Raw genomic sequence first — 71,799 nt, 5'->3', positions numbered from 1 at the left:
AAAATCCAAATATCTCATCCTCTTTAAATAACCTCTCCCCAATTGCTCATTATCTTTAGCCAGGTGGAGATGTCCTCGGGGCTGGCAGCTGGGTCTGACAGCCTCAAGGGTGAGTGTGTCATGGAAGCGTGAACAGATGACAGAAGAATAGGGAAAAGCAGTTGCAATGTGCTACCGCTCCCTCGGGGGCTGCGAACAAGAGTAAGATTAAAAAGACCTTTCTCATGACATTTCATACCCCTGAAGTATTGTAGTGGGGGAAGAGCAGCCCCTGGTGCAAGTGCCCCAGTGGGCTGTGGATTGGGAAAGATGCCTGTTGGGGGACTTTTCTCCATCTGCTCTGCAGCCCTTCACTGCTTGTCATGACTTCAGTCCCCTAACGAGGCTGAGTTGGCCATGGGATATCAGAGCTGCAAGGCTGGACCAGGCCACCAACTGAGCAATGTCCCGGAGCCCAAAGTCCTTGCCTATCATAAGGAGGTTGGTGGTGTGATACTTTTGGACCCTTTGTTTCCTACTGAGTCTACAAAGACCCAAAAGTGAGATACTGGGGGGGAGTACGTTTGTGTGGCTAACAACGGGAATAACTGCTTCAGTTTTCTGAGAGGGACATATACAGTGTAAGTTAATTTTTAGGGATCTTTCTACAGTGCCTGGAAAGAGAAATGCACATTGGAGGAGAGATTCCTGCCCCATCTCTGGTGCCAGGTGTTGAGAACACATACACCTCTCCATTGTTGCTCAAGAACCGTGAAGGGTGGGTTCAGTCCAGTTTGTTCATTTCCTTGTGTGTGCACAGGTACACAGTGCAATCCAGGCACCTTAGGGCCCCTAGACATCTGCATGGCCTGGCAGATCCAACACAGGAGCTGTGATAAATCTGTCCCCTTCCAGACAGGATGCCCTGATCTTCTCAGAGAGCACCAATTGCTTAGGTTTAGACAACTGAACCTAGCCAAAGTAGTTTCACTTCTGCATCGTTAAAGCTGGGTCAGCAGGTCTGTTCTGGACCTTGACGATTTGAATAATGAATTCCATGACTGGGATTGTTCTGAGCTGCGTATTTATTTTTCTACATTCATTCTTACTTCTGTTGTTTGATTTCCCTTGCTGTTCAACTTTTCCAAACACTGAAGCACCTGAAGAGACAGTTCCTCAAGGCACCTTGTGTTTCTGTTCTCTCTGTGCTTACTGGATAGCAACAGTAACTGGGCTTCTTGTTAGAAACTTCCTTCTCTGGGTGTGTGATCTAGTTCCTTTCATGGGTAAGGCTCTGGCCCAGTACACCACATTCCTTCCGCATTGTTCCAATTCTGTTGTTGGAGGAGGGCAGCCTGTGCAGGAGCACAATGACAGGGCACAGACCAGCTGCCGGCTGGTGGTGGCTGTGGCACACCTGATCTTCTCACCCAGCCGGTCCATTTGCACCCTAACACCATGGTGTTGCCAAAAATATAAAGACTGCTGGAGAGTAGGGGCTAAAAATCTGTTTCCTGGAGGTATCCTGAGCAATTTCTCAAGTGTTGGCTGGGTCAGCCCTCATCATGTCTCCACACACAAGTGCATTCAGATGACTTTGCCATTGGTCAGCAGCAGCATGTACGGGAGGAAAAATTCTAGCTGTCCTCTTTCTTTGCAGCTTTCATACCACTGAAGGGTTCATGGGGGCAAGTGCCTTCCTGATCTTCAAATACATGGGCAAAACGAGGGGTACACAGCTAGTGCCGTTGAAACTTGGAGCTGGACAAAGGCTGATCAGCCACCAGCTTCTGTTCTCAGCGAGGCCGGATGTGTGAGATTTGCGATGTGTTCTCTAGCCCTAGAGCTGCTCTGCAACAGTATATTTGTGAAGTGGGAGGAGCTCCTTCATTTCCATGGGCCCGTATGTCACTGTCACTCTCCATGTCACTGTCACTCTCCATTTTAACTTCCCAGCTTGCACAGCTGTCACCCAGTCTCGATTCCTACATTTATCTCTGCAGCATGAATGCACTCTTAAGAGCCAAACTAATATCCTTACTCTTGTATCCTTGTTCTTCTCTCTTCCTTCTCTTTTTCTTTGCTCTCAAAGCAGGGATCCCTCTGTTCTTTACTACTGATTCTCAGGTGCTGATCACTGGTCAGATGGTGCTGCCACTGCATGGACAAATATGAAAAATGGGTGACAGGAGATTCTTCCACTGAGGTCTATTTGGGCCTGCAGGGAGATGCATTGTCCTGGGAAACATGTTCACTGATGGACAGGGATAGAGCAGTTGATGTCATCTACCTGGACTTGTGCAAGTGTTTGACACTGTCCCACACGACATCCTTCTCTCTAAATTGGAGAGATATCAATTTGATGGATGGACCACTCAGTGGATAAAGAACTGGCTGGATGGCTGCACACAAAGAGTTGTGGTCAATGGCTCAATGTCCGGCTGGAGACCGGTAACGAGTGGTGTCCCTCAGGGATCGGTGTTGGGACCGGTCTTGTTTAACATCTTCGTCGGAGACATGGACAGTGGGATTGAGTGCGCCCTCAGCAAGTTTGCCGATGACACCAAGCTGTGTGGTCCGGTTGATATGCTGGAAGGAAGGGATACCATCCAGAGGGACCTTGACACGCTTGTGAGGTGGGCTGATGCCAACCTTATGAAGTTCAACCATGACAAGTGCAAGGTCCTACACCTGGGTCGGAGCAATCCCAGGCACAGCAACAGGTTGGGCAAAGAAGAGATTCAGAGCGGCCCTGCAGAGAAGAAGTTGAAGGTGTTGGTTGATGAGAAAATGAACATGAGCCAGCTTCAGTGTGCGCTCGCAGCCCAGAAAGCCAACCGTATCCTGGGCTGCATCAAAAGGAGCGTGACCAGCAGGTCCAAGGAGGTGATCCTGCCCCTCTACTCTGCTCTCGTGAGACCTCACCTGGAGTATTGTGTGCAGTTCTGGTGTCCTCAACATAAAAAGGACATGGAACTGCTGGAACAAGTCCAGAGGAGGCCACGAGGATGATCAGGGGACTGGAGCACCTTGTGTATGAAGACAGGCTGAGGAAGTCGGGGCTGTTCAGCCTGGAGAAGAGAAGGCTGCGTGGAGACCTCATAGCAGCCTTCCATTATCTGAAGGGGGGCTATAGGGATGCTGGGGAGGGACTCTTCATCAGGGACTGTAGTGACAGGACAAGGGGTAACGGGTTAAAACTTAAACAGGGGAGGCTTAGATTGGATATAAGGAGGAAATTCTTTCCTGTTAGGGTGGTGAGGCACTGGAATGGGTTGCCCAGGGAGGTTGTGAGTGCTCCATCCCTGGCAGTGTTCAAGGCCAGGTTGGACAGAGTCTTGGGTGAGATGGTTTAGTGTGAGGTGTCCCTGCCCATGACAGGGGGGTTGGAACTGAATGATCTTAAGGTCCTTTCCAACCCTAACTATGCTATGATTCTATGATTCACACTGTCATGCCCAACAGAAGGTCCAGCTGGTCCCTCCCCAGCCTCCACCTGCCCCTTCGATGGCCTCCTGAAGTAAGCCTATTCTTATTTGCTAGATGTCTTCTGCTTAGAGTTATGCTCTGGCCAGTTCAGCTATTTGAGATCTTGCAAGATCCTGCAACTTCTCCTGAATTACCTAGTGTCTTATTAGATGTATCTGCCTCTGTGCTTCTTTTATAGGATGTCTTACTTCACTTTCTAGATGATCAGGTGTTTTAGTCTACATGGTGTGGACAAGTTCCAGTGACTTTTAACACATGACTTTTGTTATCTGCCTAGTTATTCAGTCTCCTTTGCTGGTACCAATCCAATTAGTCACCTCCCCAAGGTAAACCTGCTTAGGGAGGTGCTCTCATCCCAGATACACGAACCTTTTCTGGCACAAACGCAGTGTGAAAGTAAAGCAATAGAGTTAACTGGAGCCAAATGGGTGTCATTCATTTCTGCCATGTCTTGGTGCTTTAAGCAGTACTGCAAGAACAGAAAAGAAAACTTAAAAGCAAGTTTAGAAGTTGCCTGAAACTGTTCCTACAGGCAAGCAAAGTAATTAATTGTTAATGGAAAAAATAGATACAAAACATTAAGATATTTTGCCTGGAATAAAAGAAGACCTCAAGCTTTCCCTTCCTGCCCCATCCCTCCTTCTTAAATACATCCATGATTTGCTCTGCTGCTGGAGATATGCACATGTAGTATCCAACGTGGGACCGCCTGGTTTCTGCTGCAGCCGCTCTGATGCAGAAGGAGCCCAGGTGCATTGGTCTTTAGCCTGCACTGTCCAGATGCATGTAAAACAATGGACCTTTTCTAAGAAAATGCGGAGCAGCTGTTTACACTGCTGCTTTCCCTCTAGCCTGAGATCTTTTCTAGCCCTTACCTGGGACCATGCCACTTTGCTGGACTGAGAGAAGACTCCAGAATCTGGGTCCTGATTTTCAAGAATCTTGTTATTTGGTTGCTTTGGGTTTTTTTCTGTGTATGTATTTGGTGCATGCAGGCATGTACTAGCACCTCTGTGGGACAAGGGAGGAGGAAAATATGCAATGTCCAGGTAATATGTAGTCCATATGAGATGCTGTAGGGTCGTATTTTGATGTCCTGACTCAGCTATTCCTTAGGCCAGGCTCCACTGAGCAGCACTTCAAGGCCATTCAGATACTGAACTTCTCAGTATGGTTAAGCATCTGACTCAAGCTGACGGAGTACTGGGCAACTGCATACTCTGCGGTTATGAGTCCAGTTATGAGGCTAGTTGATTTTTTCGTCTCAGCCTTATGAATCCCAGAAAATCAATTACAGAAATTACTTCTTTTTCAGAAGGACATAGTTTTTATTGGTTTTTTCCTTGGGCTGTGAAGAGGTACTGTGAGACTGGGAAAATGCCCATTGGTTATCTAAAACCTGATAGTTTTCTGTAGCTCTGTTCCCCAATTTCCTCTTCCCAGCTGAAGAGAAAATACCAGTGCAGAAACACCTCTTCTTCCACAGTGCTCAAATCAGCGCTTCTCAACTAAACAGCAAAAAGGTAATGATCTATTAGCTACCTGGGCAACATGCAGATAGATACAGAAGTAGGACTGTGAAAAGATTCAGATGTTGCAGGGCTGATGGTTCAGGGCTTTACCTCATACATTTCTCTATCCAGCTCTGATTTGAGTCCTGTACAGATCCTGGAGAGCTGGACATGTACGAGTGGGATTCACCAAAGCGAACAAGGAGCAGTCACCTCAGTAAGCCTGCAGAAAATGGCAAGAAGAGCAGCAGAAACCTGCAAAGAGATACAGACACTTCGCTCTGAGCTGCAGAGATACTTGCTCACACCTTGGATCTGTAACCATGGACTGTTTTCCAGGAGACCATGTCCAAGCCATCCTTTCGCCACAAAGCACAGCTGGGAAGATGCCTGTCTCCCTTTGCACACAATAGCTCTGTGTTTGCAGGACTCTGGTAAGAATCTGAAGAACAATTACCTCAGTTACCTGAAGAAGGGTGTCTGAAGGTGACCTCTCACTGTACAACTCTTTCGTGAGCACTGGCTACACCACGGAGAACTGCTGCAGTGGAGAAGAGGGACGGTGGCCTACAAGAAAACACCCCTTGACCCAGCAGGGAAACTGATCTGGGCTCTTGCATGTGTGGAAAAGGCTTTGGTGGGCGGACACGTCTTCCTTCTGTGTTGCCAGAGGCGCTTCTCCAGAGCTTGCTGGCTTGGAAGGTGCCTGGTTTGTAAAGCTCATCCATGACTCATCTCTGCAAAGGAATCTCCCACATGAAAAAGTCCTTTTAACCCACGGGTTTCATGTGTTGCCCCAGTGCTGAAATCCACCCAGTCCATCTTTGCTAATAGGTCTTCTCCATCTACTGTAGAGTTACTTGGCACTTGTGCAGTGTTGCCACTCCGTTGCCCTTTGTTGCATCTGCTCTCTCTGTCAGTTTCATCCATGCCAAGTTCATCCCTCTGATTTCTCAAGGTTGGCTTTGTAAAAAAAGTGAAAAATATTTTACTCTTACAGAGATGAGTTCGTAACAAGTAGATCACCACCCTCCTGGGCATCTCCCGTCCTCATCAGTGGGATACCACAAGGGACCACTCAGGAGATAATAGTGGGTTAAGGCCCTTTTGAGTGTTAGCTGACTGTCACACTCTTGTGCAGGCTCCCTGCGTGCACAGTTCGTGCACCCATGGTAATTCCTCAGTGACCAGACAGGAAGGCTCATGGGTTTCTTTTGCTGTGTGTGCACTTTACACTCAGCCTGTGTCTATCAGGTGGCAAGAAGCACCGAGTAAGCTGGAAGGAAAGTGCACTAATGAGCAAAAACCTGGTGAAAAGTAGTATCTGAGTTAATCAGAAGCCATCCTCACTGACTGGGATTATAGAAGTATCTGCAATACCTCAAGTAAATCTGTTACAGCTTAAGCCACTGGCTTCTAGGGCAAGTGCTGATGTAGGATGAAATAGGCTAATGGTTAAGGTATTGGGAAGAAAACTAATTCCCGCTCAGAGCTCCTTTGCTGAGGTGACAAGAGCTCTTGAAATCAGGACCTTAATCAGTACAGACCTGGGGTCAGCCCTTGCCACTGAGGATCACTGAACACACAACATCACAACAGTGGTGTCCCTCTGTGACTCCATGGCAGTCGCTCATGGTGCTGATACCAAACTCCCAATGGTGGCCAGGTTGGGATGGGATCCCCAGCAGGGCTGGGGGTGGCAGAGAGGTGGGGAGCTTCTCTGCCCCATGGCCAGCTCTAGGATGCTGCTAACACTGTGGCATGCATGCAGCTCATGCATGCTGCCCACTCAGAGAGACCCAACGTGTGGCATGGCATTAGGAGCTGCTTGTGATTTCCACACTTTGCCTGTGCTTCTGGAAGGGCATTGTACAGCTGTCCAAATGATGTTGGTTCAAAAACCAGAGCATTTGCTCAGTTCCTTTATCATTTCCTGAGCAGGCACATTTGTCTCTATCCTGCTTGTGGCTGGCAGCTAGCGCCTGGATCTATGCAGGAAATCTGCCTTGAACAACATATGAGCACTGCCAAGAAATGCACTGCTGGTCCCCACAGGCACCAGCAGACAACTTTATAATGACTTACCCTCAGGAGATCAAGTTGTGTGTGGTGCTCTCCAAAAAACTAAGCACTTTCATATGGCACAGTAGCTCTGCTTGGTGAGAGGAGGGACAGTTCCTGGGGCTGTTATCAGACCCAATTACAGAGAAGTGCTGCAGGATGGTTTTGGTGTTGCAACCTTCATAGCATCCAACTGAGCAGTCTGCCGCTGAACTTGCCAGGCACTATCACAGCGGGGAGAGACGTGACTCACAGGGGATCAACATTCAGAGCCCAGAGTGTGCTTGGCTTTCTGAAGGCCAGGGTCTGGTCTGCAGCGAGCGGTGTGGCTGATCACTGCATGCAGGGGATTTTCCCTTTCTGCTCCCTCATGCCATACACCAACCTCAGGTTGGTGCTGGGGCCAGCATCCGCTGATGTCTCTGCGTGGAGCTACACAACTTGTGTGTTTGCAAAACCTTTCCCACCCTGGGGGCTCTCTCAGAGATGAGAGCAGAACATTTTTCTTCATGCTTAAAAGTGCAGAGGCCAAAGCCTGAAGTCCTGAAGGAGGCTTCATGCAGCCCTTAATCTGCTCTTGCATCTTTCCCTGGCAATGAGGGCTGTGCCCCTCCAAGCCCAGGCATCCTCTCTCCCACCAGGATGGGGAATGGCTGTGGCGGTGGGATTTTTTCCCCCTCTCTGCTCGTAAAGGAGAGAAGGTTCAGCAAGCTCAGAGGAGGGAGAGGCACAGAAAAGGTGATCCTGTTGGAGTTTCAACCTGGTCCCCAGTAAGGTAGGAGCCTTTCAGCAGGGCTGCTGCTATTTATGTATTTCATATGTGCCGTACCTCTGCAAAGGAAGAGCGTGAGAGTGACTCAGCTGCTGCTGCAGGGATTTATGGCTACAGCCAGGCGCACGGGGAGGGCTGGCCACGCTGCCAGCACACACGGACACACCGTCAGCCGCAGCCGCTGCTCACCACCTGCCATAAAAGTTTGGGACTGGTTCCCGCACTGCTGGTAACAGGAGCCATCGTCATGCACAGCAGCATGTCTCTGGACACAGGACAGCCAGGAGGGCTCGCAGGGATGCCCTTTCTCCTCCTTGGTTGGCCTGACACTGCTGGGCAGCCTGTGTTGTTTTCCAGATAATACAGACAAAAATCAAATGTGTTGCACCGACCTGCCTTGGAAAGTACTGTGCTTGTGAGCAAAAGATTATATCAAACCAAAAGTGGTAACATAACGGAACACGTATATGGCTGGAGGAGGGACAAGCAGTCACTGAGAGGGAAGGTAACTCCGGTACCATCACAGGTAATGGGACTCCCTGAAAAATAACCCCCTCCTACTCTATGGAAAGTGAGGGCATCTCAGCACAGCACTGTGCCTTGCAGAGAGTCTGAGCATTCAGGCAGAGACTCTGCAACTGTGTGCTTGACAGAGCCCTCTCTGGCACCCAGCAAGGCTCTGGGGGCCACATGGCCTCTGCCCTTCTCCCAGTTTCCCCCTGCAGTGGCCCATTAAGCGTACTGTTTTCTTCACACTGGCTGTCAGTGGGTGATACTGCTGCAGGGGTATTACTATCCAGCACAGGACATACCTGAAAACTTGTCCCTCTATGGGACCAGCATCCTTTTCAGGGCTGTGAGGAGACACCTACAAGCAGCTGGGATCCACCACCCAGGACCCTTTCTTGCTGTAGACGCACCACCTCTCACAGACCTCACCACAGCTGCTGCTTTTCTTTCCAAATTAATTCCCATTCCTCTTTCTCAGTGATTACTCCTCTAGAGGCTGGGCCTTTGGTGCAAGAAGTTTGGGAGCCAGGTTTAGTGAGTGAAGGGATTCAAATCCATGCTTGCTAACCAGTTAGCCCAGTGAGGGATTGTGGGGCTTCCCATCACTCTTGCTGCAAATGGGTCTGCTGTGCAGCACAGAACTACAGACTGATCAGGCAGAGAGGGCACTAATGCAAATATGACTGTGACTTCGTGGTCAGGGCATGTAGATGTCTGCCAAACCTTGCTGTGCATTTTGCATTAAATATTTAGTGGATAAATTAAGGAAATAGTTTTCTGAGCAGAGTGCCTGTTCTCCTAGGTGAGTGGCTTGACTGCTAAACCATCCAAGTCAGCATTTTTCCCCTGACGCAGATGCACTGAGGTTTCTTTGCCTTCTGCAATCCAAAAAAAACCTTGACAGTTAAGAGCTTTCTGTCAGAGGCAACTTACAAAATATTTCACTTGGGAACACCAGAACAGCATTATCCAAACACTGCTTTGGTGAGGTAACAGGATCTGTGCCATGGCTTCAGCTTGCAGGGGTTTGAATTATTTTACGGTGCAAGACTACCCTAAGACAAATGAAGTTAACTGCTCTTTCTTCTGTGCTGCCCCACCCCTATGAAAAATGAAGGCTGTAATACAGCTGTTTTTCACTCTGCTTGTCCATGGGGTTTTGCCGTGAATTCTGAGCAGCCAAAAGCACAAAGAGATCCCACAGCTCGATGGGAGAAGTGGGTACATCCAACTGCAGCACGGAGTAGTATTTAACAGCGGCTGTAATTATCCAAAGGGGCTGCTGAGAGAGGCTGCCATGGCGTCTCTACTGCATTAAGCCCTTAAATGAAGATTTTTATCTTTAGGAAGTCTAAAGGTTGCCTAGTATTTATCACAGAGAAAGAGTCAACAAATGGGTATGAACGCAGGGAGACAGAGGGCACAGGCGCGGGGACAACTCAGGGAGCCAGAAGGTGGAGAAAAGGAGGGACCACAGGGACTGAAGCCGTAGCTCAAGGAGCAAAGTGTACAGCTAATAGGTGGGGTCAGGAACAGGCTGTTAAGAGGGAACACTGCTTTGGAAAACAACATAATTTGGCTTTTTTGTTTTAAAGAAAATACAGTGTCCTGTCTGTGTAAGTCCATGCTGGGACGCCCTGTCCGACCTGGCTCTGAACCTGGGTGTATGACCAGCCATTATCTGGGACCATGTAGCAGTCTGCTGTAGGTACTGTTTGCAGTACCAAAGGAAGGAGAGTTGTGCCAGGAGCAAAGGTGGGGCACAAAGCCCCATTGACAGTGAGGTGTGGAGGGGGTAAGGGCAGGACCATGGCTCCCCAGCTCCCACACCTCAGGGCCACTGTGCGCCTTCCCAGTGCGCACCCCAGCTCTGCCTGCCTCATCCGTAATTCCTTTTGCATGGTTAACTTGACATGATGTAACCCCTGTCCTTATGACTCAGCATGCCAAATATAAGCATCGAATGACTACAGTCATCTGATTTACAGGATTCTCACTTACAACAGCTCATTACTGAGCCAGCAAAGTACCTCTGAGCCAGCCAGCGGAGAGCCCATTGGAGAGCTTATGAAAGTGGATTTTGGGAAGACTTTTCTAGTCAGGCCTGTGAAACCATCTATTTGCAGCTGATAAGCAAAACCACCCTGCCTTATGTTTTGTTTTTCCCCTTCACATTTCAGTTTGGCTCAGGAAGCCAAGCTGCACCAACTGAAGCCACCTAAGGAAAGCTCTAGTGAGGCTGTTTAAAACCGAGCTGAGAAGAAATCTGGCTGAGAGCTAAGCACTAAAAGTAAGATTTTCCACCAACACTATGTGAGAGCAAAGAAAGCTGTAGGACTTGCAACTCTACCAGTGGCTGAATTTGTATGCAGCATCTCTGCATCTCTGCTAGCGTGTCTTTTTGTGGGTCAGTTGGCGGTCTGAAGGTCCTATTGGGTATGAAGCATATTGTTTACACACAGGCTGTCTGCATTCATTGTATTACGTAAGGAGAGCCAGACTCCCTAATCTTCTTAGATCGCCCTACTGTGCTTTACAGCTCACTCTTAAAAATCATAGATACGGTCAGTGTCTTGGGTGGGTGGTTCAGGCTAAGATGTCTTAATTGCTACAGCTAAAACTACTACCATGTACTACCATTGTACTTACGAACATAGAAAGCACATGCCCAAAGCCCTTATCCACCTGGTTCAATGCAAACAGATCTCTAGCATGGTAGTTCCCTAACCTTCAGCTTCTAGGATACTTGGGATAAGGGTTTTCCAGGAGCAGAGATGGGCACCTAGGTCTCCCCACAGTTACAGGGGTGTAACTCCGGTGTCCTGCAGCCACAGGGGAACCAGAATGGTTTTATTCCAAATCTCTGAGCTATGCCAGCCCCATGTACCCTGCTTTTATCACAGCTGCACCCATGTGGTTGCCATGCTCCCTACTTGCACATCTCTTATAGTCAACAGCAGGTTGTCATGATTTAGGAAATGCAAGTAAAGGACTCAGTATTTAAGGAATCATAGAATCAGACTCAGAATAGTTTGGGTTGGAAGGGACCTTCAAAGGTCATCTAGTCCACCCCCCCTGCAATGAACAGGGATCAGGTTGCACAGAACCACATCCAGCCTAGCCTTGAATGTCTCCAGGGATGGCACATCTGCAACTCCAGAATGGTTGGGTGTACCTATGGTAATCCATGGGTACTTTTCCTACTTTCTCACCCTTTATTATGCTAAGCTGTCATGGGAGGCATGTGACAGTCAGAATCTCTTGGGCTTTGTCCATGTATGACCATTGTCTGCAGTTAAAAACAATCCTGGCAATGCTGGTCCCTAGTTGACATGATTTATTGCTTCAGGATCAGATTTTCTGGAACTCTGTTGAGATCCTCCAGGATCAAAGCAGCCTAATGAAGGTAAGGTGCTGTTATCATGACGTCTTCAGTCACTTTATTTTCCCCATAGGGAAAAGTAATTGTGAATGCAGTTGTGTCTGGAGGCAGTATATTCTCAGAAATGCCGCTTATTACTGTGTTGCTTTTCATCTGCAGAGGTGAAAAGCAATGTGAAAATGCCTGGAGGTGTAGCAATGTGGTAATACAAATCTCATTTTACCATGCCTAGAAGAACCTCACGCAGACAAGGACTTGATAAAAAAGAGTCAACACTGAATAAAAATTCCCAATTAGAGCTCTATCAAAAGCAGCACTTACACAGCGAGATGTATTAGCTCTTGCTGCTTCACAGAAGCCTGTGCTACTGGGTGCTTGCTTGGCTTTTTGTAATCTGCCCATCCACCTTCTGTCCTGAAGTCATTGATTTCTTTCCAGCTACATGCGTACTCGGAACAGTTGGATGGCCAAAAGGATGGTGTGGTGCTGGGTGCTGGGGCAGAGGCCCTGCAAAGTCATCGCTCCAAGACAGGACTCTGGAAATTCCCAGTTCCAAGGGTTTTTACCCATGACCAGTGGGTTACCAGCACTTTAAACAGAAACATCCTGTTAGCCCTGAACCCAATAGGAATCAGTAGTGCTCAGCAGCTCAGGCACCACTCGTGTCAGTGTGGGGACAGACGACTCATTTTCAGCGCTGGGTTTGGGAAGCAGCCTATGGGTGGAAGGAGGGCATGTGGGGGCTGTCATAGGGTCAAAGTTTTTTTGGGGGGCTGGAAGACCCCAATTTGTGAGGGTTACCTGCACCACATATGTTTGGGCACCACCCTCGTTTGTGCCAAGCTACAGAAGCCATGTACAGGGGCAGGTTTTTGAATACCATCCCAGGGATGCCCAGCCTGGGATCTGGCAGCACTCCCTTTGTACCAGCTGCCACAGTCACTGTGTATCAGCTGTTTCTCTCACTGTTTGCACCACTTAAGCTTGTAGAGCATTTCCTTGGGCAGGGATATGATGTTGCAGGCTCATTTTCACCCTTTCTGCCCTGGAGTTTGCCCCTGCAGAACTTTGCTGTGAACTGAAGACTTACTTGCTTTGCTTTTGCCATCCCATTACATTTTGAGGGGGTAAAGCACCTTTTGCAAAGCCATGCTCTATGTATGTATCCCCATGGATCATGTGAATCTTCCCCTGCCACCTCCTTGAAATGCCACACACTAGGCTGCACCTTTTTCGCAAAGCTCCAGCAGGGCAGCAGATACGCCCGCGGTACTCCTTGCAGTGATGGCCATCTGTGTGTTGGGTCCCTATTCACTCCTCACCTGCCATAATCACCGGTGCTGCAAAACTTCAGTGCAGGAAAGTCCTCTTGCAATTTACTGCTGGCTGGAGAGACCCTGTCGAGCAGCACCATTACTCTCCCTGCTCTCAGCTCTGAGCCTTACCAGCAGTGAGGCTGACAAACCAGGGCAGTGCGTTGGAGGCTGTGTTACGTGCATCTTGGCTGCACACACAGAAACACACATATGTGCACGCACATATTCCTGCCAAGCAGGAGGCAGCAGTGAAGCTGCCAGTGAGCTAGAGGGACCTGGAGGGCTCTCAGGCAAGAACTGGGGTTTTAGGAACCCCTTTGCATTCAGTATCTTTCTCCAGGTAGAAGCATATTTCTAGCATCTGATTTTCCCTTTAACAAAGCCATGTCACCTGCGCTGACTGAATTACTTCTGATTTCACCCAGCATAAAACAGATTCTTCTGTTGACCCACTTATAACTGGCCTGTCACAGGGTGCCATATAGCCTACTGTTGGAGCGAGCACGCATGATTTGTTGAGTATGCCTTCATTGAGAAATTACTCATTTTCATTTGGGGCAAAAAAGTTCATTCTCTCAAATTTTATCACAACATCATCAAAAATAAGGGCTGAAAGGGACTCCTGAAAGTCATCCAGCCCTGGGGCAGAGCCAGGACACACTGAGCATCTAAATCCCTTTGGACGTTACTTGGCTCAGGTATAAGGGCACAGCCACACAGTTACAACATGGCAGTGTAATGATTGCTCTGTAGTAGGCAATTTTCAGGATTCATCTCACCTAGTTTTTCAGGAGCTCCAAGGCAGACCTCTGTTCTTTTCTACCAGTGACAGTTTTGGGGTTTTGTGCATCTGAGAGTAGACATGTCTTCCTCAGATATACTGATGGGCAAGCTTCCACTCAAAATGAGTATGTTGGCATGAGACAACAGGAAAGGAACATCCACATCTGCATAGGCAGAGGCCTGGGGGTCACAGGGGTGCACTCACAGCCGGTGTTTGGCCAGTGGAGGTTGCTGGATGAGCAGACGTGGCATGAGGGAGGTCTCACCAGAGGGAAGATGCTCCCATCCCTTTGTCTCACTCAGCCCAACGGGACCACTGTCTTTTCAGTAATCAGTGTGCTCCTGTACAGTTATACCTCCAGCAAGATGTGCCAAGCGAGTCCATCAGGCATCCAGCAAACCTGCTGCAAGCAGCCGGGTGGTGGTTTCCTCCATGGGTCCTGCGTGGAGAGTTGGGTGCCCATGGCACCACTGCCTCCAAGGCCAAAGTATAAATCTACTTCTTCCCATAGTAGGATGAAAGTGTTAAATAAAGCAGGCCACCATGCTTCTGAACAAGTGTGCGTCTTCTCGACAGTCACCAGGTTTCCAAGCAGATGTGTTTCGTAGTTTCTAAAACAGCTGGGTGGGAAGCCGCGTCTTGCCAGTGTTACCACTGTGTGAATTCCTTTTTCAGGCATTTATTTGTTTGCCAGTGTCCTTAATGCGTCTTTGCCATAAGTGTAGCATAGTGCTGACAAACTTCAGCACGGGCTTCTGACCATATAGTAGTTTTCAGGAACAGTGAGTATTTTTCAGCTGGTATTTGAACTTAAAACCTAATCATGATTTAGAGCCCCACAGACCTCTTTTGCTAGCCCTGTCTTTCCTCCTTCCTTGGGACTACCTGGCTTTGTGTCAGCAAGTGCTGTAAGTAGGTGACACAGATGTTGGTGATTCCAGGGCTCTCCCTGGAGTTTGTCCACAGACAAGTTCTTTCCGAGCAGGGATTCACTCTTTTCTGAAGTCATGGCTTGCAAAAAGTGGAGTTATGAGGAAGGTTATGACATGTGGACATGGGGCAAAGTTAAGGGGGGAGAGCTGTTTGAGTCTGTTTGCAAGTCTTCATTTAATCCATGGAAGCAAAGAGTTCATCCTCAAGAGCAAGGTGCTGTTGCTTTCCCTCGCTTCTGCAGTTTCAAGATCAAGAACATTTGCTTATCTGTAATCTAATGTCTACACAGAGTGCTCAGATCACACCAGTCATTCTCTTTAGTGCTGTTAATGTGCTGCTGAGAGAGCAGGCTTTGCAGTCTGGTGCCCATTTATCAAACTACAGAAATGTGAGAGTGAAAAAATCCCCAAAGACATCATTTGTGTAACTATCTACCTAAAAATTTAAGCCACTTCAATAAAGTACACACAAATAGTTTGCAGTCTGTTCTGAACCCTAGCTTTTCCACTGTGATTTCTAAATAGAATATGATTAATGTTAAAAATAATCCAATAGATGAATTCTGTCTTTTGGATTGTTTTTACCAGGTCAAAGGACATTATTGCAGTAATTGAATAATCCCACAGACCTTTGCTCCAGACATTCACTATGGAAACTAAGCAATGAGGACTGGCTATTCTATTTTCCTATTATCCAGACAGCATTTTAATGGGAAAGAAAAGTCTAATGCAGTTAAAAGCCCCTCTAAAAGCAGATTATGGGGAAAAAATAGATGTTAGATGAAATGTAGGCCGGTGATTCACTTCAAAATGCTATAAATGTTAAAAACTTTGATAATTGCTTTGGCAGGAATGCAAAAGGCATATAAATGCTTTTCCCCCTTCGTTCTTTAGATTCAGAGATGAGGGAAAGGGCTGTGTTCTTTCCACAAGACCAGTGAAAAGCACAGATTTTTAAAATAGAAATCAGAGTATTTTTCTGAGAATGTTTTGTGACTACCGCATGAAAAACACTCTGCTGTTGGAAGTTTTGCATGTCGTATTTAGACAACAGTGAACATGGCCATGTTTATTAATTATAGGATAAGCTCATCTAATGACTGCAGCTGAGATCGTGACATAGTGTGCCAAGTATTATATACACTTTGTGCAGTGAGGTCTAAATACAGCCAGGGACATCTTAATTCTAAGTGCAGTTGTAACTGATCACTCTATTTCACCTGTTTTTACATCCTTGCAAATCCATTGCCTCCAGTTGAGACTCTCTTGATCTTATCTTAACTTTAGATAAAGAAAAATCATAGGAAAATTTGTTATTTTATCTGAGAATGGGACAAGAAAAAGGTGTTACTTGTCTAAAGTCACAGGAGTAATCCATGGAAAAGGCGCCATCCAGATACAGTGTGTTAGGTGCCTAAGTCTCTTTTCCTCCTATCAGAAACCAGGTAAGCTCTTTCCAAGATAGGGAGAGTTAGCCAGACACACTTAGGTATTGTTTGGTGGGGAGTCTCTAGCACTTTTCCCGCGTACCCTTGCAGTTTTTGCTAGCACCCTGGCACGATTGCATCCCCTGTGGTCCTTTCACAACCACCAAGAAAGATTCTGTAAATCTTTGGAGATCCAGGGGAAGCAACTGCAAACTGAAATGCAGACATGAGGCCTGACCCAAACCTTTGACCATGCAGGGCTGACAATGCAGAACTCATCAGGCCAGTAACTGAACCAGCCTGACTCAGATGATGTTCTAAAAATCATAATGGAATTCGGTTGCAGAATTTAACCTTTAGAAGCCCGGCAGCTGCTTCACAGGTCCCCTGAGAGGCTGAGCAGTCAGCATTTAAGATCCCAGATTTGAAGCGTTGCAGATTCATTTTTTTATGCGTCTTCAATAACCTAAAAAAAGCTAGGTCTGCTGAGCAGGTACAGCTGCATTACCGGGAGAGAACCATTTAAGATCTGGCACAGTGAAGAGCAAATGTTTAAAAGACAAGCCTATCAGTCTTCAATGAGGTTATATGGGGACTGAGTGGTCACCTCATTATTGAGTAATCCTTAATGCAATGTGCACTGAATCTGTAATTAAAGCAGCTTCCACCTTTATCTCACAAGATAAATCTTGATTTCTCCTAGTTCTTGCAAAACCTCCCTTAATTTTAAAGGTACACTTGATGTATCCATGAGCCTTGAAAGCATTCATCTTAACTAACCTCGGGGCACCTTGAAGGGCACACTTGGAGTTGTACAGGAGAACAAGAAACTCAGATCCAAAATGATGTTTCCTATACAGCAAAACAATCTAGGTTTCAACAGAATGAAGTGATTTTATCAACCGTTATTACCCACAGCCACTTGCTGCAGTGTGGCTCCTGCCTGCTCACACTCCTTCCCTATGGAGAAAGTCTTCTCTGCTCCTTCTTCAGAAACTCCACTTTCAACCCAGAGGCCTTTTAGATCTCCTGGGGTTCTCCTTGTCTTTTCCCCCATTGAAACCTCCCCTACCTGAGCCATTGTAAAACTCTCCAACAGCACTTGTTGCTGACAAAAGCAACTCCAGGCAAAATAATTACCTTTATTTCTAGAAATTACAGCTTGGAAGCACTTAGTCAGGCTTAATGGCTGCCAAGATACCCACGGAGATAAGAGAAAGAAGGAAGCCTATAGGTCCTAAAGGATAAATTCTCACAGAGCCAAACTGGCAGGAGTTATGCCAGCCCAAACCCTCTGCCTGTCTTTCTTGGGCAACCGTGCAATTGTTCTAAAAGCACAACAAAGGACATTATCAGATAATTTCCTTGTGGTCCAGGCACTGACCAACATTTTAGCATTTTCTTTCAGTTCCTAACTGTATCCCAGGTTCCCTGTGTGACCTTCAGCAAGTCCCTTAAACTAAACTTCCTCTCAAATATCTGTGTTCTTAATTTCCATTGAATTAGGTCAGTATGTGCTAAGGACCTCTGCAGCAGTCAAGCCCTGCCTCATGACCCATGCTGTACAGCCCTCTCTTTCTCCTGTTGGCTTTCTCGCTTATTTGGGTATGTTGGGACTGGGTGGCAGAGCCTGTCTCCCCTGCAGCACCCACCAAAGGAGAATTCCAGTTTTGATTTGGGGCTTTAACACATCTTCAACCACAACACAGTAGTCATAAACTACAGATGGTAGCAAAGCTTTCATGTCTAAGCAAGAAGTGCACAGAGCACTTTTATCTTCTTGCAGCAGATAACCTAAATAAAGCCTTAGTTCTCCTCCAGACATTGAGCTAGAAGTGTGCGCCAGGCGTAGTTTCCACAAAACAGTAATTTATCTAATCATGCAGCCATAGAGCAGAGCCATGCTGACAGCTGTCTCAGCACAAAGAGATAAACATGTCAAGAGTTTCTCCTAAAGTAGGAGCAGTTCTTGGTCTGTGACTGTGGGAACCATGTTGCCACCATCAAGAACTCAGAAGAACTGGTGTGATTTCACAGCACCACTTGTATGCAAAATGAGAGGCTTTTGAAGGCAGGCAAGCTGAGGGCCTCCTTCTGAACACACCAAGTGTGTTACAAATGGCTCCTGAGAGCTGTGGCCAAGGCCAGCTGAGCTCTCCCTGCTGCTGGAGCAGGCTTCGCATGCACTATGCCTGCTGCCCACATCATTTAGGTAACTTCCGATGGATGGGAAGGGCTCAGCCCTGGGTGAGTGGTCCATGGCCTGCGTGGTCCGTGGTACAATCTCCAGACTTCTCATGTCAAAGCAGGTCTACAGCATGGTCATCCTCCTCCCATTCACTGTGCCTAATTCCTGCACAAATCCCAGGCTTGCAAGCTGGAGGAGCACCTTAGTCTGGTCTGGCTAGGGAGGATGAAGAAGGCCTGCTGCTGAGGGGATGTTTAGGTGGCGACCTTGGAAAGGGAGTCCCATGATCTGTTAATGTGCTGACCATGGTCGTCATCTTTGCCCTTCACAGGCTTGGTGTGGAGCTTGGGAACCTGGGGCTCTGAAGGCAAGTTAGCCACTAGAAGGGACTTCTGGGGATGGGATGTGATGAATTTTCCAGAGCAATGCAACAACAGGGGAGCTGAACACTTCAAGCAAAATGTTGCATTTTGTTCCTCATTCCTCTAACATACAAAGCCGTCACAGCTAAATGCAAAGGGACCCCACAGCGGTATTTCACCTCACCTTTGTTGAGATTAATGGGAATTAGGCATTAGGAAGCTAAATGCATTTCTGGCTCTAACCCTAATTCTGCAATGCGTCCAGTGTCCCATTAAGAAGACAAACTCATTAAATGTCACAGAGCCTCTGAAACAAAGGTGACTGATGTATTGGTAAATTGGAAATGCAATTCACTCCATCTTCGGTTACAGAACTGTGTTCTGCATTTGGCATTGGTTGCGTTATATTAATGTTTTTCTTTTGTTGGAGATCACGCTCCCAGGGAATTTGAGTCATATATAAATCAACCTGGATTACATTTCAAATTTGTTTTATTAAATTGAACAACTACTGGAAATCAGAGTTTTAGGAGACAGCTTTCAAATTAATGCAAAGCTTGAATTATTCTTATACTGCAAACCAGTGGGAAGCAGTAAAGTTCCCTCTGACTGGCAGCCAACAGCCACTCAAATTAAGGAAGAATCAAACCTTTTGCCAGTTTCAAAAAAGCCTGCACATCTGTCTGAATTATGAATTAGGGATGCTGAGTTTAGACAAAAAATATGGGCAAAACCAGATCTGGATCTTTACTTTTGATGCAGAGGACTGAACTCTGTTATTCCTACTTTTATGTGTTCGTCAAAACAATGTTAAAAGCACCTCTGCTTAAATGACTTAAATGCTCAGCAGAATACTGACTATCCTGGAATCCCTTGATACTTTAATTTAAGCTTTCCTTTGCTGGTTTGCTTACACTAAAACTCCAGCTTGAAATTAGTGGCAGTTTTACTCTATACTGAAAGGACTTGCCATCTTCTGCCTTAGTGGGAACTGGTTTGTATGTTGTCTCAAGTCATGTAAAAAACTAAATTTTAATAGCAGTTTTAATTATAATTTAATTATTGTGTATGTACAAATTATATATTAATATAATTTGATTATAATTCCATTATAATAGCTATTACCAACCCCGTAGGTAACATTACTATGAGTAGGCTTCAAAGTATCTCGCGAAGGGAGTAAACGTATAATTAGCACTGTTTTACAAATAGAGAAACTGGGACAGGAGCTGGCTTGGCCAGAAGGCAAAAGGTTAGCACCAGGTATTTGCACCTCTGTCCTCTGAGTCCAACTCCATACACGGGCCCCAGGTACTGACATCTTTCTGACAGCATAAGTTAAGCTGTGTGTCTGGGAGATGTAATTTCTTTTTCCAAACCCTCTTCTCCATGCTTCTCCGCTCCTAAGTCCTAGACAAAATCCACCTCCAAAAAACACATTAGGTAATACATGCTAATTATTATTGTGGCAAAAACTTCTATCTTTGGCAATCAGTCAAACAAGAAGCTGTCATGGAAAGCTTATACACCTTTAGTCACCTCTCTAGGTGTTAAAAAAATACCTTTGAAGTGACTAACCCTGTTTAGACATCTTGAGGCTTCACTTCTCCAAACCAATGTCCCACTTGCAAGCCTTTTGTTATTGGGCCACCTCCTATGACCCTTCTAGCTGTTTTGCTAGAGCTGCTGCTTAGCCAGCCAGCACAAAAGCTCATGGTATTTTTTGCCAGATCATCATACCAAACAGATAAACAGATCTGGATTGCTGCAAGAACTGTGTGGGTGAAGAATTAATCCTTGCTTAATTTGTTGCTAATAACCCCCTAGCTGTGACATAACTCCATACTAAGCATTTGACTGTACATAGTTTCAGACCTTAAGAAAGCAGAATTACATACCTGAACCACAATGTGATCCAAAAGGTGTGTTTATAAAGAAAAGGCAGCTGTACAGGGAATGATGCATAATAATAAATGAGGATGTAAAAAAAAGAGACAGAAAAATAAGAGGTAAAGGCCTTGACTGAAGCAGTGACTGGTCTTCCTGACTTGGGGATTGCTGAAGATGATTTCTGTCATCATAATACTCAAAAGAGACTGAAATATGATTATTTTTTCTTTACTTGAAAAAAATACTTTTTTTCCTCTGCACTGATGAAATGACAGTGCACTTTCTGGAAGAGAGAAGAGAGAGACATAGTTCCAATAATTCGTAAGGAATGCAAAAATATGAGGTAAAGATGTGTCTGCATGATTCATGCAGATACTGCTGGGAGAGATGAAGTTACACAGGAAAGTTGTCGTATTTGTAAAATTTCTTGCCCAGATTGTGCCAGCAGAACTCACATGTGACTTTTGAACCTGCAATAGCCCTTGTGTGTTCATGCCAGGGGCTTTTGTCTGTGCAATAGCCTCTTCTGCTGCTTTGAACAACCCCCCTGGCCTCAGTTCAGAGGGGAGGGTGGATGCGGAGACACAGCAACTGATGTGTGAAACGTGGCCTGGGACTTCAGAGTAATTTTTGTTATCCCAGGGAGGTGAGAATTAAGAAGAGGTGTTCTGTGTCATCTTGTTTAAAGACCTTGTTTAAAGAGCATCACACTGAAGTGAGGGATCCCTAGATTCGAATCCTGGCTTGCTGTGTGGCTTTGGACAAGACCTTTAAGAGCCTCAGTTTCCCCTTCATGCAAAGAAGACTGCCCAGGAATTTTTCATGGAGTACTCCAAGACCCACTGATGGAAGAGACATGTATGTTGTTGTTACCTTTCTTTAGCCCTTCTGAGTGTGTGTAATGGGTGGGTCATGTCCAGCAGTCAGAAGGCTCTGATCCAGTATCGCATTTAAGTTATAAGTGTGGCAGCATGACATGACATGACATGACATGACATGACATGACATGACATGACATAACTAGAATAGAATATTATCACAACTACCTCATAGCCAAATATGCCAGTGCCTGGAGGTGGGAGGATGTGTAAAGCACACTATGACCCTATGCAAGACCCCATGCAGTGAGCCCCCCTGTTACACCACTCACAGCCTCACTCCAACCAGGAACTGCTGTGTGGCTCCCTCAGCTTTTCCTGTGCTGCTGCCCATGGGCACCCTGGTTCTCAACAAAGAGATCCAGAGCTTCCTTCTCCCTGGAGCTCTGTCATTGCCTAATTGTGGTGAAGAGTTAAAGAGCTTGCCTTGTGCACTCACCTAATCCAAGGACACAGAAAGAGAAATAGAGGAGGAAAGGTATAGAAGAAACACAGCATAAAACAGTGGGAGGAGTGAGGATCAGAATGTGGTCCATTGTGATGATGTTGCATATGAGAGCTACCAGCACACCTTGGAAATTATGTTCCTGGTGGAGGGGATGGTGTGGAAGATGGCACAAAGCAAGGACAGGGTGAAAGAGATAAGCATCACACTTGGGCACATATGAGGGAGTGTGGGACTAAAGGGAAAACATGGCCTAGAGACAAGAGAAGAATCCAGAAACAGGATAAAGAACCATGACAGGGTAAGAGCAAGAGTGTTCAAGGGTAAACAGAAGAAAAACTCTCTCTATGATAATATTAATAAAGAAATAATTATGAATATTCCATTATTGCTGGCTTTCTTGCTTTCACCATAGCAATTACTGACCAGACTCCTCAACTTATTAAACACATACAGATACACAAATGAGCAGTCTTTAAAGACCACGTCAGCTTGCATCCCTGGGGCAACTCTCACTTGCAGCCATTCCTATGCTTATGGACATGGTGACCCTTTGATCCAAGTATAATGTTATCGTCACTCCTGACACCAAGTGCTGCCCGCTCCCACCATTGCTCTTAGATGCTGCTTTCACCCCAGTCTCACTGGACTGACTCACAACAAAAGAAAAGAGAAGATTATTGCTTTGTAAAGCAACGGAGAGACCCCATTTTCCTGTGCCTGGAGTGCTGGCCAGGAAGTGCATCCAGGAGATGGGCTGTGCCCTTGGGAAAGGGATGAGTCCCATGAAACTAAATGAGGGAAGCTACAGGCATCCCTGGGATGTGTGAGGAGGCTCAGAGGCCCATTGAGGACTCCTTTTTGCTTGGTGCTGCGATAAAAGGAAGAAGAAGAACAAACAAGAAAGCTAGAGGGAAACAAAATTAACGCATTATTTTTCCTAAGCCAGGTGCAACTTTCAGGGTCAGGACAGGAGGTCAGAAACTCTTTGCTCTTGCCCAGCCCTTTCTCAGCCCCCCGCCCTCCCTAAGATCATTCAGCAAATCTGAGAAAAGCTCCCCTGGTGTAAACGCCTTGGCTTCCCTGGCTCTGGGTGGTGATGGGGTTATTGCTGATTTGAAGCAGCCGAGGCTCTGGCTTCTCCAAGCCCAGAAGGGAATGAAGTGCCATCCCAAACAGGAGCGTGCCTCGGTGAACTGGAAGGACAAGACCAGCCTGACCGGTGAGTGCTGCCTTGAAAAATCTGATTTTTGCAGTTCTTATGCAACTTGCCTTTGTCATTCTTCATCGGTTCCTAAAATCTAGGTTCCAAGATGTCTCTGTGCTACTGCTAGCTAATGGGAAGCCTGTGTATCTCATTCAGATGGTATTAATTCCAAGTGAATGCACTTGTTAGGTTTCTCTACTTACCCTCCTCATGTTCTCATGTAAAAATGACTAAAGAAAAATAAGGCATTTCCTGGAAGAGTTCTTGACAGCTTGTTTACCACCTTCCATTGATCACCCATCACAGGCTTTTTCTCTGCCATAATCACTCAATATCTCAGGGCCGGGCCAAGAGCTGAAATTAAGTAGAGAAGTTTTCCACGGTGCATCTCTGAGACAGAGGAGCTCTTTGAAAGGTTAAATGCTGGGGTCTGTAGCACTCTCCATCTTGGCCGAAGGCTGAAATGCTGCAGGCAGGAGTGTAAGACAAGCACTTTGCAGCAGCCCTTGGCAGGCATGGAGACTGCCCTCTCAGCAGAGGCTTTGGGAACTGATGGAAATGGGAGCAGTTCTAGTCAGAAGATTAGAACAATTTATGTCTTCCCCCCCCCAAACATTATTGTGGACCCCCCAAAGTTCCGTTATTGCCAGATAGGAGTATTCAGGATGGAAAAGCAGCGAAGAAGAAACAGCCACACAAAACTTAAGTGAGAGAAAAATGTGAATTATCTTGAAACACCAGGAAACGTTTCATTCTACAATAGCTAAATACAGTTGTGCTTAAAAATTAAGAGTGTTGAATAAGTAAATAAATAGCCAGAGATGATCTTAAGGTCCTTTCCAGCCCTAACTAGTCTACAATTCTGTGATTCTGTTTAAAAAATAATCTCTTATTTCAAAAGCACCGTACACTGACAATATTTCAGGTTCTCGCCAAAATTTGCCTTTCAGATTCCTATATTTCATAAGGTCCCTGGGGGTGGGCTGAGTCAAAGGGCGATGGAATATGGGATGTTTGGAAACACAAGACATTCCTTGCTTTGCACAGCTGGAGCATTACCTGTGGCTCCCACCCCAGTCTGGACACTGACCCCCCAGTGGTGGTGGCTGAGCAGGGGGATGGCCCAACTGAGGGTGCATGTCCCAGAAGCAAAGGGCTGTGAACTGGACCTTCAGCCAGAAGCAAGGGTGCAGCTGGTGGGGGCAATGCCGCCTTCAGCCACGCGGGGCAGGGCGCCCCAGACTTGTGATTGCTCTGGGTCAGTCCGGAGCCAGCATGCACTAGTTCACAGCACAGTTTTCATTAGTCATTTGCTTTCATTAAATTAGGTTGGTGAGCAGCAGGACTTTCCAACCTGTCCATTTCTAGGTAGGCTTGCAAAGTCCATTTCTCACCATTGACACTAATAATCAATGGCTAGCTGTGCAGGGGTGTCATAAAAGCAAACATTTGTATGTGGGGACCTGAACCGAGTCACTTTTGAAGAGAGGATTCAGGGCATTTGTATGCAGTGAGATGTGAATCAGCCTGGTGGGCTGCTGGGATGACGGAGCACATATTGCACAGAGAGGGGAGCATGGACCCCTGAGAGATGTGCATCCTTCAGCCAGGGCTGCACAGCCCACCTTTACTGGGAGATGCTCCTACTGCTGATCCTGTGTCCCCTGGTCTTGAGGGCTGGTGTGTTCCAGCTGTACAAGAAATATGATCATTGTCACTGTGGGGTTAGCAGATCCCACCCGAATCCCTATGGAACCATCATAAAAGTAGAATGGGATATGCTTTGATTGCTGTTTGAAGTTCCTTGCCATTTCTCTGCTTCCCTGGTTGCTAATCTTGCCCTCACCGGGTAGCCAAATGATGACTTTGCCAGAGTTCCCGGTTGAGTCCATTAATTATTTAAATCCACCCCACACTTAATCAAGCACACAGCTGTCTGATCCAGCTCCTGCTGGACTTAGCCTTGATTTTGCCCATGGTTTGTCTTGGAGCAGTCAGGCCACTCTGAGCATCAACCTAGTCACCCCAGCACTGTCCCTTAATCATCACCCAACAAAGCAGATTAATGCCTTTCTCCCTCTTCCTTTCTCCTTTATCCACTCCGTGCCTCCCCACATGAATAGCCTCTGAGCAACTGACTTTAGCATAATGCAGTGATCCAAACACAAGCAGACACAGTGGGATTTACTGGAAGATGTCGTCTCCCACAATTTATTATTTATAACAATGCTTTATGATTAAACCTGAAGCCATTAGAATGGAGAAAGCTCAGGCTGGGACAATGTCAGCTTACTCAGATGCACATGGGCATGGCCATACCAGAAAAAAAACATTTCCCTGTGCTGTCTATGGGATATATAGGAAAGACTAAGCAAGCAAATAAAATGACAGTGTAAGGCTGAAGAGATTGATTCTGATCTTGTGGGAAGGCACCACAATTTGTGTGGGCTGCTTGCTGGGGCCAGTTTGTCTGCACAGAAGTGGCTGGACGTGCAGCAGCATCCTACTTCTCCCTGGCCTGGCCTGGATCCAGGTGCTCTCTGGGAAGGTGTATCACGTCCCCCTGGCACATCTTTGCCCTGGTGTCCCCCACAAACCTCAGCCTCAGCACTGAGCTCTGCAACCCTGCATCCCTCTGACATTGCCGTTTACATATGGAGGTGTACCACATCCCAATGGTTAATCCTTCTGCTGCTGATGCATGTACAAAGAGCTCCCAAGTGCAACCACAGAGCAAAACATCCCTCCCAGAGGGCCTTTGCTTGGTTATCACCCTTCCACCCTCCATGTCACCATGCACACTACAGATGGGTCTGTGTACTTGTGGAGGCATTAAAACCAAATGAAATTAAGGTCTAAGCCAGCCAAACCCAGTATACTCTCTCCAGTACATAATCTTGGTGAATGAGGAGAGACAGCCAAAGGGAGCAGAAAGGAGAAATAAAGGGAAAGGCCCTCCTCCAAGAATCACATAGAACCACAGCTGTAGAGCAGTGATTAACTGACAGCTCCCTGCCATACCCTCAGCTCAGCTCATCTTCTCTGGCTGCAATGGCTCCACACCAGACATAGCAGGAATAATTTTTCAGTGTCCTTCAGAACTGTTTGCGCTGATGCTCTCCAGAGCCATCCTTCTGATACCCCCTGCTTTGACCCCTTGCTCACCCACGGGCTGACCCTGAACCCCTCCATCTGTACAGAGGGGTCAAAGGCCAGAAACTTCCAGGCTCAGAAAGGAAAGAAACTATTTGCTCCACCGAAGTAAGCAGAGGGGAAAAAAAACACAACTCGCAACCCCTGTGCTGGCAGCAGTTTGCCGAAGCAGGATCTCTCAATGGCTAATGTAGCACCAGCATGGATGGCATCTTTCTCACAGAATCACAGAAAAGTGGTAAAGACTGATGCAAAGAAGGCATTCAGTAATTCCACCTTCTCTGTGCCTTCTGTTTTCCAGGACACCCATCTGATTCAGCAGAAGCCCCGCATTTTCACCTACCTTCTTTTTGCTGCTGATGCAGAAGACCCTCTTGTTCTTGATGTCCTTTGCCAGACTCAATTCTAAGTGGGCCTTGGCCTTCCTTGTTGCATTCCTGCATACCCCGATGATGTTCCTATATATTCCCACTCGGTCTGTCCTTTTGTCCATGTCCCATAAATTTCTTTCTTGAGTTTAATACTTACCAGGAGCTCCATCCTCATCCATGCAGGTCTCCTGCCCCCTTTGCCTGATTTCTTCATCGTGGGAATACACTGGTCTTGGGCTTGGAGGAAGTGGTGCTTAAATATTGACCAGCTCTCTTGAGCTCCCTTCTCTTCTAGAGCCCTATCCCATGGGATTCCTTTAAGCAGGTCTTTGAAGAGGCTGAAGTAAGCTTTCTGGAAGTTTAGGGTTCTAGTCCTGTTTACTGTTTTGCTTCCCCCACGCAGGGTGCTGAGTTCCACCATCTCCATTTCTCCATTGCTAAAGAGTAGGAGTTGTAAGTCCACTGCAGATTTCTCATAGCCAGCTTCACAGCTTAGGCTGTGGAGCCACAGTTTTTATGTCTGCCACTTCTAGTCCAGTCCAGAGTAGAAGCTACTTCAGTTATCCTTTCTTCTGTTGGATATGCCTTACTTTATGGGTCTTAACACTGCTTCAGCTTCACCAGGAACAGGATCAGGGTCAATATGCTCATTTCCTAGCACTGGGCAGTCTGTTCTTGCCTTTCAGAAAATCAAAGAAGTTCCTCTTCTGCCCAGAGCCACAGGCTAACAGTGCATAGAAAGGCTGAGCAAAACTGAGAAGGCTGGAGAGAAAAAGTGCAGAAATCAATGCACTTTTGGGGACAGTTTCACCATCTTATAGGAGAAACCATTTGAGCTCTGCTTCTAGGTCCCCTTTCTGTTCTCAGTCACCCTCTTTCCCTCTAGGTGAATCAAGATAAGACGTTTTCACATATTTTTTCATGAGAATATCTAGCTGTCGCACCACTACAGCATCTGAACTCGCTTGGTTCCTTCCAGGAAGCCACAGGAAAAATCCCGAGATTGCCAAAGTACCCTGTCCATCATGAAAGGGTCACAAGTGCGAAGAACAGCTCTCCAGTGAGGTTTTATCAGTGGCATGCCAGCCCAGCTAAAATACACCGGAAGGTTGTAGTTGTGGTATGGTGGCATCTCAGAGACCATGAGAGAGTTCTGGGAATGGGACTGTACCGAGGCAGTGCTGTAGATCAGTCTGTGGCTCTTCACCATTAGAGATCATTTTGTCTGGAGCAGGAGACCTGCTTAGGCAACACAGATCCCTTCTGATCTTGTGCCTGACCTGGCCCCATAAGGGATCACCAAGATGATAGGAGTTCACTGTTGGCATAGCTGGTGAAACACATCGCATTTTATTTACACAACCACTCATGCAGCAGTGATTGTCTTCAGCTCACCTTTGCACTGGTGCAAATCAGGAGTAGCAACACTGTGGTTCAGAGGGATAAACCTGTGATGAGTAACAGATTCCCTTGTATTTCCTTATCTCACTGCTGTGACCTTGCTGCCGAAAAGTAACCTCAATCCATCACTTTGGTAGAAAGAATTCCTTTGCCAAAGTTCAGGCCTGGAGTCTGTCAGTCCCTGGCTAGCAGGATTAGGAGTTTTCTTTATGCTACCTGACCTCTGACACTTGTGGGGGTTTGTCTACAGCTACCAGTATTCACGAGTTTTTAATATTTTCATATTTTTATCCTTGTGCTTTCATCTGTCTGGCTGTAACAGTAATGAGTGAAAAAATATACCAGCTTTGTTAAACTTGCTGCCTCACAGGGGCACATACACACTGGGCATAGTGGCCAGGCATTTTTCTGCACTTCCATCACATTCCTTTGGTATAACCTTACCTTACACCACTCCAATGGGGTCAGTCCCATGACTCTTATTCATTTCAAATTACATTGTCAAACTGTTCTGAAAGAAGAGGTACAGTTTGTTAACTGGTCATGAGATGCCAACAAACATGGCAAGCATTTGCTTGTTCGAATGAACAAATCCTCACCCCATGTTGAGTAATTAGCTAGTTTTCTATCACACTAAACAATTTCTGGTTTTGTTTGAGGTTCATTCCATTCTTTTAGAAACCCTCTGAGCCAAATAATGTTCCAGTTACCACCCAAGTGGATGTGTGGTTTCAATAACATTTCCACACCATAAACTTCCAAAATCTGACATTTGTATGACTCAAAGCCAAGCAGAGCCGTGTTGGGCATCAATCATCTCTTCTGAATTCTGTTGAGCTGTACTTTGGACTAATTTGTCCAAGGATTCATTACTGAACAAAACAAAGTCAAGGCAGGTTTATTTTAGCCAGGAGACACACTTCCATCCACACTGTTCAGATGATGAGCCCTGTTGAGCTCAGTTTTGCTGTGGTAAAACTTAGTATAACAAAACAATATATGAAAGCTAGTGCATTTAGAAACAGATGATGCAAGTCTTCCTGCATTTGTCACCATCCTGAAGCGATGCTCTTGGTGATTTTTTTTCATCTTTTCATGGGTACTTTTACCTTTGGCTCATCAAGTGATCCATCAACATCGTAAGGATCATTACTGGTTCAGGCACACGCTCCTCAGAAAGCACAAAGCTGCAAGAAGAGCTTACAGGTCTGACTTGGGGTCCAGCCAGAAAGCTCACAAAGCAGGCAAGGTCTTACCCTTCTTGGCAGGAAAATGTGAGGTGGCCTCCTCAAATGAGGGCACCATCAGAGCCAAATAAATCCTCTGTTCAGCTTGTTCTGCCTGTAATGAGTAATGAAAGCAAGCTTGTATCTCATGGTGTAACAGCCTAATCTATTTGCCACTGCCTAATTCCAAGCTTTCTGGCATTCATGGGTGACACCAGACTATTCTGCCCCTGCAGTACCACAGAAAATACTGGATTGCATTTGAGGGCACTGATCTTGTTCAACTCCTCATACCAGGGGGACTAAGTAGCAATAAACAGAAAGGGCACAAGGGTGCTAGGCAGAGACTCTTCATTAAGGACTGTAGTGATAGGACAAGGGGTAACAGGTTAAAACTGAAACAGGGGAAGTTCAGATTGGATATAAGGAGGAAATTCTTTACTGTAAGGGTGGTGAGGCACTGGAATGGGTTGCCCAGGGAGGTTGTGAGTGCTCCATCCCTGGCGGTGTTCAAGGCCAGGTTGGATGAAGCCTTGGGTGAGATGGTTTAGTGTGAGGTGTCCCTGCCCATGGCAGGGGGGCTGGAACTTGATGATCTTAAGGTCCGTTCCAACCCTAACTGTTCCGTGATTCTATGAATTATTAAAGTTGGGGCAGTAAAGAGGGTTTTACAGTCACAGCAGGTGTAGAGAAAGTGGCTCAGGAACAGCAGGGCATTATTTGTAATACATGAGAACTGAAGGGTGCCTACTGAATAGAGCAAGTAGCAGATTTATTTTAAAATAAACAAAGGGAAATACTTGCTCACACAATGCATAACTGAATCATGACTCATAGCTGCAGGATGCTGTGGAGGCCAAAAGCCTGCACAGGTTTAGGCAAACTCAGGGAAAAGAAGTCCATTGAGGGCTATTAAATAAGATGGTTCAGATACTAGCTATAGCTAACAGACCCTAAAGCACTGGCTGCAGGGAACGAGGCTGGGATGGCATAAGCAGGGAATAGGCAGTACAACACTTGCCATGTTTCTTACCTCTTCCCCCAGGAATCTGCTTCTTGTTGGTGTCGGAGAGAAGACCATGCTAGATGGACTTTCTGACTTAGCTGGCATTTATGTTTTGAACACAAGCTTATTTGTGAAGCAAACTGTGGTTGTGTTGATGACATGCCTATGGGGAAGACTGTTTTGAGGGGGTCTTCTGTGTGTGTGGGATGTGTTCACACACCTCTTGTATAGAATAAATCAATGATCAGTTATGCATTTGAGTGTGGGAGTGCCATTACTTATTTGCTTTGCTTCCAGGCTGTGCTGTGAGCAAAATCACAACTGGTGAGTGCTGCTTTTGTCACATCCTTGGGGTTTTACTGTGAAGCTGAAGGACATAGTGCTCATCCAGGGACCCGGGTCCAGCTAGTTTTGCTGCTTGGTGCTCTTCTAAGAGGTGGGTGAAGGAAAGAAAGATTATTGTGGCATTTAAATAAGTAATTTATAACAGGCTATCTAAATACAGGTTTGACATCTCACTGTTGGAGAGCCACAGTCTAACAGCCTCAAGGGTAGACGGTGTGAACAGCTCTCACGCCTGCACCATCTCCTGCAGGACAGTGAGTAACCTGGATGTGACTTTGAAATTGTCTGTTCTCCAGCTTGTAGCTTCTCATGCGGGTCCCTTACACTGTGGCTATTCCTTGCTTTGGCTTCTACCAGTCTATGTCCCACCATTTACCTCAGAAATGTCTGAAGGCTGGGCAGAGCACTCACTGGACACTCATAACAGTTTTGTATAGCTTGCTTTTTCCCTAGCGTCTCTGTCTGCCATCTGAGCCTCTAAACCACTGAGGAGTTAAAGCGATTAGACCTCAGAATTGGTAAGGAGGCTCTTATTCCCATCCACTGCTCAGCCTCTCAGGAAGATAACTGCAAATTTCATCTTTGTGTCTATTTAATCTACCTAATCAAATCCACAAGTCCTGGTTAAAATTTATGTCTGGCAGTGTCTCTGCCTGCATGGGAGGAATAGGGAGATTCACAACTGGGCTTGAGAAACAGTGAGAATTACAAACCTGCTGCTTTTAATCTCCTAAAGCAACTTCATTAAGTGTATGCAAGTCCCCACTGCAAAGTACGAGTACGTAACAGAAGGAAATGGTGGCCAGGCAAGTGCAGGGTAAATAATATTATAACCACAGAAGAGATCAAGTCTCTAATATTCCACAGAACACAAACATTCCTACAGAGCAGCCAGGCCTTCAGCTGTGAAAAGTGTTTTCTTTCTGAATTTCAGGTAGAGAATGAGGTGGCAAGAACTGAATGGCAAGGAAGGTGTGAACAGGTAAAACCCAGGGGCCATCTTGGGAAGATGAGCAAATACCATGGCAAAGTGGCTCTTCTCCTGCAGAAATAAGTCTTCACCATTGAGGTGGTGATTTGTAGTAAAATTTTTCCTCCTCTCTCTTTGCCTTGGATGGAGATCAGCTGAACCATCCAGTTCGAAAAACATTGGAAGTTGTTTTTTCTCTCCAAGCCTTATGTGTAGAAAAACAATATGCGCATGCTTGATATCACTAGTTTCTCCTGTCTCTGAAAATATAACAGGAATTGGATCTGGCCATGTTTCCCCTTAAACTCTGGAAAAGTTACTGCACCCGCCAGATGAAAGCAGCTGTACAAATGAGCTATCAGCTGCTAAATGTTTGGCAGCCTGGACAATGTCAGTATCAGGCAAGTCAACAGTTCAATGTTCTGCTCCTTCTGCTAGATTAATGAAAACCCAAATTGCTCTGCTCATGAAACCACCGGAAGTTGGCTCCTCACTACTTGGGTTGCTCTTTGCCCAAGGAGACCTTGATAATGTTTCATTTGCAAATACCATGTTGTGGAATTATGGTTATCTCCCTGTGCTGTCTGAGAAGGTGATTTGTTATGCAGTATTTTGGTGGAATGAAACAAATTACAGGAAAATGAGCTTGGATGAGTGGGAGCTCTGGTTGACACTGAGTGGCACTGAGTCTATACTGAAATTCTCAAGTTTTAATCAAGGGACCTGTTCAGTTTGCCTGCTTTAAACCATATGGCATTAACTGTCCTTGGACGAAGGAGGGATGAGGTGCTGATACTCCACCAACTTTGTGCTTTCTTTGTCCTGCAAGAGCTGAGTCCTGAAGGGGATAACGGCTCTTGCTCTTAGCAGTCCCATTCTCCAGGCATTATAAGGTGCTGCACTGAGTTCTGACCTTTGTCTTTTAGTCCTTAAGACAAAAAACTTACTCAAGAAAACCTCTGTATCAACAATAAATGGGTGTACTGTATTTTCTTAGGCGATTCATATATGAAAAAAGAATCCTGCTCTGTTAGTCCTGAGCTGCAGACCATGGCAGAAGACCTGGTCATGGCTGAACTGACCAGGGACACTGAGCCAGTCCTACCCACATGCTCCCATAGTGGGAGCCTATAGGATGCTCCCATAATGGGCCTATAAGGGTGCTGGGGGGGGACTCTTCATTAGGGATGGTAGTGATAGGACAAGGGGTAACGGGTTAAAACTTAAACAGGGGAAGTTTAGATCAGACATAAGGAAGAAGATTTTTCCTGTTAGGGTGGTGAGGCACTGGAATGGGTTGCTCAGGGAAGTTGAGAATGCTCCATCCCTGGCGGTGTGCGAGGCCAGGCTGGATGAAGCCTTGGGTGACATGGTTTAGTGGGAGGTGTCCCTGCCCATGGCTGGACATGCATGGTTGGAACTTGATGATCTTAAGGTCCTTTCCAGCCCTACCTATTCTATGATTCTATAGTGTTTCACATACAGATCCTGACAGCAGGGCACAACAGCAAGGTCACTGTCACTACAGTCCAGCTGAGAGTCAAAGGCCATTGGAGGGGAGAGGATGTGGGAGAACTGATCTGGGGGAAAGTAGCATCCCTTTTTAGCTTTATGTCCTCCCCTACATAAAAAATCCTCCCAATGCACCACTTCTACAACCTTCCTTTTTATGCTGTTCTACCAGCAATGCCATGGAAAGCCCCTGACAAAATACACACACTCACAGCTCCCAGCAGTTTTGTTTGAAGTGATCTTGTTAAAAGTGAAGTCCCTTATTCCACAAACGGAAAGAGGTTTGTGTTGAAGACAAATGACTTGAGCCATTTGGGAAACACATACGTGCCTTACTATCTCCTTGGTCTGTCGTCCACACTGCTTGAAAAGACAGGATGGGGAGGCATGAACTGCTCCGATCTTCCCTTTCAGCATCTGTTCACTTCAGCACACTGAGCACATAAACCCCACAGACAACAGCCTCAGAGACTGGAATGTCATATGCTGGAACATGAGAACTATGCAAAGCCTCCAATGACACCCTCTCTAGCCACTTTTCATTTCATCCAACTATCCTGTGACAGCTCTATGCTGTTGGATGTGCACGATATGTCATCATGTGAAGCCTTTCGGTTTGTTTCCTTAAGCTACAATAAGAGTCCTTTAGACGAGATCTATGGGGCTGTTCTTTCATAATGGAAAAAAAGCACTACATTTCTTATATTATTTTTTACTCCAGGCTAAAATATAATTTGTTCTGCTCCTTCATGCAAGTTTCACCAATTTGAACTGGCCTAATTGCTTATCCAATTACATAGTTGTTTCAACTACAGAAAACTAAATAGGTTTTAGTGGGGTTTCTGTTTTGGCTTGTGTTGAGGTTTTTTTCCTGTGTTTAAGTTGGTTTGAAGCTCTAGAATTTAACTGAGCTTTAAAAGAAAAACCCAGCAACTGATGTTTTGGAAGATGTTAACTTTGGCTCCTAAAATGGATTAGCCGTAATACTAAACACATGCTATCGTAAGTCAGAAAAACAGACACACAGACTCTTTTCTTCAGTAATTTGGACATTGTCTCCATGTGTAACTTTATACATAAATAAGAATTCTTTTTCTCTCACCCCACCCATGCATTTTTAATATTGTCTCTGGATAGGGTTTCCTGAAACAGTTTAAGGAAGCTGCTTCTTCTGCAAATACTTTTTCCTGTCTCTCTCCTTAAGTGAAGAACTTGGGTGGCCTCTTTTCTGAAAAAGTGCATCAGCCCTGTGAGCTTTGGGGTTTCAGCTCTTCCCCTGAGCATCTGTCCTGGCTTTTGTCTGCACACGTGGTGAATGAAGCAGGTGCTCTAGAAAGGCTTCAGGAGAAGATGTTACACCAGCAATGTTCCCATAGCAATAACTGCAACGAGCAGAAATTTAGAATTACCTTGGCAGCAGTAAAGGGGCGGGGGGGAAATACACTATGAGGACAAGCAAGCCCTGGGCAAGCAGGCTGCCCAGAGGATGGGACATCTCTATCCTGGAAGACAGCAAAAGGTAGATGAGGCGCAAAGCAGCCCACGTAGCTGGCCTTGCTTTGGGTGAAGAGCTGGATTAGGTGGCAGCTAGAGGTTGCTTCCAACCTGAATTTTTCAACGTTTCTATGATTTCTTATGTAATTGTTCTTTTCATTTTTCTTCTGTGCTAGTGGCTTTGTGTGGCTGTGCCTAGTCATTGCTCTGAAACCTGCATATGAAACGATTTTGGCTGGCCCAGATCTGAGGATCGATTTGAGGATGATTTTGGAATCCAGGAAAACTGGTCATTCTTTCACCTTCACAAATGTCTCATTAATAAATTGTAGTTTGCTTCTTTCATTGACTTTCCACTCTCTAAGAACTTGTTTTGATTCTACGGCAGCAAAAACATTTCGTAGGAAAGGTGTTACGCAGGCTGGTGAGAGCAGGTAGACAGTGTCACATACTAGGAGAAGATGCTTGGAGCAGCTTAATTAATTATGCCTTCATACAGCGACTTCTTTCTATGGTGATATAGTTTTTGCTTTTGATTACTTGAACACACTGTCAAGTGTGAAGATAGGGATCTTGAATAGTAGTTTAGCTCAGGAAAACCAGTGGTCTAATCCAGCAGAATATCAAAAGCACTGAAAGGAAGACTTGAGGAGGGGCCTTGTCTCACTTAAGTTAGAGTGAAGAAAAGAAAGAAATGGACTGCCAATATTACATACCATCAAGCCAGGAATGCCAAGTCCTTTGCAAAAATAAACTACAAAGATTCACTCACCTTTTCTGCTTTCATTGGGTTGAAATACGCAAATGTTCCTATACCTTTTTCTACATAAACATTTCAAGCAAAGTCAATAGGATGGTATAGTAGCATGAATTAGTCCCATGCTTGCCAAGTACTTGGAAAACAAGTCTATAGAGGTTTTAACCACTATTAATTAGCATGATTATTGATCCTTGCCAAATACTGTCTGCATGGGATACTATAATATCACTCTACACAGTATTACAACGTTTACTTGCAATATAAACCAGAACATGGTTCATATTTGTCAGTCCAGGCATGTGTGCATACATACACATGCATACATACAGACACAGACCTATACAGAGCAAGTGCTGCCTATGGTCCAGCCATCTGTCCTTGCTACACTGACTTCAGGGGAACAAAGATAATATTCAGGAACCTCAATTGGTTCTACTGGGCATTTAAGATTTCAGTAACTAACAGAGGAACTGATAGGCCAAAAAGACAAGTCAACAGTAGTGTGTTTGCTCATTCCCATGACTAATAACTCTTCCTACTGCTCATACAGTGCTTTAGGAATAAATTATATAATTCACTATTAAGGTTGCACAACACAGTTTGGGTTCAGATGTAGACCTATGGTTTGTGTTGGCGGCATTCAGCCAACAGATTTCATCATTCCTAAAGCACTACATACTCAGGAGCTGATGGAACTGTCTCATTATCACAGCAATGTACGCCCATAGCTCACAGACAAACCCACCGTCAGTTCTGGGTACTTGGGCTCCTTATGCAAGGAGTAGGCCCTCAGTGTGTAATCAAGGATCACCAGGTTGCTGGAGGAAGAGCAGAAATAAACCTCACCCACATGCAGTGATGGGACTCCTTCCTAGAGCTGCCAGCCTGGGTCCTCATTCATTTGGGACCCATAATCTGCACCACACCAAGAAAGGGAATTCAGCACTTGTTTTCATAGGAATAAAATACACTCTCTTCTCTCAAAATGTGGAATACAGCATCATACTGAGCAATGTGTTGTATGCACATTCTTCTGTGAGGGGCATTAAGAGCATTTAAGACAGCTCTCTTATTGCCCAGGGCATAGTGGCTATGACCAAGAGGCCTGTAGGAGCAATGCTGACCCAGCTATCTCTGAGCACAGGAAGTAAACTAGCAGCTTAGTGATAAAGATGATCCTGTGCAGTACTCAGACCCAGGTCCTGTGCTATTTACTCAAAGACAATGAAGTTTTATCTCAGACTATGGAGGCCCAAACACCTACGTATGGAGATCCAGGTTTACTCCACCTTGTACCAGCATCCTTTGGGAGATGTTCTGTTTCTGCTACACCTCCTCCCAGATAAAAGAGATTTAATTTCTTTTTAGTATTTACACCTGATGGTAACTAACAGGTATACCAATGCTGATGCAGCTATGATCACAGACTATCACCAATACAAATGTACTTGGTACATCAGTCTCTGATAACAGACAGTACCTTTAACAGATAGTATCTTTCTTGTGGATAGAAAGATACCTTCTAGCCAAACCAGTTTGAATCCTCACCAACTAAATGCTATCTTTCTGATCTCTCTATCCCTGTCTCAAGTTAGGAGTTGCTAGGAAATTTATTCATACTTGTGCTTACAACTCTGTTGCCAAAAAGTGGGTGGTTTGAACAAATCCTTGTTACTTGAAATCCTGTTTAGGTGCATCTCAGGGAGGAAGAAACAGATGAATCAACAAATAATGTCATGACTGGAAGTGAAAACACAACATTCTTTTAAAGTTTTGAATAGGAAATATGACTACTGATTGTAATTATGAAGATGAGCAACTCTAAAAAATATATATAACACCTTCAGCTAGTACAAGTGTTTTAATGTCAGTCCTTAAACATATCATAGCACAACATATTCCACGTATATGGTGGCATACATACTTATGTAGTACGCACCAGGGATGCACCATACAAGTTATATCCAAGAATTTAATCAATAAAATCAGGACCACTCAATTTCTCATAATTTCACAGGCATAAAGCAGCATTTCTGGCATTCTTCTCCGCCCAGGTCTAGCATGTTTTACTTCTGAATTTCCTGTAAGCAAAACCTTTGGTTCTGATCCATTGTGATTGCTTGATGGAGGGTCTGCCTCTCCAGAGAGGTCAGCTAAGCAAGAGTCCAAAATAGCAGAGAGGGTCTCATGGGATTGGGATCAGTTTGCTGCACACAACATTTACCCATTGACTCCTAAGGAAGCCAAGGGTCTGTGCAGAGCACCAGGTCAATAATGACCCACAAAGATGGGTGGCTTGGGATGGACCTCTTATTTAGTCTTCCTCCTCCAAAGGGGGAACCCCTTTGTTATCCTAAGCAGAGCATGAGCCTCAAAACTTCACCTTCCCTTTCTATGGGCAAAATCCAGATTTCAATCTACAAATGAGCAAGCGTGTAGACTTCTGCTAATGTGCTACAGTGATCTGCACTGTGCATCTCACTAATATCTTGGATCTGGACTTTGAAAGCAAGTGAAAAGCAGCATACTGTTCATAAATGTTTTCAAGACTGGGGGAAGAAAGGAATGGTATTCGTTTCAGGATTTGTACTCAGGGCTTCTTCACTTGTGTTAGGATCTCTGAAGTCTGAACGTCTGCTCTCCTTTCCCTCTCTCATTGTTATATTTTTTTCCTTTTACTTGCATGTGCTTATGTAAGAAAGTAAATGGATTGGAGAGCAACAAAGCAATGAACAGAGCACTGGAAATACTGTTGCGGCCCATCAGATACAGATCATACTGTTCAAATGTGTGATTATGCCACTAAGTGAGTTGATTTCCCAGAAGACAAAAAAAAAAAGAACAAAAATAATGCCTAATATCAGACCATCATAATATTTCTGGGAAGCTGAACTATCTCATAGAGATAAACAAGTATTCCTTTAATGTCTGCCAAGCACTTGCTCATACTTAAAGTCACTTCTCCTGCTGTCCCTTCAGCTCCAGAACCCATGCCGCATTTCTTTCCCGTGCCTCTCAAGTTAAGTTTCGTGACTTGCTTGATAGGCTCTCTGACAGCTTTCTCCCTGTGTAATCCAAGAACAACGTTGTTAAGTGCCTTGTCATTTCAAGTGCCTCTTGGATTTTTTAGGAGTTCAAATGAAGACCATTAAAAAATTCAGATCCTTCAGTCTTTTCACGCTCAGAAGCTTTGGCCTTCCTATGCAGTTTGCAGTGCATTGTAGGTCCCAAGTGATTTGCCATCTCATTAAAAAACACAACAGAAAAAAAAAACCCACTATGAGAAAGGAAAATGACGCTTATGTGTCTATGCAAGGAAATGACACACATCCACCTCCTTTCTCAAGCAAACAGTTTCAGATCGGCTGGTTTAGTCACAGCTTCCTGAAGATGGCTATGAGTAGTGAGCTCCAGACTTGGTCACCCAGGACACCAAAGAGATGCTGTCCTTTGTCATAGCAAGCAAAACTGAACCAACAGCCAGTGGCAATTTGACCACACAAAGATACACATCCTTCTGTCACTTCATTTGGCACAAGCCTATTTTTAAATAACCATACACAAAAGCCACTGCAGCCATAGCAACACTTTTTACACAAACTGCCTCAACATGACTTTAATACATTCATGCAGTGCCTTCTTAGGCAAACGTAAGTGTATGTATATGTCTATAGTTAGTATTTAAACAGGCATATATACATATTGACATGTATCTGTGTGTGTACACATGTTATATGTATATATACGTAATGCAGAATCATGGTGATGCCCTATAAGGCACAGAGTTCTTTGAAGCTGTTCAATGATTCAAGGTACTGCTCATCATCCTGTTAATGCAGTCCCTACCTAGGCAAGGCCAGGTCACCCCATGTACCAGTTCAGCTACCAGGCTGGCAGCAGACATACCTGTCAGAAAAATACAGCATCATTTTCTTCTGTGTTAGAAAGCTGATCTGGCTGATGGGAAAGCCCAGTGAATACAAGAGCTAACTGGAGGGAGCAGACTGGAGCAAGGGACATCACTCTTCCAGTATCTTTTCATGAGCTCAGTGGATCTGCAGATCCAGTTGTTCTCTTGGAAAAGTCTTTTTCTCTCTCCTGCAACTGTGGAAAGAGTCTAGGGAAACAACTGTTTCTAGTCTAGCCTTATTAAATATCCCTCATACTGCATATACTAGGATTTACAACAGCTTCACTAAACAGATTGCAGGGCTGATTAAATAGAGTCTATGGAATTCAAGACGTATGAATTTCCACAGTTCAACCACATCAGTTAGTTTTAATTTCTCGTCTTTCCTTGTCCCCTTTTGCAACATTTCTAAAGGAGCATTGCACAGCCCTGCAGATTAAGGGCTCTTCAAGCTCCTTTTGTTATTTGAAGACAACTTGTAATAGGAGGGTTTCAGTGGAGAGCAGTAGAACAGCTCAGAAAGAATATGAACATACTTCAAAGTGGTACTATGTAGCTATGACAGCTAGAACAGCTTGGACATTTCACCCCATGCCTTTTGCAAGTCAGCAGATAAGAACACAATACCCCTAAGGGAAAATATTGTCATATTTCTTACTTAACACTCTAGAGCCTTGAAAAAAGCTTTTCAAAATCACTCAAATAATAGGAAAATAAACATTAAGTGTTCTTCAAACATATTTTCCTTACGATGCCTGTTTTGCAACTCTATATACACACTGTGAATCACTTAGTCTGATCATTTAAGCTGCTGCATATACATCTACTCTTCTAGCACTGTGGATCCATCTCAGCAATGTAAAATTCTGGATCAATTAATTTAAAAGTTCACCTTGCAAATCTATGAAAACATCTGATTAATTTTTATATTACATAAAAATTATTGTCATTAATTGGGGAAAACTGTTGAATCAATTGGAACAACCAAAGCTGGCTGTGAGTTTATCGTATACAATGATTTCATATATGATATTAGGGTAACTTGCTATTTAAGAAAAGGGAAGAATCATTTAGTATGAACTTGGTAGATCTACTGATCTTATTTATTTCAAAATTGTGATAAAGTTTGTAGAGAATCTGAGCAAACGAAGGAACAGTTGTTAGTGAAACACACAGACAGGCTTCTCCCTCTGAACCAGCAGCTGAGACCCTAGGGAAGAGCTCCATAACCACAGATATATTTGTTATAAACACAGTGCTTGCGACTGGGATCAGCAGGTGAACCTTGGCAACTCATTGTTATGGGAAAGTTGTGCACAAACATAAAAAGCTATTAAGGTGCCACAACCCTGATAACAGTCTCTTGTGTGCTTCCCATCTGCTTCACGCAAGGAACAAAACACACGTGTTAACTTCGTAGGAAATGCTTATAGGGTCAGATCCCAGGCTCTGCTGAACAGAGGAAGCTCCTTCAGCCATGCAGGAAGCTCCTTCAGCCATCACGATCCCCTTGCTCAGGGAGGAGCTCTAAGAAAAAACGATGCTGTGCAGCATGATCAGCATGGTGGCTGAAATTGCTTTAAATTGCAATAGCAGCAGCCAGTTACACTTTGGGTTTATTCATGTGAAGCCAGAAGTTTATTCTAGTGAAGCCAACAGCTGGGAAGGTAACTGCCCATTCATGAAGAAAACTTAGGGAAATTGTATCCCCAGGTTCCTCCTCATAGAACAAGTGTGCTCCAGTCAGACACACTGTTCTCAGGTTTCTGGCTGAGTTTTGCTTCTTAGAGACTTCAGGGCAGAGCAAGCAAACTGATCTCTAGGAAGCAGTGCTGTAAAATCACAGACTCTGTATCTTGTTGAAGAAGTCTCCTTAGATCCTGGGAAAAGCACAGAGATGGAAAGGGGTATGGTGCTACAGCCAGGCAGCACTTCTGCACACACACATTTCTGCTAGCTGGAATTGATTCAAGACTCTGTGCTGCAGATCAGACATTTGAAATCAGTGATTTGATCTGGTTGACTGAATACTGAAATCTTTGGAGTAAAAGAAGCCAAATTCGCTAAGACTGCAGGGTTGGGTTTTTTGGTGGTTTTTTTTTTTTTTGTTTGTTTGTTTGTTTTGAGATATACCTAAAGTGTAAAATTAATAGCAAAACCATGATAGACCAGGTAACTTTCTTAATAGACTGCTTTGAATTTCAGAGTGCTATTTGGGGAATGAGGTACAAATCATCAATTTAGTCCTTTGTCTGAACTACTCTGTCATGGACAGTTGAGCTTGAGAAGGGGAGCAAGTGACAGGCAATCATATTTTTGTCCTCATGCCCACGTGTGAGAGAAGAAAGAACCTCTATCAGCCCACCTGAGTGTACACCAACACGAGGGACACAGGGCAAGGCTTGGGGAACAGATTGAATATGCATGTTCAGACTGAAGTAATCATGCTGCCCAGTACCAGCTGAAGCCTTGTTCAGTTTGTCAGTAGGATGGAGGGATGGCTGCAGGAGTTCTCCCAGCACTTTGGATGCCTGTGCAATGAGGCTGGCAAATCTAGGAATGTGGCTTATAGGACAAGCAGGTTAGCCTCTCTCACCTGCATTGCTAGCTGAAAACAGATCTGAGCCTGAACTTCTCATCATGCCTGATCACTACCAAGAGTGGGCAACATGAATGTCACCTTTGCCAGCAAACATCCTGAGACTTACAGAGCAGAGTGGACAGGAGCTCAACCAATCATTTGGGTGCACAGTGTGGTGTTGAGAGGGCCTGTTCCTCATGCCTGCTGCAAGAGGAGCAGCACTCATCCTGGCTATCTGCTTCCATGGCCATGATACAAAGTGTTCATGGTGAAGCCATAGTGCAGCCCAAGAGCTGTTGGAACTTAGCAATGGCTCAGCTGCAGCCACTGCCAGTCAGAGAGCTGCCACTGCAGTGGCTCTCTGGCTAAGCTGGTATTTCCCTTGTCAGCACTGTGCCTGAAGATCATTTTCAACCTGTGGAACCACCTTGGCTGCTTTTTCCTATTATCATAGGCTCTGCTTTGGTGCTTTTCTCTTCCCACTTCACTAATGGCTTTTCAAATACTCAGCAGTTCTGCAGTGAGACTTCCTAGGCATAATTTACCCCTTTGGGGGAGCAGGGTAAGCAGGGTACTGTAACACACACACAATACACCAGCAGCCTCAACTGATGGCTTGCTTAGGAAGATTATATTGCTGTCCTCCATGAGGCTTCTGCCTGGAAAATAGCAGCTTGAACCTGACTGTGGCTCCGAAGGACCCCTTCAGCAAATGCTATCATAATGTGCTGATCCAGATGTGTTGACTGCATGCTTTTGAGACCTGATGTCAGTGACTTCCAAACCACCTTTCGGGACTCACTGCAAGAAAGTGCTTTGTGCTGTTGCAGCCCTTCATGAATATGCTGTCAAATACATACATGGCTCTTACTTACTTGGTGGGGCTTGCATTAAATGGAACTAAATTTAGCTCAGTTATTCTACTAATATTCTACTATATTCTATAGAAATGCAAAATTAATACATTAAAAATTAAACAAGGCAAAGACCTAATACAGTAAATTTACCCCACTATATTCAGTTTAGTCCTCTTTGTATTCAGAATATTTTTGCCATATGAACTGATTCAAATATAGAAACCTTGGTGTCATTATTTCAAAAGAGAGGACCCAGTCTTCTGATGGGCAATCTTTAATTACAGTTAATGAAGCTGTCTCATTAACTGCAGGGAGAACAACATCCATGTGTTAGCTATAAGCTCAAAACTCTGAAGTTTTCAAGTCACCTTATTCTGCAAGGTTTTGCTCCTAAATATCCTATAAAGCTTCAGTAGCTTGTAAGTGGAGAGCAACCAGTGAATAAACAGACTAGTAAATGAGTATTTTACAAAATCTAACAGCTCAATAAATTTACTTTTAAAGAGGGATTTGGTTAACAAAATGCCTTTCTTTGACATGTTTGTATCCATATAACTCGTTTTTCCCTAACACATTCATACCTCTATAAAGCATGTCTGTATTCAAGCTAATAATAAAGTAGTGCCCTTTTATATAATATTTAAAATGGAAAATTAATATAAGGTGTGGCCGTACTTCTCAACAAGACCTTTTAGAAAAGTAAGCCATCAGTGTGTCTGTGCAGCTGAAGTTTATATTTTGCTGTATTATTAATTTACACAAACTCCATGCTTTGATGTGATGGCCATTGAAAAGCCTTTCACTGCAACTGTTCCTTTTAATGTAAAATGTGTGTGGCATAATTCTTATCACTGATTGCAACCTTATGATAGTATTCTGCAGAGCCCTGCTAACCTCATTTACAATAGCTTAGGAAGCCTAGGCCAGCTGCTAATAGATGCATGCTAAGCTTTTTCTGTTTTGTTTTGGTTTTTACCATAAATAGAAATGAATAAAATCTGAATCTTAAAAATACAAGTCCCTGAGCATTTGTAGGAGAGTTTGCATCTAGACCCAAACTTTGAATTTCCAGGCCAGACCCAGTTGTCACAGCAGAGGTTCGCTGCTTTTACAGCTGATTTGTTTTGCTCTCAGAAATGCAACCTTAGCAATGGAGCAGTATAAACCACTAAATAAAACACATGCTGCCCTTTTTCCGCTTCAGCGGCGTTAGCGAAGGAGGAATTGGTTGCATGCTCTCGCCTGCCCTCTTTTGATCTTTTCTGTAAATTGTCCAGCCTTAGATTTATGGTGTGACATGGAGCTGGAGAGCAGCCTCCTTTGCCATCCAGCTCCTGACTGTTAGCTCTAACTTGTGGGTTTAAACAGTTTTCTCATGTAAAAAAGAATGGCTGTGTTGTAATCCATTTAGTTGTATTTTGTTTGCCACTTGCAATACAGGCAAAATCATAGAATTCTAGAATCATAGAATGGCTTGTATTTGAAGAGACCTTAAAGGTCATCTAGTTTCAACTTCCCTGCCAGGGGCAGGGACAGCTTCCACTAGAATGGAAATTGAGGTTAAGGCCTGCCTTCTTATTAACTGCATGCTGCGAAGAGCATCTGGATATATGGTTCAAGGAGGTGGTTGAATAAGGCTTAAATGCAATCTATATGCCATATCTACACTTCTAAAACATTTGTCAGTGTGGTACACACTGTATTTTTAGCTGTGATGAGAAGGAACAAGCTGAGAGCACATGTAGGATGTTTGCAGTGAAGGTGGGAGAGAAGGGCTTGTTCCCTCAGACCCTTGCGCTGAGAGCCTGTCCTGGTGCTTTGGGCACGACAAGGGTTTGAAGTTCAGTTTGTCATTTACTTCAGCTTCAGAAACTGTCACCTATTTTATTCGATAGCTGAGCCCTTGCCTGTTGTCTGTAACACAGTCATAACGCTCTGCCATGGCACCTTCCAGCAGGAAAGGCAGATAAGTCCCTTGCACACATACTGAAAACACACGAATTCTGCCTTTTTGCCATTTAATGACTTTTTATTTTCTTGCAAGAATGGCATGTATTTTTCATTAATACTGCAGTGCTACAATTTAAGCAGTAGAATGACATCTTTACTGATCATTAATTTAATTTCAGGGGGCTTGGGAGATGAAAACATCTAACTGGGCCTTGGTATCTTCTTTTGGAGGAAGATAACTTTATCTTTAATTCTGTTTCCATGGTGCAGGACGAAGTGCTGATGATTCCCCCTTGCAAAATGCAGTGGTGACCACTGCTCTACGTACGCTGGAGCCTTTGCGAAGCTCACTTGGAGAATGAAGAAGCAAGATCCTTGTAACTCAGGAGCTACAAAAGTGCTAATTACTATGATTCAGTGTTCTTTCCAATGCTGCTTGAAGACAGGACTTGAGGTTTTAAAAATATTTTTATGCCCATGATTTATTTTTTTTTTTTTTTCCTAGAGGTTTGTTAAGTCTCAAGTGCTGTGACTTAAAAATGAAGCACAACACTTCGAGTGGAGTGTCTGACCTCCCACTGAACAGCACTGCCAAAATTTCCGGGCAAGCTAATTAATAGACTCGTACAGCACCAGTTGGGTGTACCTCTAGCAGATTAGCTCTCAGCCTAGAGGACAAAATCTTCCTACCCTCTGCACACCCACATCTCACTAACAATGATGGATTTAGGACCTAATCAGGCATTAAACTAGAGGATTAGTGAGCTGCAAACTGCAGCTATCGCAACTCAGTTTACAGTGCGTGCAGGGGATTGGCAAAAATTACAAGGCATGGTTTCAGTAAATTAAAGTCTACGTATCTGAAAAACCCATGTGAGCAGCAGGAACTGTTGGACTTATATTCAAAACATGTAAATGATGATTTTGAATGATTGCCAGAAAAAGCAACACAGAACAGTAGCTTAATGGGAAGTGATAATAGAGCAAGGAGCATGTATAAGTAGATGACTGTGAAGCACCAAATACAATTCAGCTATGGTACCACACACACAACTGCCTTTTTCAAGTTGTAAGATATGTTGCATCTTTCTACAAGCTTTAGAAGGTCCAGGGAGCTCAGGGCCCACTTTCACCTGTGTTCAGAAGGGGTACCTTAAGGAGACCTGCTCTGACTACACTCAGGGCAAAGAGAGATCTAAGTAGGAGAAGAAAAGAGCAGCAAGAGAATCGGGAGTTTCAGGTTTCAGAGACCAACAGATGTGTAATTGTCTCCCCTGAGGATCCTTTCCTTGGCCAGATGGATCATGAGAAGGAAAATCTTCATATGGCCATTGGTTATGCCTACAGTAGCAAATAATTTGGTGCAAGACGGTCTCTCCAAGGTCTGGACTCACATGTCAGTTACTGGAAGGTGTTGAACTCCCTCCTTCTCCAGCTCCTGCCACAGGCCCACCTGCAGGATGTGTGTGCAGCAACTGGGTGGCTCTGGAGGGAGACAATGTTGTGGGGCCATGACACCCCTCCAGAGCCTGTGTTTCCAAGTAGAAGTCTGTCATCTGGAATAGCTGTCAGACCTGCTGAATGAATGAAGGAGCTGTTCTTCCAATTTTTTTACACATTCATTACTGCGGTTGTTGCACAGCTTTGAGGCAAAGTCATTCATACTGAGTCAGGACTGGGCAGGCAGTTTCCTATCATTGTTTATAGTTTCAGGTAGCTGCTGTGTGAATGATTTCTCCTGCAGCTCATAACCCCTGTGTATGCTTTTAGAGGTATGCCAGCTCTTCTGTGCAGCCTGGTGGTATTTATCACTTCCCTGCAGACCTGAGCACAAAGCTGTAATTCCACTTACAGAAAAGCAGTATTGTGCTGGAAACAAGAGTATGCATAGGGGGTGTTGATGCCAGCTATGGTGCGGAGGAGGTAAAAAAGGTACCTTATGATACCTTGAAGGGATCTTTTTTGGGATACAAGAATAGGAACCATGGAGCCATGTCAAAGCACTGTCATTTCTCCAGGTTCTCTACCATGATGAGAGAGCCCATGTGAGCAGCTGCTGGCATGTTGTACTCATGTAAGAGATATATGTCTGCCATGCTCTAGGTGAAGTGTAATGGGACTTCAAGAGGATGACCTTTATTCTCCTGAAATCTGTGGACCACTGCTTGCCAGTGCTCTCATACCAAGAGCAGTTGTGACATTAGTAACCTCCTGCTTCTGCCAGCAAATTACTCTTGCTACCCAGGAAACCTTTGTCTTTCCTGTCTGCCTCTCATGTTCTTCTCACAGAATAACAAGCACTACCACTTCCACAAGGGGCCCAGGTTACAACTCTCTCAGTTTTTGGGAGGCTAAAGGCAGAGGAATGAACAGTTGGCAAATGAACAGTAAGAAAGAGATCTGATAATAGAAATGAGGTGTTCAGCAAGTGAGAGTATAACAGAAGGGAGAGCAGCTAAAGACAGGAAATTATTTCAAACTAGAAGTGTCTCTGGATGATGGAGTGGTGGTGAAGAGTTGAATGCTGGCAGAACCTGGCAAATAGGAAGGTGCTTATGGCACTTGGCCCTTTGCATTTAGCACAAGAAAAATTTCAGGATCTTGTGGAAGCTCTGAGTAGTTTGAGAGTCTTTTTTAAGCTCATGTGCTATGTAACATGCTGGAGGATCTGAAAAGTAGTGCAGCCCATATATGGATTTAGAAGATGATGTTTCCATGAAGTGCCAGAGTGGAATGGCATTTCACTGCCTTTCCCCAGAAGACACCTCGTTTGTGCTCCTCAAAATCACCCTGAGAGCCAGGCTAGTCATAGAAGCAAACATGAGATTTGCCTCAAAACCACACTACCGGGCTATAAAAAACTGCTAAATGTAGCCACTGAATCACAGAATCATAGAACAGTCTGCGTTGGAAGGGACCTCAAAGGTCGTCTAGTTCCAAGCCCGTCACGTTCCACTAGACCAGGTTGCTCAAAGCCCCATCCAACCATCGCTTTGAACGCTGCCAGGGATTGGGCAGCCACAGCTTCTCTGGGCACCCTGTGCCAGTGCCTCATCACCCTAATAATGAAGAATTTCTTCCTAATGTCTAAACTAAATCTCCCCTCTGTCAGTTTAAAGCCATTCCCCCTTGTCCTGTCACCACATGCCCTTGTGGGAAGTCCCTCCACAGATTTATTGTAGGCCCCTTTGGGTACTGGAAGCTGCTATAAGATTTCTCCAAGTCTTCTCTTCTCCAGGTTGAACAGCCCCAACTCTCTGAACAACCTCAACCTCAAATGAGCCATGGGCACATGCACCTCTTGCACGTTAGCTTTTTTGAGAGGTGGATTACGGCTTCCTTAAATTCCACACCTGAGAGAAAAAAGAAAGGCACCTAAAGTATATCTTATGCCTCCTTGCAAAGGATATTGCCTTTTTATGGGTAGGTCTTTCTACACTGACAGCCCATCAGTATAGGGGTCATGTGAAATGTCTTTTCTGTGGTCAGGTCATAGAGCAGGTGGTTCGACACCTTTTTAATGTAGTGTGTAGAAGGGCTGAATCACTCCCCTGCTCAAGAGAACTGACAATATTGTGTGCACGGAAGAGACAAGGGAGAGCTGCCATCTGCTGTTGGGAAGATTCTGGTTCGTCTTTCATCCCAGGCACTCCCAGCTGTTGCAAGTGACTCATTAACGCGAGTGATTCCCATCACACTGCGTTAGCACACAGAGCAATATTTCACAGGGGGTCCTGGAAATCCACAGCTGACATGTACCGGGGGGAACAAAAGTTTGCCCTGAAGTGCTGCTGTTCTCGTATCTAACTCAGGGAAAAGATGATTGATTTTACTGACCTTTCTTTCAAAGTCCGTACCAACAGCAAAGGAAAGCTGGAAGGTATGGTGAAAACCACTGTGTTTCCAGGAGGGAGTTTAATGGAATAATCAATGACATTTTCAAATTTAAGCTGTAGGTATCACTGAAATCAGTGCTAAACCCAATATCTGCACTGGGTTTTTTTAAAAAAGCTGAGAACTGTTACTGTGGAAATGAAAATATTGCTGATGTCCTGCACTTCTAAAATCTGGATACTCATGGTGAGAAAAAGTTATTAATCATCCACTTAGAAGACAGCTCATCTAATGAAAAGTCACTTTGAGTCAATCAAAATCATTTATTTATCGACTCTGAAAACATGTTTAGTCTCACTTTCTAAGTAGTATCTTAAGCCAGTTTAGCTAAATGTAATTCATTATTTTTACAAGAAAAGGCACCCAAATATTTAATATGAATCAAAGAAAATGTTTCATTTAAATAGCAAGTTAATCTTGCTTAATGTTTCAATTGAAAAACAACCTAAAAATTTTGTATAGAAAGGTACTGCTTGTTTATAATTTTTTTTCCAAGAAAGCAAATGAAGGAAATAAAAAGCCATCCGTATTATTTACAGGGGAACCACAGAATTCCGTAATTGAGGACCAGATCTTTCACAAACGTATAATTCATATTACAGCAGTGTGGTGCTGATTTGCTCTGAGAGTAAATACTTCTCAGTTATCCTGTTGAATATTTTCATTGCAAATTGGAATTCTTACAAAGGACAAAATGAAAAAAAAAAAAAAGAGTAAATCACTCAACTCAAGTAACTTTCCTGTCGGAATGGTGGCAGGAGTAATAGCAGCTGCAGATGAGTGTTCAATCAATTCAGTTGCTTATGTTGGTGAATTTTTGATTAGTGAGGTTGTGTTCTAGTAGATGCATACGTTTATAATCCATATTTGAAGCTTTTAGCATATTTACCTTTAAAATAAAGACTGGGTTATTTTAGGAAAATAAAAGTCATGATTTATAAAAAAAATATTGTTTTAATGCTGTAATTAATGGGGTAAATCCTAAGGCCTGGTATGTATCAAACAAAATTGTAAAGACATTGGGGATGGCCCCAAACAGGTAACTTTTTTTTTTTCCCCCAATATATTTCAGAGGCAAAAATCCTTAATCCAACTGCGATCACGCATTTCACTTTAACTCGGTCTATGGCAGGGTGTCATTTAAAACAGGAGTTAGGGATCCCAGCAGTAGCTGTCACACTCACACTCACCTGGTCTGAGTCACGAGAAATGAATTCAGAGGAGGGCAGATGAGACCCATTTTACAGGGGGGCTGTATCTCATGCTGACTCCTTCTGATTTGAAAACCTGCACAAAACGCACCAGTGCATATTCTTCTGGAACTGGTTCTGAGGGGCTGCAGCTACGTTTGTCTTAGAGTGGAAGCAGCAGTAGGTACATCTCACAGCCACTTGCCTCCTCAGCATGGACTCAGGGTTAGCAACTTGGTTTTCCTAACGTGGGTTATAGGGTGTGCTGGAGAGAGAAATAAACACCATTATGTGGCAAGTCCTTAATAAAGTTACTGATGTTACCCCGGGAAGAATGCACTACAGTTTCGTTTTCCCGCACTGTGGTTTCTAAAGCCTTCGGCAGTTTCTGATGCTCTCTGCTTTCCCATCACTCTGCTTGCGTTACTGCAAAGACAGTTTGAACTTGGCAGGACAGAGACAGGTTTGTAAAACCCGCACAACCTTTCCTCACAGGATATAAAGCTTGGTCTGGAGAGCTGCATCTCAGCCTTTGCGCAGTCTGTAGCCTTTTCCTTTGAGAAGACAAAGGTGAAAATGTAAAACAATGTCGGTAGCTGAAACAATGCTGAGCTCCCTTCACAGTTGAAAAGAGAGCTGAAACCCCTGAGGCCCCCGCAGCGCCAGCTTACTGTAGAGTGATGACGCTACCTCAACAAGTGTCAGATGCTTTGGGGCTGAATCACAGTCCCGCTGAGCTGGTCGGACACCCTCAGAGCCGCAGGCTGCCACAGGATGGCCTTGGAGGGTAAGAAACTGCTCCAAAGAGAATGAAAACGAGTTGTAAAAATCTGTCAGAAACTTGCCAGTGAAGTTTCTTTGGCTCTGCCCCTGGGTATTGCTCCTAAATTTAGCCTCTTGCCTTCAGATAAAGCACTACAGCCCGGAATGAGAGTTAGATATGTGGGGGTGCATGTATCTGTGCCTGGGCTGGAAAACGTACCCTGTAACGAATAGAAAAAGCTTTTTACTTCGGGCCTTGCTCCAGAAAACCTTTTCCCTTGCTTTTACAAGTGTCGCGGTTGCCTGGGGCTATCCGGACGTTTAACCGAGCCCTGAGGACAAGGAGGCTGAGGACGTTTCTTTGACCTCTTTCGCCCTGCCCCCAGGTGCAGAAGCAGCCAGCCTCGGGCGAGCCACCTCCAGCCCACACCTCTGCTCCTCAAGAGGCGGGCTGGAAGCGATGGTCACCCCCGGCTGCGGGGTGACCCCAACACAGCGACCGGACACACAGCTTCTGCATTTACCTGCTACAAGTGCCTCAGCAGAGAGGGAGGAGGAGCAGCCAAACACCTTGGGGAGCAAAAGGAGGAAGAGAGGAAGAGGAGATCCTGAGCAGCTGGTGGTGGCGTGTTCCTACCATTGTACCACGAGGTTATGTTACTGGTGGATTGATTGTTACCCTTTTTAAGTCCGTACCCTTGAATTTTGTAGCAATAGAATCATAGAATGGTTTGGGTAGGAAAGGACGTTCAGTTCATCTCGTTCCATCCACTCTGCCAAGGGCAGGGACGCTTCGCCCTGGGCTATGCCACCCGAGGCTGGAAAGATGCAGCTGGAACACCGTGAGTACTTTTCACATCAGGGGTTTACAGTCAGGCTCTCCCTGGAGGGTGGCTGCTGACTTGCGGCTGAAGGCAACGGGGCAGTTTTAACCCACGGGAGGTGCCGGTGACAACCGCCATGACCGAGGCCCAGGGACAAGCCCGGGGAGCCGGGGAAGTACTTGTCAAAACAGACAGCGGGGGGACAACGGGGCCTCCGCCGGGGCCGGAGCCGGACGGGGCTGCGGGAACGCTGAGGAAGGGCTGCGGCCGCGCGGCCCCTGGCTGCTCGCCGTGAGGGCGGAGGCCGAGCATGCCCGGGGGGCCCGGCCCCGCGGGGGGAGCTGTCCGCTCTGCCCGCCCGCAGGGCCCGGGGGCGCTGCTCCGCCCCGCTCCGCCCCGCCGCGGCCGGTCGCGGCCCCGCCGCCCTGCCCGGCACACCTAGGCCCGCACCTGCGCGGCGCGGCGCGGGATCGGCGGTAAGGCGGCTTCCTCACAGGCGGCGGCGCGGCCCAGCGGCCCCGCAGCTCCGCAGCTCCGGAGCTCCGGCTCCGCGGGTGCCCCGGCGGCCGTTCAGCCTCCCCCTCACACCGCCCGGGCGCCGTGGGGCCCGCCGTGCCTGGGCTCCGCCCGGGCGGTGGGAAGCCCGGGTGGAGGAGCCTCTTCCCTCGGGTGCGGGCTCGGCCGCGTTCGTTCCGAGCCCGGACCCCTCCAAAGCCCTGCGCGTCGCGGCAGGGTGGGCTCGGGTCCATCCGGACGCCGGGGTGTGCTCGGCCGGCCCTGAGCCACCCTCGAGGTGAGCTTTGGGGAGAAAACCCCCAGATTAACTCGGTCTGTTGAACACAGAGCGCCTAGTGACAGACGGTCTTTCCGAAGCGGTTTTAGTGAAGCTCCGAACCCTTCCCCCGAACAGCTTCTCGGTCCCTAAAGTGCTCGAGGAGACGTGATTAATCGCGTATGATAAATGCAGTGTCGAGTGTATGATTTACAGATGTCAAACTGAACTTTTCAAAGCTATCTTCAGTGCTCAAGTAGTTGCAGCGCTATGTTTTTCACAGGATTGAACAGCCAGTGCCCGTGTCGCTGCAAGTCTCGTTCACCTCTTTGGTAATCGCTCAGACAGGAAAAGCCCTGGCAGGCAAAAAGAGCGCTGCTCGAGTATGCATGATATGGATGAAATAGTTACAGTAAAAAGTAATAGTTACAGAAAACATTTAGGAACTGTCAGATACTGCCTCTAATTATTCGTGTTTGCTTCCTGTATACTCAATCAGTACTCAATTAATATCCAACAACTTCTGCTAAGGGTTTGCTGAATACTGTTCACTAATTCCACTGCTTGCTTGTGGTGCGGGCAGATAGCTCGGTGTGAATTTGAAATCATTTTGCCTACAGCAGTTTTCAGTTGTGTAATACTGGAATGTGTTTATTTTAACCTGAGCATTCTTTCTCCTTCCTTATCAGCTATCTTTCTTTATTCCGACACAGCCCTTATCACAGAAGTATTTATTTATAATTCTTTCTTTGCAGGCTAATAACCTACATAGAAAATGAGACTGAATAACATGCACATGCTGATTACTGGAGGAGAGGCTGAAGGACATCCTGTTTTGATTTCGCAGTGTTATTGTTCTTTGGGGTGAAATGGGGAATTTGATTCTGTTTTGGAAATACTCATATTTCTAATGCAACTGCACTTCAGGAGCCTTTTTTTTTTTTTTTTTTTGCAGTGCAGATTTCAACAAACTGATTTTTCTTAAAAATGCAGAACCTGTCACTAGGACAAAGTCTTACTGATACAGACACATCGCACCAAATGTCTCTAAAGGACCTGGCAGTTGAAGTAGGTGGTACATCTCTGGATGAAAGTGACTATAACTTGAATGGAAGGACAATTAACGAAGAAAGTCCTAATCTTGAAGTCATGCAGAAAAGCCTCCCTGTAGTGAATAGCAAAGAGAGAAGTTGTGAGGGGTTTTCTGAAAGCAGTTCCAGTACCTCAGAACCCAGTGGTTCCTGGGGTGATTTTGAAGGCTTTGAGGAGTCCTTGGGTGAGTCAGAGAGATTCAGTCAAAATCTTGAAGTTTTGGTGAAGTCAACAGAAACTTTTGGAGTTGATAGAGACTTAAGCAGTGGACATTGTAGCACTGATGCTGAGCCCTTTTGTTCTGAGCCATCTCTACACAGTGTGATACAGGAGGCTTCAAGCTTTCTAAATGAGGTATGTGTTAACAGTAAACCAAAGAACAGAAATGTTTGTGTTACTGCTTTGTACATCTCAAGATTTGTATCTGAATGTCTCCTCTGTAAAGAATCATGTTGCACAGGGAGAGAAACTGTCAAAGTACTTTGCAGCTAACTCAGGTGGAAGAAAAGCAACTTCTTTATAGTGTTTGACAAATACTTAACTTATCCTGCTGGAGAGCTTTAAAGAATGTAATGTACTACTTTGCTTCTAGGCACTAGGAAGAAGTAAGCACATAGAAACAATGAACCTTGCCCTGAAGCTCATACAATGTAAAAGCTAGATTAGAATGAGTGTAGGAAACAAAAAATCAGTGACAAAAAAGGAAGGTCAAAAAGTGTATGACTTGCTTGCAAGCTGATTGAAATAAAGCAACATAACACTGAGTTAGAAACTGGCAAAAACAATAACTTCTGTTACTTAATATACTGCCAGAATAATCTAGTGGTCTTTCTGGAATTTTAGACTGATTGCAGGTGGAAGTTAATGACAAAATGGTGAACAGAAGTAATTTAGTATAATTCTTTCTTTTTCCCCCCTTTTTTTTAGCATAGGATGTTACATTCTCTCATACAATGTTAGAACTAATAATCTGAATAAATACTATAATGTGTCCTTGTCACAAAAAAAAAAAGGTTCAGGTTAAGGGTTAACAGGTTCAGGTTAAGGGTTAAAAGGTTAAGGTTAAGGGTTGTACCTTGTTGCAATTGATGTGTTTCCCTGTTTGCCAAGCATGCATCACCAAAGCCAAACAAAATAACAAAAGGAAAACACAAATATACAAACCAAAACACCCTCCTTCTACTTTTACCCTAAACTAAAACGTTTGAAAAAGAGCAATGACTTAAGGCTTCCATGGGGTTCATGAGAAGCAATAATAGCTTACTACTTGTAGTCTGCAAGATGAGTTTTAGTATGTGTATGGAACTGAGAGTTTTCTGGGGAAGGGCTGTCTTGTTCTTGCTTGGGAGCTTTACCTGTGGCAGAGGTGTTAATAGGCAAAGCACAAAGACTCACATGGGATAAGCTGTCCAGCACTGGCAGAGTGGAGATCACAAGGTACCTGGTTATGGGATTGCACAAACAGAGAATTTAAATTATTTGTAATGCTGGAAACTGGTGACAAGAAGTCTTATGTTGGAAAGAGAGAGTATGTAACAACTAGAGCTGAAATAGAATTGCTTTCTTTCCGGAAGCCTTTGATTTATGTTTGTATTTATTAAAGGCAAAAGGAAATGCCCAGTATAAGCTAAGTAAGTTAACAGTGCCTAGAGTTTCAAGTTGGCTTTTCTTGTCTCAGGGTGGAAAAATATCTGCAGAGCTGTTGGAGATTTCTTTGGGTGTAGGATGTAAGTGTAGCTTGTCCTTCATTCCTGTGCTTTCTGTGTTGTTTATTTGAGGCCGTAAACTCTTAGGGTTAGGGCTCTGTTTTCTGTATGATCAATAGAAAAAAGTCCAGATAGGTTGGAAGAGACCCCTAGAGATAATTTGAGGTCAGAGGTCTGACCTTCAATATGTAATGATTTAGTTAATTAAATGTCAGTGTGGACCAGAACCATGTGTTTTAAGATGAAAACAACCACTAATTTCCTAGCAGTAGCTGCATATTTTGCCTACATGGTCAAATAACTTAAAGGATTTTTCATGTGTTCTTTAAATACTGGCCTTTGTGAGAGTGCACTTCCGTAAGCCCTGGAGTATTCTGATATAATAGGATATAGAGGATTTAGTCAAAAAGCACCATTGTCAAATTTGTGCATTCCTGTTTTTATAATTAAAGCTACAAGGTAGATGGAAATATACCCAAATTTTGTTTCAGAAACACCTGCTGAAGTAGAAAGTAATAAAGGTAATAAGAAACTTGTGTATTTTATCTGGCTTGGCTAAACTGTAAGCCAGTGATTTGTATGCATGTCAGAGTAGCATTACAGGCTCTACGAAGACATTACAAATGAAGCAGACCTGTGCTTCCCTCAGTTCACACTTCTGTGGCTGTAATTTCACACACACACCAAAGCCAAGAGCAGCTGCCTGATTTGTCCTTAGCTCCAAACCCATTCAGGTTTTGGTACCTACTTGGAAGTTGTTTTTTTCTTTACTATGACTCTCCATGTACGCTTTAGCAAGTGTGCTTCACAGAATTCTGCTTGTCAATACATCTTTCTCCGCCATATAGTACCCCTGATACAAGTTAAGTCTACTGAAATAATTTATAAATCAGTTTAAAGTATTACGACATTTGGGGCAAGATTCAGAGGATTTTTACCCAAGTCTTTGAATAACCCAGCAGTTGCCCATCAGGGTAGGCAGTTTAGCCAGGCCTTACTTGAGCAGGGAGTAGTGTGGGGCACCGATTTTATTTCTAGAAGCATGCTCAGAAGTACAAAAGCCTTCTACCAGCTCTGTTGATTTTGACCCCTTATCAGTAGATTAAATCAATACCCTCTCAGTATTTACTGCACTTGTTTGAGTTCAGTATAATGAACCGGTGGATATATCTCCACTTATTTCTGCTGTTTGAGTTACAATTAAATGAAATTGTCAAAATATGGAGCATCCATACTTATGTTTTTCAGTTTTAATTGTTGATTGCTAGATAAAGAAAACAAACTGACAGGTTTTATTCTCTAGTCTTCACATAGCGTTGCTGCTCTTGGATTGCAGTCCCTCTGCAGGATGTTGAAGCCAATTAATTCGATTCAGAAAATGGCACTAATTACTTCTTTGAAGGAATAGAAGGACAAATGTGCCATTCTGGACCAGATGGCATGACAACATTCCTTTAGGATAGGATGTAGATTATGCACATTTTTCCTAGTATATGTATTTCTTACATTTCAGATAACCCTGTTACTTACCATAGGCCTGTTTGGATCACTCATGTGACTATGTTCGGTCCTCCAAACCTACATGACTGCTGGAGGAGGAAAAAATATATAACTCTGTCTCTGATTTTTAGCATAGGCTGGAAAAAGTTTGGTGCAAATGCAAGTGTGCAGAGACATACCCTCCCCAGCCTCTATGCAGACTTACACATTGGTAACTATGGCACTTAGTAATATGTTACATTTGACTGAATTAGGTGTGTTCGAATACAAAGTTAGTAAAAACAAACTTTTGAATTTATGTACACATCAGTTTTGACCTGGACTGAATTAGCTGAGCAGAAGAAGGAGTCTGAAGTGCCAATAGGCAAACCAATGCACAACTTAGGAGCTTGGAAGCTGGAGAGCAGGGTTCATTAGAAACTCTTGGACTCATGCTTCTCCTCCTCTAATTCTAATTAGAGGTAAATACTCAAACCAATGACCTATGGGCTAATTCTTTTTGTGCCATTAATAGCAATGCAAAATTTAAGAACAATAATACAATCTCTAGAAACATTGTAGCCTTTGGACAAAGTCCTTCACGAACTGTGCGGGTGGCCTGTGTAACATACTTAATAAAACTCTGTTTTTTCTAGGCAAGCCAGAGCTATGAGGATATGTTTAAGTTGAGCTTTCCAGAAGTCTTTGTATCACAGTCCAGCGAGAGCATAAGAAGCTTAGATCAAGTACTTGATACAAATAATGAAGATGTTGGGATTCCTGAACTTACAAAGGATCAACTTTGGTAATGAGCTTAGATCAACAGTTAAAAAAATATTACTTACAAAGTTCCTCAGCAATTACACTGTCTATTTCGTACTTCAAATATCAGTGGGACTTGCAGGTGAACTTAAAAATCTTTTTAATCACTATGCTCTTCAGCAGATAGATCTTGCCAGTTTTGTATTGTATTTTTAAAGGAAAAGGATTGTGGTTTAGCCATTGGAAAACAGGGAAGGGAATGTATCAGAAATTAACAATTTCTGCTTAGTGTTTTTCCTGTTTGTGATGTGCCTTCTTATGACTAAGCCTCTGGAATGCCAGAACACCCAACAGGCAACCTGTCCTTCCTGTTTGCTTGTCCTTTCTTTACCACACATCTGACTTACTTCTCCATCATCTGAGGCAGGAGCATTGCTGCTGCTTCTACTGAAAACCCGCTTGCTTGGTTTTTTGTATAGCCTGCCCAGTTTTCCCTGGTGGTAGCTTCTTGTATTTAACCAGATGTGCTTCAGAATCTGTGGTGCATCTGGCTTCTTTCCTTGGGTTATGTTAGTACCATTAACTTAGCTTTCTCGTAAGACTGCTGGAATCCTTTTAGATTTGTTATATCTTTTTGGAGGATCAGTAGCTTCGGAGCAGTATTATAATTGCTGAACAGTATTATAGTTATTTCTGTGTACATATGAGGTTTTGTATCTAGAAAGCTGGGTCAAACTATACTTTAGAAATGTCGTAAGAATCACAAGAAATGTAGTTAAAACATTTAATGTGGGCATCCTTTTGGCAAGTCTCTTATATATGTGTTATTTTTTAATTAGCCTCAGACTTGTGGAGAAATGTATGTATGTAAAAGGCCTCTGGGGAGACCTTAGAGCAGCCTTCCAGTACCTACAGCAGGGCTACGAGAAAGCTGAACTTACAAGGGCATGTAATGATAGTACAAGAGGGAATGGCTTTAAGCTGAAAGACGGTAGATTTAGTTATTACAAAGAAATTCTTCCCTGTGAGGGTGGTGAGGCACTGGCATAAGTTGCCCAGAGAAGCTATGGATGCTCCATCACTGGCAGTGTTCATGGCCGGGTTTCACGGGGCTTTGAGCAACCTGGTCTAGTGGAAGGTGTCCCTGCCCATGGCAGGGTTTGGAACTGGATGATCTTTAAGGTCCTTCCAACCCAAACCAGTCTACGTTCCTATGAAAAAGGACTGCAGTATTATAGCAGAGTACCAGCTACAGATACAAAAGCCTTGGTCTGCTGTGGTGAATAATGAAGATTAGTCATAACTGCATCCTGTCCTAAGCAAAAAGCAACTGGATTTATATGGGATGAATGCAATATAGGAATCCAAAGTACTGTGTAGTGGGAACTCTAATTCTTCCTGTTTCAGTAGCATGTGCCTTTGGCTTGTTTTGTAGTACCTGCATGTCCAGGGCAGATGCAGGTCACCCACCAGAGCACTGGGCTGCCACATTGGGGGGGGGGGGGGGGGGGGGCGTGACTAGTAGGAAAGAGGAAGTTTTGAGAGACAGAAGATGCAAAGTGCAGAAATAATAGGGCTGAACCCTACCCACACGTCACAGAAGAAACTGCATAATGCAAGCTGTTGGCATGTAACAATCTCTTAAATATGCTCCTAGTGAACTTCTTATCTGAGAAGCGCAAATGTACAGTTATGTTGACTTACAGTTTCCCTTAATTGTCACAAAAGCTTGTTAGTGCATTGGGTAGATAATTTGAATGGATGTAGAATGAGTTTTAAGAGAAGTTGGTTTTTAGATCAAGGTAAGCTAGTATGGCTGTATGTAGTGCAAATAATGAAGTTATGTATGTTCACTGGAAACTTTGTACACCTTACAACCTCAAATGGTGTTTTCTTTCCTAGCACTGACTCTGGAAACATATGGAGAACACTTAGAGACTTTTATAATGCTCCCAGTTTAAGACGTCCCTGGAGTAAATCTCATTACCAAGAAAACCTCTTGAGTGTTCTTGGAATAGATGCAAATCAAAAGGTAATTGAACAATGGTTTGCCAGGATGCCAGCATAAACACTTTGTTATGAATCTTATTTTCTGTAAGTTATGCATGGGGACAGATGCATAAGAAACTAGATCTGGGTTGCAAGTTTTTTTAGGGAGAGCCTTTTAAAGTGATAGTCTAGTGTTTGTTCATCATTATGTGTAAGGAACTGTGAAGTCATGCAGGATCAAATTTTTATCATCTTTCCATTGAAGTCTCCACTATGTAGTGCCCTGTTGCTGGCTGGTATGTTCAGCTTTAGTATAGATGTAGAATTAGCTTTCAGATATGTGTGTGATGTTTTCTTTTTTGCTCAGAGGATAAGAAAATTGTTAGCCTCTAATATCTTTCCAGTAAGTGAAAATCAGGTTTGAATCAGAGAGGGCATTAAAGTAATTACTGGATGTTTTTACTGTATATGAACTGAAAGTGTTCACTTCCCTTTTCCTCAGATTATTCTGTCTGTTTTTGCAAGGCTTGAGGGAAGGGTCTGTTTTAAAGTGAATCGAGACCAGACCAACAGTACTGAAAATATCTCAAAAAGAAATGTTTCTGTTTAATCTCCTTTTTTTTGAGAAGATCGAGGTATCATGCATGGCTTGGTATTCAACCTGGTTATTTAGTTGGGATGAATTAGTCATATATGGAAGTAACTGTCGCAATTGATAATTTGATTGCTGAAGCATGGGTCAGGAGTCCTGCATTAAATTATGATTTTTATGGACGTACTTGATCTTTCATGCAAGTTGTATGTAAAGAGAATGACAGTGCTGAAGGTGTAGAATCTATTCTGCACTTGAAAGTCACTTTTTTTGAACTGTCGCTTAGCAGGAGAGAATGGGAGACATTTCTCCAACGTAGTTAAACTCCCCTGCTCTTTCTTTCCCATAGATACACTGGCATTAAATTAATGCCCAGGCAGCTTAAACTGAGGTCATTACTTCTTTTCTGGTACAGGAAAATCGTATTGCTTTTAACAATACTGATGAAGATGTATTTCTCAGCTATTTTCTGGAGTAGTTTAAGGCTAATTTTATTTGGAAATGGCTTTTTTATTAATTTAAGTCAATTAAATTCATGTGTGTAGAACTTATTCTGGCATAAAATTGTTTTAATGCAAGAAGGGCACATGATAAATCAAACACAGCTTCAAAAGGTAAAATTTAGTGGTTACTCTTAGTTTGAGGGGAACTTCTCTTTAGGTTACGTGCTTTGAGATTAGATAGGAATTCATAAAGAAAATGTAAATTATGTTTTATTAGGACTTTTCAGAGAGCCAGGATATTTTTGAGGAATCAAATGCTAAAGATACTGAGGACTTCAGATTTGATGGATTCAGTATTAATGACTGCAAAGCACTGATCCAGACCAAGGTAAGTATTGCTCTGAAAGTGAGCGCTTCAAAGAACCACAGAGTGTGTTTCACGTGTTCCTCTCTGCTGTTCTAGTCCGCTGTTCTAGCAAGTGTCCTAATGTAATTGTTTGGTCCCAGTATAATTGTTTGGATGTGGAGTTGCTTTTTGCTCTTTGAAACGTGTCTGACAGCTTCAGAAGAGGTACAATATAATGTACCAAATGGAGAGCAACATAATATGGGGGATGCTGAAATACAAGGTTATTCGTTTCATGAGCTGGACTTCAGGACAAATTATTTGTTGGTTGAGAGATAGCAGCAATATATAAAAAGTAGTCGGGATGCTCTGATGACAAAGGAAGATCAGCATGTATATGGAAGTACCAACACACTGGTCACTGAGAATGATGCTTGTAACCTGCTCCTAAAATACATGGTAAGGGAGAAATCACATTCAAACTTGCAATTCAGATACTCAGAATGATTCAGATTTAGTTGGTTCACTCAGGGAGAAAACAGGAGTTACTTCGAGAGGAAGGCAAAATTGGTATTGTAACTAAGGATTTGAGAACATTACTGTTTTGAAGCTGTGTCATGAAACAGAGAGAGATGAAATGCTTTGTCATTAGTGCATTTATATCATTGGTCAAACAGGATGTAATAAGCTTCATTTCTTTCTTGCTAAAGCAATGCAAGTTGGAAGGAATATTACCATTCCCTGTTGTGGTAAAAAAAATCAGTTACATTCTGGTTTTAATGAGTATTTTGGATGAATATTCTTAAGTCAAGGTCCCTTCTTCATTTAAGGAAAATAACCTAAAGCAACTGGTGTTGCTGTGGAGATGCACAGTTTGAGGTGCACTTTCATAGCTCTGTTTTATTCTGTGTACTGCATCAGACAATGAAGATGTGTAACTATCTTGGGAACCTTGTACATACGAGATGTTAGTCTGGAGACTTAGAAAGAAAGCTGAAAGAGACTGTCTAGCTTATTCCTTCATAATTCAGTTCTGCTTTTTCAATGAGTTACATGAGGATGGGATCCCAGTAGCTGACATACTTGAAATGTGTAAAATACAGAGGCAGGGTTTAGGCAAAGGAGAAGTGGTTGAAAGTAGATGAAGAAGGAGAAAGAGTGAAAAGATACATGATACAAAGTTGAGGTAAATGGGCAGTATTTTCCTAGAGTAGCCTCTGAAGGGGAAGAACAAGCTCTGCAGCTTGGTGTCTCAGAGTAAAGCTCATCAGGAAGCATATGTTGCCATTTCTACTTCTAAGTAAGTTAAATCATTAGAACAATTTCTATTTATCTTCCTAGTTATGTCCTTTTTTAAATGCTAATATTATTTTTATGAAAACTGTATAAAAATTAGATTGAAATATGAAACGTGATTAATTTACTGTAGGATGGAAACAATTAACTTTGTTTTTCTTTTTCACTCAGCTTTCCGTATCACCAGATTCCAGACACGGTCATCTTTTCACCTGTGACCTCTTTTTGAAAACCACATCATCAAATGGAAACATGCAGTATATCACAACCCCAAGGAAGAAGCACATTTTCGCTGCATGTAACCTAAAAACGAAGTTTTTTCAGTAGTGATGTTTGAACCAAATGCACTTTTTAATTATTTTGTTTTCTTTTTGAACTGAATGCAGTTTACCTTCATTTTGTTACTGGCGTGGTACTGTAGACTACATGTGTCCTGTAGGAAACTGACATATTACTGTATATGAGGTTCCTAAAGCCATGTTACTAGAAGATATTTAGTTGTGAAGTCAGAGGTGTAATTATGCCCTACTAAGTTTTGCTGCAGTCATGTCTCTTAGAGTAAATCCCACTGCAGTCACGCTTTAAGGGTACTGCAGTGGACCTGAACTACTGATCTTTCAGGCCTTAATGCCTCTGACCAAAAGCCTCCTTTTTCTGCCAAAATCTAAATGCAGCTCAGGTGCATTATACGGTGTGCCTTGTCACCATCACTCCTTCTATTTGGTCCAGTTTGGATCAGCGGAGATCTGTTACTTCTCCACTGCTTAACACAATAAAAGGAGCCATCTACATATGGTGGCTTTTACTGAGCTTTAGAACAAAACTGTTTTAACTTCTGATAAAGCCTGCTGTGGTGATTTGGGTAGAGTCAGTGAAAAGTTTTGCTCTGGCATAGGTTTCTAACTGGAATAAATTGCCTCTCTGAAGCTGACATTAACAGTACTTATTGGATTCATTCAGGTACCAAACACCTCCACCCCACACAGCCACGCTTGTTAAAGCCTAGCAGGGGTGTAACTCAGAACTTGCACTGCACAAGGCTGCAAATTGCTGCCCTTTTAAAATTTTATAGTAACTATCAACTATGTTGCCCATCTTCCTGCGTGCTTGGGTGCCAGAGCGGATGCGCTTGACCTTCATCCATGTAATCCGTGGTGCTTCCTTGCCAACTGCACCAGCTTTATTTATTCACTGGTAATAACTTTTACACAGGTTACTAACCTATATATTCCTTTGGCCATTCTGAATGTGAGAGTTTTATATGACTTTTGAAGAGTTCCTAAATGGTATTTTATGTGTTAAAAGCAGGGAATAAACCTGGATATTCCAAAACTCAGTTAATTATTTAATGATGTGCCTATTCTGTTCTTAGAATCAAAAATACTATAAAGTACTGGCAGACTCCAACCTTTAATCTAGTAGACTGTTCAGCAGTGAAATTACAGTTGCTATAATAACTTACGACTTTAGTAATGTTTATGATGGCTCAGTGCAATTCTTAAGGGATGAATGGTGTATTAGTTACTCAGTAAACGGTAACAAGCCATTTGGGAAAGCACTATTTGAAAGTGTCTGAGCAGCTTCTCTGGCCCTAGGGGGAGTTCTGCAGTTGCCAGACCAAAAATTCACTGTGGTTGCAAGAGCAGAGTCAACTTTTTCACTTAATGCTGCATTTGAGTTCATTTTCAGTTCATAGAATCACTGAATGGTTTGGGTTGGAAAGGACCTTAAGATTATTCAGTTCCAACCCCCCTGTCATGGGCAGGGACACCTTCCACTAGACCAGGTTGCTCAAAGCCCCATCCAGCCTGGCCTTAAACACTGCCAGGGATGGGGCAGCCACAGCTTCTCTGGGCAACCTGTGCCAGTGCCTCACGGTAAAGAACTTAATATCTAATCTCCCCTCTCAGTTTAAAGCCATTCCCCATGTCCTGTCACTACATGCCCTTGTAAAAAAAAAAAAAAAAAGCTGCTCTTCAACTTTCTTGTAGGCCCCATTTAGGTCTTTCAGAGCAGTTAAACATTTATTAAATAGGCTGTACTTGTGAACTTACAAAATAGTAAATGGGCAGCTGATGAAGGGGTAGTTGAGGTTGGCAATAAACGTTATTGAAATCGGTTGTAAGAATAAAATCCCACATTTTTCAGACAAGCAGGGCCCTGTGGAAAGGCCCAAGGAGTTGTTTGTGGCACATACTGCACCAGCTGATGCACTGGGGCATGGAGGTCCTCCTTTCTTCTGGGTGTTCAAGTTTGCTTTTGCTAACAGCAGATGAAGCTATTGAAGAGTGTTTTGCACTGTTACCCCTGGAGAAGGGCAAATACATCAGCTGTCTATTCTAGCAGCAGGCTTTTCAGCCCTGTCCAAGGTGCGGATTGGGGGGGAACAAGGGTTTCAGCCCTTTATGATTCAGTAGGAAAAAAAACCCCAACTGGGGTTACACTGGTGACAGGGGCCACAAGTTCAGGTCCTTCTGTTCTGGACAGATGCTTTGGGCCACCCTGAGCCCTTCCCATCTGTGAGCACTGGCTGCACAAGTAGAGACCTCAGTCTGCGGTAAACTAGTTCAGGTCTTCAAAGAAAGAGACTAGCAGATCTAAATTACAAACGAATTCAACTCGGCTTAATGGCTGCATCACCCTGGCAGTACTCCAGCCCTCACCTGAATTTGGGCACAATCTGTGTATTATTTGGGGGTACTCACAAAAGAAAAATTGCAGTTTCTTTTAAGGGACAAGAGGGCATGCTCGGGGGGACAAAACAAATCCTAGCCACCCATTTTCAGGCGTGTTGCATAGCATGAAGCAGCCGTGCCTTCCGCTGTTATCCTGGGAAACAAGGGGTGCCGGAAACTCCACCGGAGCGTGTTGCACAAATGCTGGCTATTCATTTCCTTTAGTCACTTCCTTGTTCCTGCCTTCCCCGGCACCCAGCCAAGCACACCAGCAACCGCAGCACGCCCGCGCTCCCGACACACGGCTGCAGAGAAGCAGCAGGTGCTTATCCCGTGAAAGTGGTGCATGGAGGAAATAAAACTTTGTACTTTGGTGTGTTTTAAGGTACAAATTTCATTATTTCTCATCATCGTTGTGAGCTCTTCACTGTAGAACGCTGAGTTTTGATGAACTGAACTTGCTACTGTACTCCGTGTTTGCAGAAAGCAAATATCACAGACTTCTGACATTTGCTTAGGATTGGGAAAAGGTGAAAAGTAAAGCAAGGGGAGAGTTTCAAGACAGCACAGCTACACAGAAATGCCTTTTCCTTCCACTGAGATTAGGGGCAAAATATACCCGTAGAATAAAGTTTTAAGAAGTTCAAATCAGCAGTGTAATTACTGACGTGTTTCCTTTGTAGAAAGAATACTGTAATGCAAAAAAAGGACTACTCTGTGAAAGACTGAAAGTACCTCAATGCATATTCTGTCCAAACATGTAACAAAGAAGCTTAAGAAACAGCGTATTGCCAGTGTTTGTGGACTTACTAGTAAAAAGTCCAAGTAATATGTAGAATTTTATTAAAAAAAAAAAAATGAGAAGGCATTCCAGAGCCTAGGATGATTTCTAAGTGGACCCTAAGCCCACCATTGGTTTGAGGTAAGCAGAAGACTCAGTGAAAAATGAACAAACAAACACCTTGGTAAAGCTTAAACATTCATTTCAAAGTTCAGAGCCCTTACAGGATTTAAAAGCACTCTGATCTTTTTAATAGCGAAGATCTGTTGTAACAGTCATCCCATTCAAAAACGGGAGGACTTTCTGTAGCGCTCCTACTCCAGTTAGGATGGCAGAGGGAGTTTGGCTAAAAATGAGTTGCATTAAAGTTAATTCTTAAACCTCCAACTTCTCTGTGGATCGAGTTTAACCTCCACTCTGAAGGGCTCACACACAACGCACTCCAGCAGCAGATGCAACAGGCTCACTTCAGCCACACAGAGCACCTTCTGCAGAAATAGGAGCAAGAACCTCCAGAACGGTCATCCCACAGCACAGCCAAAGCTCAACTAACCCAGCTTAGCGCTCTGCTGGCATGGATGGGTTCTAACCAGGGAAAAAAACACATGGAATGCATGTGCAGCACTTTTTTCTTCTTCCAGCAAGGCAAGATACCTGTGAATGCCTGGCAAATACTTAAACACAAAAAAAGTCTTCCATCCTCCCCTAACATCTGCTTTAATAACACATTATTTATAGACACTTATGCATCTTAATAGCTTAATTATTCACTTCTAATGTTGGTTTTTAATAACTCAGAATTACTTTTGTAACTAAGTGTAACTCATCTTCCTCGCAGAACTAGCGAGTAGGTTATTTTCTTTCGTGTATTTCACTCTTGCTTGAGCTGGAAAGTGAACCTTTTTAAGTGTCCCTTCCAGTATATTGAACAGCCAATGCAGCACTTCAGGCAGCACCTGCATCTCCCTAGCCAGCCATGTTTTAAACCAGCACTGCACTGGGCTGTGCTGCTCAGCAGGCTTTTAAGTTCAAATCTTTCATTGTGGCTAAAACTGATAAAAATCTATGAAGTCATACACCATCTCTGAAGTGTCTTAACATAACCTGAAAGTAACACTTTAAAAATACTTTCTTAGAAGACTAAACTGCAGCATACCTCTGCAAGACAGCATTTTCTCTTGCTGAACTTCAAGATCCACCAGTACAAGCGCAGGTCTGTACCGCAGTGTCCCAGTCCACCAACGCAGACAGTGACAGGGCTGCCACCATGATGGTAACCACCTCACAGACAAAACCAGGTGTGTGTGTGAAGTTACTTCTAGACCTAGGCGTTTCATGCTGCAGTTAGCAGGCTCCAGGACAAAGGTAAGAATTCCCAGTCAGTAAGTAGCAGCCAATGCAGCCTTGTCAATAAAATTAAGTTCATTGCACAAGAGTCAGGACCTCATTTTAGAGGTCTGCAACAGGGTGGAAACCTTTAAACCTGAAGGTGCTGGTGTAATCTGCTTGTGTAGCAGCAGCAAACACCCTTCCCCTAGAACCAAGCAGCAGTATTTTTGTTCCAGACAAACAATTACACGAGCCTGAAGCATCAATGTTATGCGCAGCAAGGATACTTGCATCCACTACTTGGTTTCAAGCACAGCAACTCCTGAAGCAACACTATGAATGGCATGGGCTGGGAAGACTATGCAGGGCAGTCAAGACAGCAACTGGAGGACAGTTAAGTGCTAGCAAACATGGCATGTGTTCACAGCAGGAATCCCCAGCCCCACCAGCCACCCCTTGCTCTGCAGGGACAGGACACACAAAGGAATGCAATGTTGTAGAAAAAGTTAGTGGAAACTTAGAGCTAACAGCACGAACATTAGTAACAGCTAGAGTAGACACAGGAAGCAGCTTAAATACTAACAGGTGAAGTAGGCAAAGCCTATATAGATTGTGGTATATGAAATGCAGCAACCATATTACAACATGCCAAATGGTAAAATACAGAATTGGCCAAAACCAACCCAGAAGGATGCTGACAGTGTGTAGGAAGATGACAACTTGGCAGCTGCTTAGTAATGAGACAGCAAACAAATCAAACTAATAAAAACCAAGAAGACCCCAGGCTGTAATATTACTATTTCCCTGAAGTAGCACATGAAGGGTGGGGAGCTTTAACTTAAGGGTGCAATTGCCCAGGGATTTCTTCCTTCAGTGTTCCTCTTCAGAGGCACCAAGCTCAAGCTGCAGCACTATTAATATAAAGTGCTTTCATAAAGGAATCTATCTTTTGTCTTAGGTGGAAGACATGGTGGCTGGCATGCCTAATTTCCATAACAGAGAAGCTGTGTAAGGTATCTAGTCTTTCTGGTGAGAAATGAAGGGGGGTGTGGGTGTGTGTACAAGAGCAACAACCTAGGGAACACATTACATCATCATGAGTGAAAGACTAAACGAAGTGTGGCAAGGTACCACGTTCTTCTGGTTTGGTTTTAAAATACGGAAGGCTTCAGAATATAAATGGTTAAACTGCAAAACTGTGGCTTTTATTTCCAGACATACAATAAATAGGTCCACCACAACTAGCCTCTAACTTCATTTTACATGGAAGGATTTTAAAATTAATTTGTGCATATTTAAAAATTAAACTTCCCTTTGCACATAATCCTGTACATAACCGAACTGCATTACACACCAACTTATGGTCTTGGCACTGTGATGCAAGCAACCAATTAGAAACAGAGCTCTGTAGCAAGCACTTGAACAACAAATGCATTCTGAATTGCTGATAAAACATTTACCAACAATTTATTCTTTCTCCAAAGTATACAAAAACCTTCAGCATGTGAATGCTGAAGAACAAGCTGTCTCCTCTCACGTTTCTGTAGGGGCTGCAAGGCGAGCCTGTGGAATTAGTACGTGTTCACTATTTGCTACATGATACAATTTTCATACCAAAATATCTTTACTGCATAGTAACATTCCCTATTTTCAAATGCAAAAAGAAATTGGATGCTGTCTTTTTATCACCCATCACTAAATTTAAAGACATTTTTAACCACAACTCTGTTTCATCACAGTGCAGAAGGCCCTTAATATTTCAAGGATTTATTCAGTCATATCTTTAATACAAAAGTAGAGGCTGAGGAAAAGCCAGAGTAGTCTATACACAATGCACAATCTGTGTACATTCTGAAGCTGTACCTCTTCAGGAACTATTTATACACTCTTCAAACAAATCCCTTTATCCAGCAATTCAAAATACTTTAGATCAGAAGTTTTATATTAGAATCAATACATTATATGCATATAAATACATTTATACCCTTCGGTTGCTAAACAACCCAGATGGCTGCGAGGATGTGACCCAAACTGCTTCTCCGTTGGTTTGGGATACCAAACTGTAACGGCAGCTAACTGCTAACCAAAATAGTCACAGTAAAAAATAGAGATCTTTGCACAGGGTAGGTGTGCCACAGCATCAGTTAAGACTAGAAATAACTCTGTGACACCCTGGTCCCTTCAGTAGGGCCAGGATTTCAACTTCGGTGAGATGCAACACACAGGCAACAGTTTTTATCTCTGCCCATGCCCCATTCATGAAAAGTCTCAGCAGAACAACAGAAAAACAAATCCCAAACAACAAACCAAAGCTTTTACAACTGCAGATTTTTTTTACAAGACAGGTGCTGCAGCTTTCAAGAACAAAGTAAAGATTTTAGAATTAAAAAATAAAGTTAAAAAACAAACCCAAAAACTAATGTGCAAGTGTGTAATTCAGAAGACAATAGCAAGGATCAATACAGACCTCAGTTCAAGCTGAAACACAGTATCCAAACTGCCTTACGGAAAAATAGTTCTCACTGCAAATCTCATCTTCAGTTGATGAGTGCGCTTATATATACTTATATACAAGCCTGCCATCCAATGCACCCTCCTTCCCCGGGCCAGGCTGCTGCAGCAGCAGCAGCAGCTGCCACTATGATGTTCCAAAGCCCATGCAGGCCCCAGCCCCGGCACTGTGCCTGAGCGGTCAGACCCTGAGCTCCGTGGTAGCGACACAGCGGCACGATGGTACTTAGTCATCAGCACTGACTCACCATGCATCCATGAGTATTTCAGGAATATTCAAAGCAGTAAGCACTGGCATAGTAAGAAGTGTTCTCAACTTTGTTTCTTAAAGGATACAGCAATGTTGACTCTCTTCAGTATCCTCCAAAGGTGCTAGAAGTTTAAGTCTGAAGCGTTTCTTTCCACAATGCCAGGTTTACAAATGTGTATCTTTTTAAATAATATTGCACATAAAAATCATCTTAAACTTTATAGTGAAAGCAGGTTGAAGGACAGTGTTTTCCAAAATAGATTAAAAAGCTACCTGTACATAATAAGTTTTAATTTAAAGAACGCCAAGATTATTCAAAATCTAAGCACGTAATACTGACGGAAAAATGTTAAATTGCACAATCTACATATAAATTACATTTGTAAATACTTAAAAGTTTTTAAACATTGAATACCCTTGATTTCACAAATCAGCTAGGTCACTGCCAAAAGATCAGCTTAATGAGTTAGAAGTACTTTCCCCCAGAAAAATATAGAAACAAAAAGATCTGCAGTCTTAGACGAAGCACTGGAAAGAGTTAAAGCATTTCAGCTCAGAGGTAGTGCTAAACACATCCAACTAGAAGTCCATTATATTTGAACTATGATGAAATAACGTAGTAAAATGTAGAAAGACTATAAAATTTACAAAAATAAATAGTTCTGAATGCTTTAGAAAATGCAAGAGACTTCGTTTATAAGTGTCTTGATCTGCTTTTCTGACCAAAAGAAAGCAGTGTGTCTCATTTTTAAAATATACCATCTCTAGTAACGCATCTGCAATCCACACAATCCAACTACGCAACTCGGCGGATGCCAACTTGGCATAGACTCTGATATTAAAAATAAAGTGGAGGCTTTGTAAAAGATCATCTCATATGAAATTCGTTTTGCATGTAAATTTCTTCTGACAAATTAAAAATTGCACATAAAAAAGTTTATTGAAAGAGGCATGAGGGGTGATAAGGGTATGTGCCTATTGTTCCACATACGCCCTGGAAGGAAAATGATGATTGCACAGTTCTGATAAATAAATATTTCTTAAAAAAAAAAAAAAAAAAAAAAAAAAAAAATTAAATCTGCCACTCTTTTGGTTTCGAAGTTTTGGAATTACTTAGAAAATCCCACTATGGACAAATTATTTCAGTTTGTGTTTTAAAGAATTCTTTACAACTTTTCCAGTGGCTTCTATCCTGAAACCAAACGAAAAGTGGCAGTTAAAAAGTATCTTTGGGTAAAACAAGTATCAGGATCCAACGAGAATTTCCATGATGTGGTCCAAGTCACTCAGATCTGTTCTACACATCTGAATGTTGCTTGCTGAAGAAGAATTACAAGATGGAAAGGTTTTCAACGGTTCTTCTGTAGCGAGAGATGGTGGTCTGGGCGGCATTAGTGGAGGGCAACAAAAGTCTGAGTCATACATTGAAGTGTCAATGTCTTCAAAAATGTCATCTATCGCCAAATCCTTCAAGTAACTAGTTGAATTTGAAATCTCAAAGGAACCAAACACACATTCAGCTCCCTTCAAATCCTGTCTATCATCTTCTAGTTTTAGACCAGTATTTTCTGGAAACTTTGGCTGGTCATCTCCAGTAGGAACCAGACAAGTAGGTGGGCTTATATCTTCTACAAAGTCTAAATCTTTCAGAATAGATGAAATAGCAGATGACATATCATCATCTGAAACTATTAGCAGGCTATTTTCAATTGGGTCTTCTACAGACCGCAAGTCGCAACAGTTAGACTCTTGCTGACTAATACCTGAAGGCAACTGGAGAGAAATTCCAGATGATTCCATCCCTGTGTAGCTGTGAGAACTAGGAGTAATGCCAGGGCAGACATTAATTGGCTGCTGATTACTCTCCTGTCTCATTTCCTCTTGAATTTGCCGTACTGTGTTGGCTATGAGGACAGACCGGTGCAAGTTTGGTTCCACCAGCATTTTGTATGTCTGTAACTTGGTGAGGCACATATTAAGCACCAACTGCCTCTTAAGCGGGTATGGCAGGTTTCGACTGGAATCAAAGGCACTCGAGAGGCCAGCCATGTTCTCCTCATAGTCACTCAGCTTGCGTTTTAGACCTCTCCCCAACATGAACCTGAAAGACAGAAATTATGAATTAATCTTGAGCAAGACTATCGCTTCTGCAAGATCTCAACAGATACTTTTGAAAAGTCTGGGGTGCACAATGTACAGGTTAACTTTGACTCTAATGCCACAGAATACTGAAAGAATTTCATTGAGAAGATGCACTTTCCAGCTCTATTGTTTTGGAGCAATTTATTTTTTGTAAGAAAACATGAAAATAAATATAGTAGCTGTTTTGCAAAAAAAGCTATATACTTTTATGTTTTAGGTTACAGGTTTAATTTTAACTGTACCATGAGAAAATGAATTTAATTATTCAAAATCTTTAACAGGTAAGCTTTTTAGC

General features: G+C 43.8%; 2 protein-coding genes across 6 annotated transcripts in view; one reads left to right on the top strand and one right to left on the bottom strand.

The window, feature by feature from the left end:
* Positions 1-50,838: 50,838 nt before the first annotated feature.
* CLBA1 (clathrin binding box of aftiphilin containing 1) lies at positions 50,839-63,152 on the top strand. Of its 5 annotated transcripts, none has more exons than XM_065685343.1 (6): positions 50,839-51,357; positions 52,867-53,557; positions 57,045-57,193; positions 59,053-59,182; positions 60,452-60,562; positions 61,988-63,152. In XM_065685343.1, exons 2-6 carry the CDS (start codon positions 53,099-53,101, stop codon positions 62,141-62,143), a joined length of 1,005 nt encoding a protein of 334 aa, XP_065541415.1. In that variant the 5' UTR covers positions 50,839-51,357; positions 52,867-53,098; the 3' UTR covers positions 62,144-63,152. The 5 variants fall into 5 exon arrangements, with proteins under 5 accessions (XP_065541415.1, XP_065541416.1, XP_065541418.1 ...); XM_065685344.1 differs by lacking the exon at positions 50,839-51,357 and adding an exon at positions 51,733-51,815; XM_065685346.1 differs by lacking the exon at positions 50,839-51,357 and adding an exon at positions 51,738-51,815 and having other exon boundaries at positions 53,072-53,557.
* Positions 63,153-67,784: 4,632 nt separating this feature from the next.
* The window catches only part of LOC136017110 (SERTA domain-containing protein 2-like), a 13,900-nt gene continuing 9,885 nt past the window's right edge, over positions 67,785-71,799 (bottom strand). Inside the window, 1 exon segment of the mRNA XM_065685115.1 lies at positions 67,785-71,463. Within this exon segment, the coding sequence (XP_065541187.1) occupies positions 70,608-71,463 (856 nt within the window). The 3' untranslated portion in view covers positions 67,785-70,607.

Source organism: Lathamus discolor, chromosome 6, assembly GCF_037157495.1.
Source record: "Lathamus discolor isolate bLatDis1 chromosome 6, bLatDis1.hap1, whole genome shotgun sequence".
Taxonomy (NCBI): Eukaryota; Metazoa; Chordata; class Aves; order Psittaciformes; family Psittacidae; genus Lathamus; species Lathamus discolor.
The sequence above is the reverse complement of the archived record's forward strand: the minus strand, read 5'-3'. Positions and strand labels throughout refer to the sequence as shown.

Coding starts and splice junctions, on each gene's coding strand:
- CLBA1 (XM_065685343.1), top strand. CDS start 53,099: ATGCAGAACCTGTCACTAGGACAAAGTCTTACTGATACAGACACATCG. Junction 57,194..59,052: donor CTTACAAAGGATCAACTTTG/GTAATGAGCTTA, acceptor TTTCTTTCCTAG/CACTGACTCTGGAAACATAT. Junction 60,563..61,987: donor AAGCACTGATCCAGACCAAG/GTAAGTATTGCT, acceptor TTTTTCACTCAG/CTTTCCGTATCACCAGATTC.